At 37.4% G+C, this 71734-nt stretch overlaps 4 protein-coding genes across 10 annotated transcripts in view; 2 read left to right on the forward strand and 2 right to left on the reverse strand.

Moving 5' to 3' along the window:
• The first annotated feature begins 23085 nt into the window (after positions 1-23085).
• LOC121988567 (phosphoinositide phosphatase SAC8-like) lies at positions 23086-36826 on the forward strand. Of its 4 annotated transcripts, none has more exons than XM_042542053.1 (20): positions 23087-23382; positions 25755-25829; positions 27874-28001; positions 28150-28241; positions 28414-28471; positions 28970-29026; positions 29108-29141; positions 29389-29469; positions 29638-29744; positions 30134-30220; positions 30326-30403; positions 32606-32670; positions 33461-33559; positions 33690-33789; positions 34436-34544; positions 34635-34707; positions 34805-34898; positions 35364-35426; positions 35844-35910; positions 36561-36826. In XM_042542053.1, the coding sequence occupies exons 1-20, from the start codon at positions 23172-23174 to the stop codon at positions 36689-36691; spliced, it is 1809 nt and encodes a 602-aa protein (XP_042397987.1). In that variant the 5' UTR covers positions 23087-23171; the 3' UTR covers positions 36692-36826. The 4 variants fall into 4 exon arrangements, with proteins under 4 accessions (XP_042397988.1, XP_042397987.1, XP_042397985.1 ...); XM_042542051.1 differs by having other exon boundaries at positions 23089-23382; positions 35364-35450; XM_042542052.1 differs by having other exon boundaries at positions 23089-23382; positions 30332-30403; positions 35364-35450.
• A 9585-nt stretch (positions 36827-46411) lies between these two features.
• LOC121988569 (60S ribosomal protein L13a-4-like) lies at positions 46412-49418 on the reverse strand. Its single transcript, XM_042542060.1, has 4 exons — positions 49067-49418; positions 48854-48970; positions 48682-48769; positions 46412-46734 (listed from the first exon to the last, which is right to left on the reverse strand). Exons 1-4 carry the CDS (start codon positions 49336-49338, stop codon positions 46585-46587), a joined length of 627 nt encoding a protein of 208 aa, XP_042397994.1. The 5' UTR covers positions 49339-49418; the 3' UTR covers positions 46412-46584.
• A 188-nt stretch (positions 49419-49606) lies between these two features.
• LOC121988568 (importin subunit alpha-2-like) lies at positions 49607-61179 on the forward strand. Of its 4 annotated transcripts, XM_042542058.1 has the most exons (12): positions 49647-49790; positions 50129-50262; positions 50828-51047; positions 52916-53069; positions 53306-53408; positions 55905-56089; positions 56488-56567; positions 57470-57620; positions 58005-58086; positions 58170-58228; positions 58821-59126; positions 60782-61179. In XM_042542058.1, exons 3-12 carry the CDS (start codon positions 50965-50967, stop codon positions 60941-60943), a joined length of 1365 nt encoding a protein of 454 aa, XP_042397992.1. In that variant the 5' UTR covers positions 49647-49790; positions 50129-50262; positions 50828-50964; the 3' UTR covers positions 60944-61179. The 4 variants fall into 4 exon arrangements, with proteins under 4 accessions (XP_042397993.1, XP_042397990.1, XP_042397991.1 ...); XM_042542056.1 differs by lacking the exon at positions 50129-50262 and having other exon boundaries at positions 49608-49790; positions 50825-51047; XM_042542057.1 differs by lacking the exon at positions 50129-50262 and having other exon boundaries at positions 49612-49790.
• A 446-nt stretch (positions 61180-61625) lies between these two features.
• Positions 61626-71734, reverse strand: part of LOC121988570 (E3 SUMO-protein ligase SIZ1-like) — a 25926-nt gene continuing 15817 nt past the window's right edge. The window contains exons 7-14 of the mRNA XM_042542061.1: positions 69160-69235; positions 66105-66178; positions 65837-65944; positions 65180-65341; positions 64930-65034; positions 64767-64847; positions 63498-64665; positions 61626-62166 (exon numbers count right to left, since the gene is read on the reverse strand). Of these exons, the coding sequence (XP_042397995.1) occupies positions 62030-62166; positions 63498-64665; positions 64767-64847; positions 64930-65034; positions 65180-65341; positions 65837-65944; positions 66105-66178; positions 69160-69235 (1911 nt within the window). The 3' untranslated portion in view covers positions 61626-62029. The remainder of the gene's footprint in view (positions 62167-63497; positions 64666-64766; positions 64848-64929; positions 65035-65179; positions 65342-65836; positions 65945-66104; positions 66179-69159; positions 69236-71734) is intronic.

Here is a 71734-nt window from a genome sequence, read left to right on the forward strand (position 1 = left end):
AAAAGAGACCTCCTTCGAACTCAACTCAACAATATCAAGCTTGAGAAAGGAGAAAAGGTATCAATTTTACATTCTATAATTAAGGAAATTATTAATGGACTAACAAGTGTAGGTGAGACACTTTCAAATCAAGACATGATGATGAAAGCCCTAAATGCTTTCCCAAGAACCACAACTTGGAGCTCCATTGTAGATTCATACTACATATCAAAGGATCTAGAGAAATCCTCTCTAGATGAACTTTTCTCAACAATGGAGCTTCATGAAACAAGAGTTGAAGGATTAGATGGAGAAGCTCATAGATCAAGAGGAGTATCCCTTGTGGCAAACAAGGGAAAGGGAAAGAAGAAGAAATCTTCATCACCACCATCTTCCGACTCTGAAGAATCAAGTGCCTCAATGGATAGCGATCAAGAGCCATATATGGTAAGGAAGATGAGAAAGGCATTTAAATCTTTTTCTTCTAACAAATCTCGTGCTAGGAAAAGTTCTAGAAGCAAAAGTAGGACAAGGAAGATCATTTGCTATAATTGTCAAGGAGGAGGACACATAAGAGATGATTGTCCTCTCTTGAAGAAGAAGGAAGGGAAGAAGGAGGAGGAGAAGAAGACAAAAGAAAAAGGGAAGAAGGCTGAAAACCTAAAAGCAACATGGGATGATCCATCATCATCATCGGAGGAAGAAGAGCACCATGTAGTCAATTTTGCTCTAATGGGAATTGATGATGTAGCCTCCACCTCATCCGAAAATGAAGAGGGAAAGAGCTCAAGTGAAGATGAAGAAGGGAGCTCAAGTGAAGGGGGAGGTCAAACATCGGATTTGGACGTCTCGGTAAGTGAGGTATACAATCTTCCTCTTCATGTCTTAATTAAGATCATTAAAAGTACAAATGATGATTTGTTCAAGGCAAAAAGGAAAAATAAAACCTTGAAAAATGACATAAAAAAAAAATAGAATCCATGTCTATTAGGGATGATGATATGCATGTTTCTTCTAATTCTTCAAATGATTCATGTTTAGAAGAAGAAAATAGGAAATTAAGGGAAAAGGTAGAATACCTTACCAATGCCCTTAGAAAATTTGAAATTGGCTCTAAAACCCTAAACATGATCATTGGGAGCCAAAGGGCAAGTTTTAAGAAAAATGGGTTAGGATACAATGAACCCAACAATGAAAAGACCTATCATTGTCTACTTGCTAGGGGGCAATCAAAAACCAAGACCATAGATAGAAAATGGATCCCCAAGGAATATTTGGTTAACCCAATTAGAAAAAATTTCTATTGGGTGCCAAAATCAATCCTCAAGGGTTAGAGGATTTTAGGTTAGTCAACCATTAAAATCATAGTTCAAATTCTTGAAAAATGGTTGACTTGAGAACTTAAGGGGGAACACTTAGCCTTGATAGAAATTCATGATAAAAAGGGCTAAGTAGAGGTTACCTTTATCTCACAATGATTTTCATTATTTTATAATCATAAATGTGAGATGATAGGATGATACAAATAATTCACATATGCTTATGGCATTTTGATGGGTTATGAAATGTATCAAATTTTTAGTGATCATAGGCCAACTATGGGGAAAGCAAATGTTTAATTAATGGACATCTTGCCCATAGATCATAGTTGGACATTTCAAATGTTTTGAAAACAATTCTATGTTTTATTTACAGTGGATAGTTATTTTGAAACATATGAATTTAAAACTAGGTTTTAATTTGATACAAACTTGAGTGTTTTTCAAGGTGTTTGAGTTTTTATCAAAACTTCAAAAATATGATGAATTTTCATGAAAACATATTTTTTTTCTTGGTAAAGAACATTATAAGGAATGTGTGTTCAAAATTTCATGATTTTTTGAATTTTCTAGAATTTTATATGCGTTTCTGAAGTTGACTTTAAAATGTTGAAAATTGGGTTGGTTTGTGCCAGTCGACTGCGATAGATAGCAGACGACTGGTAGCTATTTTCCAGCACTGTCAAGAGCTGATTTTGGGTATTTTTAAGTCCACATTGATACCATAGTATGTATACATGTTTGGTACTATTTTTGATAGTGTCAAAGGGGGAGAAATGCGAAGGTTTAAGTTAGAAACCTAACTATGTGCAACTATGTGAAAAACTTGAAAAGTATGGTTGAGAGCATATGTTAAGGGGGAGCTTGGGTATTATGCTTCATGTTTACATATTGATTCTAATTTTCATGTTGATATTTATGACTAACTTAAACATATTGCCACACATCAAAAAGGGGGAGATTATTGATGCAATCGACCTAGGTTTTGATCGGTACGATCATAGTTTTGATGTGTGTGTCAAAGAGTTTAAGTTAGGTTCACCCTTGTATTTGATATGTGTATTTGAGTTGTGCAGGTTTGCAGGATATACATGCGACTCAGGTTGATGACTTCGGGTCCGGTGAAGGATGAGGCATCCGAGGGACCGTGGACAAGGCAGAGAGGACAAGGGCCGAGGGAAGCGATTTCGAGGCATACGCGAAGGATGACATTGGGGGCGAGCCGCAGGCTTGAATGCATCCGAGGGATGAGAGTCAGAGAAAGTATACTTGAAGGCTATGTTAAAGCTACAAAGGAAGCGTCAAATGAGTCATAAGGGTGAGGGTACGAGTGCACGAGAGATTGTACTCGGAGTAAAATCCTACTTTTAGGGTTTTACTGTAGCAGTACTACAGCGTACTGTAGCAGTATTGTAGCGTTACTGTAGCAGTACTATAGCAGTCGACTGCATGTTTTAGCAGTCGACTGGTGCAGTCGACTGCGTAGTCGACTTGGTGCGAACAGAATGGTTCTGTTCGTTCGGTCAGTGTGGATCAGTCGACTGTAAGTTTTAGCAGTCGACTGGTAAATGACCGTTGGCATACTGTTGGTGCTGCGAAGTAGCCGTTGGCTATCTCCAACGGTAACACCAGTCGACTGATGATTTTGTCAATCGACTGGTGCAGAGATGAGTTGATGTGATGATCAATTCTCTCCTCTTATTTAAGGGAAGCTTTGGGGCTTGAAGGAGGTTACTCATGCTTGTTGAATAACTCCTTGTCATTGCCCAAAGCTTCCAAGCCTACTCTCTTCCTCCTAAACCTAAGTTCATCATTGTAAAGAGGAAGAGAGCCTTTGTGAGAGGTTTGCTCCACCGAGAAGGAGAAAGCTCTAGCCGGAAGTTGCCGGGGATTGATCCACCGAAGGATCAAGGGCTCGTCCACCTCAAGGACACGCCGTGGAGTAAGAGCAAGCAATCTCCGAACCACGTTACATCGAGCTTGTTAGCGATTTGGTATTCTTTCTTTGTTGTTTTCATTAGTTAGTTGTATTTTCGTGTGTGCACTAATCTTTTGTAGAGAAGAAAAGAAGTTGGGGGTGACCTAGCTATCCAACCCCCCTTCTAGCCGGCCACCGATCCCCTTACAAAGTCGAGAAAGGAATTGCCCTGTATGCAGGACCAAGAAAGGAGACCAAATCAAGAACAAAGAACTAATTAGAAAGTGAGCCAAATTTGGACTCAACAAATGAAGAAGAATTGGTCAACATGGTCTGAAGACTGTGTTGGTGCACGGAGCACTAGACGATTGAACCTGTATTTTGATAATGGCAAACAGTTCAAAGTTAAGGTTACTTTTTATCTAACAAGTGTGAATGAGCTTGCAGAAAAGTCTCAAGTGTTCTTAGGTAAAAGTCATAGTGGATTCTAGGCAGGCGGAAACCCCTAGGGGGAGGTAACCCTAGGTTATGGAAAGTCCTAGCTGTGGTTGGGCAGGGACTGGGCGAAGTCTTGGCAGGTTGAGCACTTTGGGCGAAATCCTAGAGTCGGGAACTCTAGGTGAAAATCTTGATGGTCGCAGACCGGGTGGAAGTCTAGGTGGGTCGTGGAGTAGATGTTCAGCATGAAAACCTAAAGTCCCGGACGCTGAGCAAAAGTCCAAACGGTCTGGAGGAACGGTCTAGTAAAAGGTAAACTCTCCTGAGAGGAGTAGGTGAGGACGCATTCCCCGAAAACGGAACAGTAAGTGTTAATTTGACCTAGAGTTTTAGCAAAACTCAAAGTCAGAATCAGATAGTCGGAGGCCGTCAAATTCATATTCTATATACTGTTTATTACTTGGACTAAATTTATTTTGCAAGAAGAGGAAAAAGTTGGTCCGGGCACCCAGGATACCTGACCGAGGAGCTTTCACCTGGGAGAGAAGCTTGGACAGAGCAAGCTCACTTATAACTCGGTCGATCAGCGTGAAAGTCTAAGACTTAGTTGTGAGAAAAAGCTCACTTATAACTTGGCCGAATCATGTGAGAGTTTGAGACTTAGTCATGAGAGCAAGTTCACTTATAACTTGATCGAATGGCGTGAGAATCTGGTGTTGGGACCTTGATGCCCAGCTAGAGGGGGTGAATAGCCGATCACCCACGATGTTTGCTTTCCTATACTCGTTAGCACAGCGAAAATACAAACAATAAGTATATACAAAAGCTAACCTATAAATACGAAAGACAATAAGGAAAAGACAAGCAAACCCTAACACGTTCGTTTAACATAATTCAGAGATAATGCTCTTGATGATCCCAATTAGTCGATGGATGATTCCTCGGAAATCTCCGGCTAGCTCAGGCTCCATGTCGATGGAGAAACCTTGCCACAAACACTTGAACACACACTCTTAACCACCAAGAGAGTTTTAGAGACTCTAATAGGCTTTAACTAAGTATATTATCATCAACCATAGCCAACCAACCCGAGCTCTATTAAATAGAGCTCGGGAGAAAATATAAGCTGTGTTTCTTGCCACTAGTATAACTGGTGTATGCACCAGTCGACTGGCCTTTAAGTGAAGTTGACAGTTACACCCCAATGATCGGCTACTAGTCAACTGGTGTCAAGACCAATCAACTGATCCACTTGGGTTAAGAGAACGGAGACATTCTATTCTCTCCTGGCTCAACCACCAGTCAACTGGTACATACACCAGTTGACTGGTAAATCCTAAACCTAAGGTTTATCCTGAGTACATTCTCTCAGCACTCGTCCTTGTCCGCACAACCTTGATCTTCCCTTCTAGCCCCCTTCATCAACCTTAATAGCACTCATGGCTTTTTCATACTTTTCAGAAAATAGAGAATAACATAGTGGAAAGAAAGAAAAGAGAAACAACGCTAACAAGACCAAGTTTTACTTGGCTCAGAGCCTATGACGACTCCTATTTCAAGGCTCGCGATCGTTGATCATTTTCTTTAGGCAATCACTATAATTTTGAATAATCTTTACAAGTATCAAAATTACAAGTGCAGTAAATATAACGATAACGACGGTGTTGAAATTGCAATCTTTTTGTTGTCAGCACAAGAGAGTAGTCATGAATTCAAGTTCTCTTTGATGCTCTGCTCGTGAACTCCTTTTATGGGTTGTTGAAGGCGCCTTCAACCCCATTGAAGGCACTTCCAACTCAAATTTCTATCCCCAAATCTGCGGTACCGATAAGCTCCACTTTTTGCGAACTTCATCTATTTGAAGGTGCCTTCAAGCTCATGGAATGTGCCTTCCATCTGGTATCCAAGGCACCTTCAGGCGCTTTGAAGGTGCCTCCGCGCCTCTCTATGTAGGCCTTCAGCCAAACCACCTGAGACGCCTCCAACCACCCCGGAGGAACCTTTTCATTTGAGCTTAAAATGTACTTTTCACTCCCTACAAGATACGTTAGTCTAAAATATCAAATATATCCTACAAAATAAAGTTAGCGCAATAAAATATGAATAATAGAACTTCTTGACAGTCTCCAAATTGTCCGATTCTAACTTTCAGATTTTTCAAAAACCCTAGGTCGAACCGATGTCTATTGTTCTCTTAATGGGGAACGCATCCTCACCTACTCCTCTCAAGAGAGTTTACCTTTTGCCAAACTAGTCCTCTAGACGATCTAGACTTTTGCTCAGTGTCTGAGACATCAGGACTTCATGTTGAATGTCTGATCTCAATCTGTCCAATCTTTCACCTGGTGTCTACTATTGGGTTTTTTGGGCCGCGAAAACCGCGTTTTCGCGTCGCGGAAATCCCGAATCACCCTAGCCATTGGATCTAGTGCGAAGAAAAATTCGAAAACACGAGTATGAGTTTTAAACTACGATCTACAGTAGATCTACAAAGGAAAACATTTTTACCTTCGAAGCGTGCCCTCGCAAATCCCGCTCGTCCAACGGTACACCGGATCTCGAAGTTGTCAACGTAGACAACTCTCTAGTGATATCCACACGAACAAGAGGTGTTCTCTAACACTCAAGGATGGAGAAGAGAGCACCCAAGTATGCTAGCACTCTCTAGGGCTCTCGAGTAGGATTTAAAAGGGAAGAAAGGAGAGAAAGAAAAGGGATCTCACATAATCCACTAGGTACCCTCCTTTGTGACCTTCACTTCACCCTTTTCTTGGAACACAACTCATACACCTTCTTGCCTCCCTTGAAACCCACGGCAACAACAAGAGAAAGGAGGAAGAGAGCTAGGAGGAAGGAGAAGCATTCAACACACTTGAATGACACAAAATGAAAACCCCCTACACCATTAGTGTGGCCGACCACACACATGTAACCTCCCCATTTAATGTGGTCGGCCACATTAAATGGAATGGGAGGTGTAACCTCCATGAGGTGGCACACCTCATGAGGTGGAGATGATGTGGCTGCCATGTAGGATGAGTCATCCTCCATAAAGTGGCAATACATCAAGTCAAACTTGATGTTTCAACTTCCCATTTTGGTCAAGTCAAAATTGACCAAATCTCTTCCATGTTGAGTTGAATTCATTCTTTGATTCAAGCCAATTTCAATCTAATGAATCTTAATTCATTAATATAAATTGACTTAATGAATCAAATTTAAATTAGACTCATTCAACAATTGAATCTAATTGAGTCTAACTCAATAAGTCTAATTTAAATCAATCCGAATCCAATTGGTTCATCATATGAACCTAATCCAATTGGTTCATCATATGAACCTAATCTCCATCCACTTGTTCTTTGTGTGTGACCCAATAGGTTCTTGTAACGTTGACAATGTTTCTAAACTCCTTTAAAAACATAAGCAATGAGCGGCATCTAGCAATACATCATTGCTACCCAAGTTACAAGAAATGTTGAGATCCAACATCACCTTGTGACTATTAATTGTGACTCCTCATAATATATGACAAATGTCCTTCTATCCTAGACATCTAGATTGATCAATATGAGGCATAGACCGTGTCATCCTCTGATCAATCTAAATCCTGAACTCCAAGTAGACTCACTAAATCAAATGAGCTCAATATCTCATATTGACTCATTTGGGCATAGCCATGCACTTCGTGGTCTCACTCTATCAGGAATACCGATGTCTCTCCCGTCATATAGGAGGGATAGATCCCATCTACATCACTCACATCCCTCCGTATAATTTGTTACATACCCAGTAGTCGCCTTTATAGTCCACCCAGTTACGGATGACGTTTGACGAAACCAAAGTACATAACTCCTTATGTAGGGAACCATGGTGATTTCAGGTCTAAGAACTAGTAGTCATACTAATAGTCACATGAGAAAGTATATGACACTCATATAATGATCCATGATACTTTCTCATGGCGGGTCATTCAGTATACATTCTCTAATGTATACTCATGTGTCAACTTAATATCTCTATATCCATGACTTGTGAGATCAAGTCATCGAGTTGACCTACATGCTAGTCTTATTGCATTAACATTGTCCCTGAATGTTAATACTCGACTAGGAATGATTAAGAGTAGTGTTCCCTATATCATCTCACTATCGGTTCAACTAACCGATTGATATAGGTGAGAACCATCTACTCAAGGACATTACTATACTTAGTTTATTTGGCACCAATACAAGTAAGTATAATAACCAAAATCCAAATGCCTTTATTTATATAGAATATGATACAATAAGTCCAATATACAATCATCAAATGATTGGCTCTAGGGCTCTAGCTAACATCTACGACCCCCAAAATTTTCACCTAGAGTCCTTGACTCTAGGATTCCATCCAACGACCCACCAAGACTTCGCCCAGTTCCCCGGACCAGGACTTTATTACCTAACTATAGCTAGGACTTTTCATAACCTAGGGCTACCTCCCCCTAGGACCTAGGGTTACCTCCCTATAGGGTTTTCCACCTGCCTAGAATCTACTAAGACTTTTACTTAAGAACACCTAGGACTTTCTTGCAAGCTTAGTCATACTTGTTAGATCATAAAACATCTTAACTTTTAAACCCTTTACCATTATCAAAACTCAGGTTCGATAGTCTGGTGCTCCCTACACCAACATTTTGTCTCTCAGATGGTTTCCCATCCTTCACGCTTTGCCTTCAAGAGCTTCCTTCGACCTTGTCCTTGTTATCGGGTCTTCTATTACCAAGAGGTTGTGCCTCTAGGACTTTAACCTCGCTAAGTCACACTTAGACTTATCTTTTTGTCAAGATCTCACTTGAACTTTCTTTATTGGACCTGTATCCTGCAGACTCATAATGCATATAAAATACAATAATAAACCTAACTTAAACATTTGGTCGAATATCAAAACCTATGGTCACACCGATTGCTCCAACAATCTCCCCCTTTTTGATGTTTGGAAACCTATTTAAGTTAGGAAAATATATAATGTAATAAACATACAAACAAACTTATGCATAAATCATGGAACCTAATCCTAGGCTCCCCCTTTACCGCTCCCCTTTGAGCTAGGATTTCTTGTAAAAGTATTTAGGTGGCTTCCCACTTAAATCTAAACTTCTTCTTCTTTGTCATACATCAAAAAGAGCTCCAACAATATCTCAATTATTAGACTCTTTAATCTCTAATGACCATAATTATTATGTATTAATCCCCCATAAGATTGCATATATATACATCATTCTTTTGGTCATTTTCTATTTTTGAAAAATAGTTTCAGATTATATCAGTCGACTGTCATAGGCTTCAGTCAACTTCCCTCATCGAAACAACCTCACAGAACTATTTTGTATTCGATGAAAAGTGTTACCAGTCAATTGGTAACTATATCAATCGATTGGTATACTATTTCAACCTCAAACAGCATTTTGAACTGAATTTTATAAATGCACCAAAAATTTCATAGTCCTTCAAAAATTTTTAAAATTTTAAATTTTGTGGAGATGTATGTTTTATCAATGTCTATTTGAAAAAATATATATATATTAAAATATATTTATCATAAATCCCAAGATTGATATAAAATCTAAAACAATCTAAATGGTTCAATTAAACATTGACATAGTCCTAGTTTTGGCCTACTCTTGATGTATCTGCCCATACTAAACCATAATGCATCCCTTGTATTAATTTATATAACGTTTATATATCTAAAACTAATTTTCATGCAATATGAATCTCATTTCATATTTTCATGCATGAATCACATTCTAAATGTACCAACCAACTAGATTAGAGACTCAAGTCCATCTTTAACTCACTTTAGCACATTTCATGATCCATTTAGAAACCCAAGGAAGGTCCGCTGGAGATCTATTGACCATAGGTCTCGAAAAGACTCTTTAAGCTCCTCATAGAGTTTTTAGCCTTAGCCACCTCCCTAGGTGACTCATCTACTATGGCTAGGCCACTTTACCTCGGGTGATACTTGGCCTACAAATCTTACCTTCTTAACCTTAGACACATTGTTCTTAGTTAATTTGTCTTTATCCTTAGGTGACTTTCCCTTGTCATTTCTTTACCTCTCCTTGCTATAATCATATGACACCCTAGCATATTTCTCTTCATGGCCTTTGGATGACACTCCCTTGCCTTTGTTCACTTCTCCCTTACCAATGTCATGTGTCATCCTAGCACTTAACCTTCTTTTGGTCTTAGAGGGACCCAACCTAACATTTTTAGGTGTTTGACCATCCAAACACATATCAAGTCCTCTAGGCCCAATAATGAACCTATCTAGGATTTTCTCCATTTCTTCAAGTTTTACCTTCAAGGTTTGATTTTCTAACTCTATGATTCTAACCCTAGAATCAACATGTCAACCTTGGATATTCCTAGACCTACCCTTCCTAGGCATATGCCTTTCCTTTTGGGGATTAATGCCTAGGTTTTCAACCATCTTCCTCTTCTTAGGCAAGGTAGGTTGTTTCTTTTTAGGTTTAACCTTAGTATATGATTTCCTAGGGTTATCTACTATGTTAACCATCTTCTTATCATTATACCTAAATCCATAATTATGCATGGGTACATAATTTTCATTATTCCTAACAAGCATAAATGAATTTGAAATTGAATTGAACATCAAATTAGGGATTACCTTCTCTTTTACCTTTAGAGCTCCCCTCTTGACTTGAGCTCCTCTTCTTTTCCCATTTCTTTAAGTGTGTCAATTTCTTGATCTCTCCTCTTCTTGTGCACGTTATGTGGTGGTGACCATGCTCACCACACATGAAGCACACTATGTGCTTATTCTCCTTGACTCCATCCCTATAACCAACGTTAATTTTCAAAAGAACTTAAACGGGTTTAGGGTTTACCTCCTTTACCTTCTTGAGCAATGGACATCTACTCTTGTAGTGTCCTAACTCACCACATTTAAAGCACTTGATGTGTGATTTTCTACTCTTCTCGGTGGTTAAAGTTGAGGATTGAACTTCCAATACTTCTTCCTCACTTGTCTTGGACTCTTCTTCCTCACTTGAAGATATGGATGGTTCCACTTCTTCCTCCTCTTTGGATGTTGAGCTCGTCTCCATATCTGATTGGTCATTCTCCTCCTCTTGGACCAATGAGCCCTTCCCCTTGGACTCCTCCACTCCTTGGACTTGTGTACGGTTTTCATGTAGAGCAACCACCTTGCTCCATAGGTCATGAGCACACTTGTATTCACCTACACACAATACCACATAAGAGAGAGAAAGCTCACTTATAACTCGGTCAAATGATGCGAGAATCTGAGACTTAGTTGTGAGAGCAAGTTCACTTATAACTTGGTCGAACGACGCGAGAGTCTGAGACTTAGCCGTGAGAGCAAGCTCACTTGTGATAGCCTTGATATACATCCAACATGCATATCACCTTGCAGCTAGCTGTTGAGTCAACCACCTGATCGATACGCGATAAAGGGTAATAGTCTTTTGGGCATGCCTTGTTTAAATCTCTAAAGTCTGTGCATACCCGCCATTTGTTACTGGACTTTGACACTAGCACCACATTTACTAGCCAGCTGGGAAATTGAACTTCATGAATATGCCCCGCTTCAAGCAGCTTATCCACCTCCGTTCAAACAATTTGATTTTACTAGGCTCCGAAGTCTCTTTTCCTTTATTTAACTGATCGAGCGTCTGGGCAGACGTGAAGCGTGTGCTCCATCACTGTCGGTGAGATACCCATGAGTTCCTAGGGTGTTTAAGAGAAGATGTCATTGTTGCGCGTCAAATAGGTAATCAATTCTACTTTGTTCTTGGGGCTCAGATCGGTTGTGATCTATGTGATGGCCTCCAGTCGACCGGGATGAATCTGCAGTTCCTCTTTTTCTTCATAAACTAGGGTCGGGGGAACTTCCTGAATGACGTTAACTTCTACTCACTGAGTTTTTCGAGCGGTGCAAGCCTCAATTTTTGCCACTTCCACATAACACTTCTATGCTACTACCTGATCACCTTTAACCTCGCCAAACGAGTTGTCAACTAAGAATTTAATCTTCTGGAAGATTGTGGAAACGACTACTCAAAATTTATTCAGCGTCGATCAACCCAATATTACGTTATAAGCGAAGGTACGTCCACCACAATGAAGTCTGAGTAGCGAATCCTCATGAGTGTCTCCTCCGCAAGAGAGATAGCCAATCAGATTTATTCGATCAGTTGTACTTCATTTCTCATGAACCCATAGAGAGGAGTTGTCATTGGCTAGAGCTCACTCTTATCCATCTGAAGCTGCTCGAATGCCTTCTTGAAAATGATGTTGACCAAACTGCCTGTGTCAACAAAAGTACGATGAATGTTGTAATTAGTGATCACAACTTTAATAATTAATGCATTATCATGGGGTATTTCTACCCCCTCTAAGTTTTTGGGACCAAAACAGATCTCTGGTCCTTGTGCTTTTTCTTAGCTACACCCGAACGCATGGATTTCCAGTCGGCATGCATGTGATTTTCTAGTCCAATTGCAATCACCTTCGGTCGTGCCACCCGCTATCATACTAATGTCGCATTGAGCGACATTGCTATGATTTTCTTCCTCCCAGGTGAGTCGGCAAGGCTATTTTGCAGATGTTTGAATTGATGCTTAGTTATTTCTTTATTGGGGCCATTATTGGTTCTGATCGACCCTTGTAGGGCTTCATCATGGGGATCTGTTTGGTCGGTGATGACACTAATAGTTAGGAGAAGGGGATCGCTGGTGAAACCCCTGATTAGCCGGTCAGTGTTACTCTTGATTAAAATGATAGCAATCTTCTGTATTATGGGTTCTTGAGCGGTAGCAAGTACAAAACATAGGAACCCATTGTTGGGGCTCGGGGAAGCATGTCCGCTTGGCTTCTACATGTTAAACCGTCTACGGTTTTGACTCACGATGCTGTGGTTGGTAGCCCAGTCGAGGCCCCTTAGGTGGTAAAGTAGGGGGAGGCACTTGGCACTCAAGAGCGGTAGCGGGAGCAGAAGGAGCCACCTCCTTCTCCAAGCAGATTGTGCTTCTTCAACGTTAATGTAATTGGTGGCTCATCCGAGCAGGTGATCGAAGTTCCTCGGAGGTTTCTTAACAAGGGATCGGTAGAATTAGCCATCTGTAAACCCTTGAGAAAAGACACTCATTAAAATATCCGGGGTGACCGAGGGGATGTTCATGGTCACTTGATTAAATTTCTTAATGTAAGCCCTCAGCGGTTCCTTGGACCCTTGCTTGAGAGAAAAAAGGCTCAATATTGTCTTTTGATAACTATGACTATTGGCAAAGTAATGTAGAAAAACTTTACGAAAGTCCTTGAAACAACATATGGACTTGGTCAATAGTCGGTTGAACCACCTCTGCGCTGAGTCAGATAGAGTCGTGAGGAATACTTGACACTTAACCTCATCCGTGTAGTGGTGGAGGATAGACGTGTTTTCAAATTTGAATAGGTGGTCCTCTAGATTAGTCACCTCTCTATATTCTCCGATCGAGAGAGGTTAGAAATGAGCCGATAGTTTATCTTCTAGGATTTCTTGGGAGAACGACATGCTCGCTCACTTGGGTGAGCTACTAGTCATTGGGCTTTTCCTTTATGGTAGTCCCGGGTGGGTGCGTTTTCAGAGGGCAATCCTTAAGGTCGCTTCGCTCGACCCATATCGTCAAAGGGCGTGTGGAACAACACTTGGTGATATGGTATCAATGATGGGGGCACAACTAGGAGGCTAGTCGGATGTACATGTACTTGTGGGAAGGCAACTAGGGGAGGCTAGATCGGTTGGAATCCGGTCATGCCTTCTATTCGAGTACCTTGCTTCGCCTGATGGCCGGCCGCCTACACAACGAGCTTGTTCGGAAGATGGCACTCAGTTGCTGCTTGATGCTGCTGCACCATTCTAGCCACTCGGACAGCTATCAACAGTTCTAAATCTTCCTACGATAGTGTTATGGTGGTGAGTCGTATGATCTCATCCATCCTCACGTTTCAGATGCAAGCAAAGTTCCCACAAATGGCACCAAACATGATCCTGTCTAAAATCGATAGAGATGGAATGCTAGATGCATGGATCAGATGTTGACGAAGTGAAGACTCCTCGCTTTCCAAAGATAACTTCGAAGCACTCTTGCATATCAGGAGGAGCATTAGTGACCGGGTCAGGGAAGGGGTCCCCGACGTAGACCCTTTAACGCTCAAGTAAGTGATCGGTAGAAGGTGATGAGCAGTAGTATGTGTAAGACCGTTGGGCCGGCTAGAAGGGGGGTTGAATAGCCCTGTAAAATAAAAAACATAACAACCCTTCTCGAACTCTTAAACTAACACTTGCATAAAATTAACTTAAACAAGAAAAAGCAAGAAAAGGAAGAGGCACCGGATTTAACTTGGTTACAACCGGAGTGGTTGTTAATCCAAGAAAGACGATCGCACTATCAATCTCCTTCAGGCGGAGAAACCTCTTACAACGTTGAAGCTCAAGAAACAGAAGCTAACTACAGAGAGCGTACAAGTGTTTGAAAGAAATGCTTGAGTTCTGAATTGATGAAAAGCTTCTGGACCAAGGCTATATTTATAGCCTTGGTCAGGGTGCTTGGAAGGGTTCGGGGCACCATGGGGGGATAAAACTTTATCCCCCAACGTTCAGATCGCGTAATTCGCGATCCTGGTCAAAATCAGGGTCCGGGCGCCCGGAGGGCTCTAGGCGCCCCGGAGCCCAAAGTCAACAGGTGTTGACTTTTTCATCCGACACCTCTTCTCTGGTTCAGTCCCGCCTCAGTCCGGTTCTTCTCCTCCGGATCCGCTCGCTTGGGTGATCTCTGCCATCCGGAAAAGGGATTACCCGAACCCAACTTCCGGTCTTCTCGAGCGGGCTTCCCTCCGGCTTCTCGTTCCTCTGAATCGCCGCGTGTTTCCTTCTCATCCGCCGGCGTACTCATCCATAGTCTTCATCCCTCGGATGCACCGCGTTCCGTCCTTCTCGCTAGCTGCGTCTCTTGCTCCTCGAGCAATCTTCCGCTCCGGCTTTCGTCCCTCGGAACCACCGCACGCTTCCTTCTCGTCCGCCCGTGTACTCTTCCGTAGCACCTCATCCCTCGGACTGCCGTCCTTCTCGCTAGCTGCGTCTTCCGCTCAACTACTTGTGCTCCTAAGCTCCTACACACTTAGACACAAGGTTAGAAACATACATGACCTAACTTAACTTGTTGATCATACCAAAACAACCTTGGGGTTCCAACAATTGTACGCTTTAGTTGTAGTTAAGTTTCTGTTTCTGCGCTTCAACGTTGTAAGAGGCTTTTCCGCCTGAAGGAGTTTTAGTGCTTAATCTTCCTTGGATTAACAACCATATCGGTTGTAACCAAGTAAATCCCTGTGTCTCGTTCTTTTTAATGTTCTATTTACTTTCTGCTTATTATTTATGCAAGTGTTAGCTTAAAGATTTCGAGAAGGGTTGTTTTTATTTTTATACTACAGGACTATCCAACAACCCCCTCCTAGCCGGCCTAACGGTCCAACAAGTGGTATCAGAGCCGAGATGCTTCAAGAGGACTAACCGCCGAACGAAGCAACGAGATGGTCGGACCAAGCATCCACCCGCTGAAATATGAAGGGGACTTCGCTACCTAGAAAAAACTGATGTAGGTATTTCTTACAACAGATATTGAATTATTTTTAACAATAAAACTTGACTTTGAAGCTCCAGAGGACAAGGAAATAGATAAATGGACAAAAAGGGAGCAGGCCGACTTCGTGGCTAATGGCAAAGCAGAGTACCATCTGCTAAGCGTTCTTCCGCCTCAAGAAGTCAACAGGATCGGTAAATATAACTCCGTAAAGGAACTTTGGGAGAAGTTCCTCGAGTTGCATGAAGGTACGTCCGAAGCCAAGCTCGCTAGACGAGATCTGCTTCGCAATCAGCTCACCAGCCTACGACTTGGGGAAGACGAGACAGTCGCACATCTGCACTCCATAATAAAAGAAATCATCACCGGATTCACGAATCTCGGAGAAAAGGTAAATAACCGAGATTCGCTCATGTACGCGTTAAATTCATTTCCGAGAAATTTAAAATGGGCATCATTAGTAGATGTTTTTTTCATTTCGAAGGACTTAGAAAAAATTTCATTAGAAGAATTTTTTTCAACATTCGAAGTGCATGAGTCAAGATGTGCAAGGAATGAAGGAGTCCAAGAACAACGTCGCCCTCAAAACTTCGAGAGACGAACCTGAGTCGGAATCTTCTCTCAACGACGAGGAAATGGTAATGATGGTAAGAAGATTCAAGAAACTTTGTAAATCTAGATCTACTAACCATCCGCAGGGGAAGAAGAAAAGGACGATCCGCTGCTACCACTGCGACGAAGAAGGGCACGTCAAGGACAACTGCCCCAAGCTAAAGAAGCCAAATCCGAGACTAAAGAAATTGCCGAAACAACAATCATAGCAGAAGACCCACCTAAAAATAAAGAAAGCTCAACCGAGATGAGCATCGAGAAAGGGGGAGAGTCTTCAGAAGAAAGTAATTCAACAAGGGGAGAACCAACGACCGATGAGGTAAGTAAGGTATGACCTCTACCCTTAGAACAACTGGTTAATTCAATAGAAAAGTTGCCTGGAGATTATTGTGATTTAAAAATTGAATTATTAAATAATTCAATAGAAAAGTTGCCTGAAGATTTTTGTGATTTAAAAATTGAATTATCGAAAGAGTGTTTCGGTTTACCAATTATCTTGAAAGATTCTTACGAATTACAAAATATTTTGATAAAAGAATTTTGCAAGTTAGAAAATATTTTGACAAAAGAATTTTGCAAGTTAGAAATTTTGCTGAAAGACTTTTGTGAATTACAAAATATTTTATCGATAGATTTTTGCAAATTAGAATTTATGACAAAATACTTCTATGAATTACAAAATATTCTTCTGAAAGAATTTTGCAAAGTAAAGACATTGTCGAAAGAATTTTTACAAATTATATTGTCGAAAAATTCTATTAAATTAGAATTCATACTATCAAAATATCTTTGCAAATTAGGAATTCAAAATACAATAGAAAATGGCATGTTACAATTTATACAAATTTCTACATGTTCAAATTTTCTTGCTTTAAAGTAAAGAAATTATGATAAATTAAAATGAAAATTTAAAATTTTCTGATAAAAGCATTAGAATAAAATAAATAAATGCATAGGAAATTTTTTTAAAATGTTATCAATTTTCTTAAAGTTTTTCTTGCATAAAGTTTTGAGCTCAGAAAGATTTTTTCTTGATAGCGAAAACTAAGAAATTTTTTCACAAGTTATTTTTGACTTGGAAATATTTTTTCTGAAAATCATTGAGATAGATTTTTCTAAGTGTTAACCTTTAGACTTTTCTTGCAACCCCAATTTTTTATGTGATCAAAGGGGGAGAAGAAAAGGTATAAGTCTAGGGGGAGGTAGAAAATTTGAAAATTAGAATTTTTGAAATTTAATTTTTCTATCTTGTTGCACGTTATTGAAAAATTGAAAATTGTTTAATTTTCATATCTATTTTTGCCCCTAGCTTAACTTGGGTTGATCACATCAAAAAGGGGGGAGATTGTTGGAACCCCAAGGTTGTTTTGGTATGATCAACAAGTTAAGTTAGGTTCTGTGTTGTTTTAACCTTGTGTCTAAGTGTGCAGGAGCTTAGGAGTATAGGTACTCGAGCGGAAGATGCAGCTAGCGAGAAGGACGGCACGCGGTGCGTCCGAGGGACGAGGTGCTGCTGAAGAGTACCCCGGTGGACGAGAAGGAAGCGTGCGGTGGTTCCGAGGGATGAAAGCCGGAGCGGAAGATTGCTCGGGGAGCAAGAGACGCAGCTAGCGAGAAGGTCGGCACAGGGTGCGACCGAGGGACGAAGACTACGGATGAGTACGCTGGTGGACGAGAAGGAAACACGCGGCGATTTCGAGGGACAAGAAGCCGGAGCGGAAGACTGCTCGAGAAGATCGGAAGTTGGGTTCGGGTGAGCCCTTTTCCGGATGGCAAAGATCACCCAAGCGAGCGGATCCGGAAGAGAAGAACCAGACCGAGGCGGGATTGAACGAGAAAAGAGGTCCCGGACGAAAAAATCAACAGCTGTTGACTTTGGGCTCTGGGGCGCTCGGAACAGCTCGGAGCGCCCGGAGCAGCCCGGGGCGCCCGGAATGGCTCCGGGCGCCCGGACCAGTATTGTTGACCAGAATGCGTCATTCACATTCTGAACGTTGGGGGATAAAGTTTTATCCCCCCAAGGCGCCCGGAACCCTTTCGGGGCGCCCCGACCAAGACTATAAATATAGCCTTGATCCAGAAGCTTTTCAACAATCACGAGTATTTCATTTCCAAACACTTGTATGCTTTAGTTGTAGTTAAGCTTCTGTTTCTGCGCTTCAATGTTGTAAGAGGCTTCTCCGCCTGAAGGAGTTTTAGTGCTTAATCTTCCTTGGATTAACAACCACATCGGTTGTAACCAAGTAAATCCCTGTGCCTTGTTCTTTTTAATGTTCTATTTACTTTCTGCTTATTATTTATGCAAGTGTTAGCTTAAAGATTTCGAGAAGGGTTGTTTTTATTTTTATACTACAGGATTATCCAACAACCCCCTCCTAGTCGGCCCAATGATCCAAAGACAACGAATGGAGAAGAACTCGATCTACACCTCTGGAATAAGAAGCAACGTGACGAGTCAATGGCAAACGGTCGGGCAGAATTTCACATTATAACCGTAATACCAAATGAAGATCTCAATAGAGTTGGCGAGTACAAAAGCACAAAAGAACTTTGGGAAAAGTTCTTGAAGATTCATGAAGAATCAAAAGAAGCCAAATCCGAGACTAAAGAAATTGCTGAAACAGTAATCATAGCAGAAGACCCACCTAAAGATGAAGAAAGTTCAACCGAGATGAGCATTGAGAAAGGGGGAGAGTCTTCAGAAGAAAGTAATTCAACAAGGGGAGAACCAACGGTCCAATAAGTGGTATCAGAGCCGAGACGCTTCAAGATGACTAACCAACGAACGAAGCAAAGAGATGGCCGAACCAAGCATCCACCCGCCGAAATACGAAGGGGACTTCGCTACCTAGAAAAAACTAATGCAGGTATTTTTTACAACAGATATTGAATTAATTTTAACAATGAAACTTGGCTTTGAAGCTCCAGAGGACAAGGAAATAAATTAATGGACAAAAAGGGAGCAGGCCGACTTCGTGGCGAACGGCAAAGCAGAATACCATCTGCTGAGCGTTCTTCTGCCTCAAGAAGTCAACAGGATCGGTAAATATAACTCCGCAAAGGAACTTTGGGAGAAGTTCCTCGAGCTGCATGAAGGTACTTCCGAAGCCAAGCTCACTAGACGAGATCTGCTTCGCAATCAGCTCACCAGTCTGCGACTTGGGGAAGACGATACAGTCGCACATCTGCACTCCAGAATAAAAGAAATCATCACCGGACTCACGAATCTCGGAGAAAAGGTAAGTAACTGAGATTTGCTCAGGTACGCGTTAAATTCATTTCCGAGAAATTCAAAATGAGCATCACTAGTAGATGCTTCAGGATCCCCACTCTTTCAAAACTTAGTTATTTTCCAAAAGCTAAAACTAAACAAGACCCCCCCCCCCCCCCCCCCCCCAAGATGACTAGACATCATTCCTCACTTTTTTTTTTTATGTATCCGTATTTTTAAATGTTTAAATTATATCCTTGTTTGATGAATGCCAAAGGGGGAGGGATAGGTGGTTAAGTTAGAAAAACAAAATGTCAAAGTTAAAAACCAACTTAAACCTCATGTTAGGACAAAATGTTTAAACTCTTTTTACTCGCATATATTTTTACTAACTTAATCAGGTTGTCATTCCATCAAAAAGGGGGAGATTGTTGGTGTGGTTAGCACTAACGGTCTAACTCAGGTTTTGATGAATGACAAATCAGGTTAAGTTAGGTTTGTCGTGATCTAACACCCTGACCGAGTGTGCAGGATAAATCCAGACAGGTCGACGGGCTGACCAGATGTCTGGCACGAAGTCCAAGGAGGTCGACGGGCTGACCGGACTCTTGGCGAGAAGTCCAGCTAGGTCGACGGGCTGACCGGATAGCTGGCGAGAAGACCAAGCAGGTCGACGAGCAGACCGGACTCTTGACAAGAAGTCCAGACGGGTCAAAGGGCTGACCGGACGTCTGGAAGGTGAGTAAAGGTAAGTCACTGGAAGGGAGTGACTGTGAGGACGCGTTCCCGGGAAGGGAACATTAGGCGTCGATCCGGCTTAGATCCATTTCGGATATCTAAGTCGAGATCGTGACTAGATTCCGGTCTCGGAAAGGCGGAATCTAATTCATACTCTTTTTGCTAAACTATAAACTGAACTAACACTCTATTTTGCAGGTTATAATTTATATATTTGCCTCGGACTAACCTTGTTTTGCAGGAAAGGTGCTCCCTGGAAAAAGGTGGTCAGGGCGCCTGGAGGTCCGAGCGCCCAGAAGGGATCCGGGCGCTCGGGAGGCGAATTTTATCCAAACGCGTCGTCGCCACGTGGAGCTCACTGGTTGGACCTGTCATGTCCCACCAGGGCTCCCAGAGGGGATCCAGGGCGCCCCGAGCTTCATATAAAAGAAGGGGCAGGGGTGGAGCTCCAACAACAACTCTGAATTGAAGAACTCGCTCTCCTGTGCTTCCGCGATGCTGCAAAGCTCCGACAAACGCGCTGCTTCCTTTTTCTAAGTCTCTTATTTTGTCAGTATTGCTTTAATTTTTTTTATTAGCATTCTCTGTACTTAGTTTGTAATAACTTTCGAACTGCTAGTGAATTGCCCATCGAAAGCACCCTTGTGTGCGGGCCTTGGAGTAGGAGTCGCCAAAGGCTCCGAACCAAGTAAATCCTTGCGTTCTCTTTGGCTTGTTTTCTTTTCCGCTGCTCTTACTCCTGTCGAAATTTTTGGTAGGTGGATCAGACCAACAACCTTGGGGTTCCAACAGTATGAATAGAAAAAATGGCATAGTCTCGTGTAATGTGAGCGTACCTATGCTTGTAGATGGAGGCCCCTTTTATAGTGTCATTGTTTGTCTGTACATGAATCTCAAACCATTTTCGGAAAAGGAATATCATAAAGATACTCTGACACCTTTTCCAAAATGAACCTGCAATCTCTGCGTTTTACATAGAAGAAGCTTTTAATGTATAACTTGCATATAGAATATTTGTTGTCCTTCGTGACACGAAATACCTAAAAGGAATATGAGGTCGTTGGGCTAGGGGACCCACAACCTGCTTACTTGGCAAATCGACATAGCTTTTCCCATGATCCGATCGGTAGTCGCTTGGCCGATCGGGCATATAAAATGTCGTCGGAGATTCATCGCTGACTTGGCTTATCAGTTTTAACCAAAGAGTTCAATTGAACCGACTGCCCATTATGTCTGATCCGATTGTAGATCTGATCGACTGAACTACTCGACCGAGCTATTCAGTTGTGTTATCTTAAAAAAATCTTGGTCCTGGAAAGTGTTGACTCTTCTTGAGTTATTCATTCATATTGAGAGGCTTGGCGTCCGACCGGCCCACCAACCCACTAGTCCGATCGATAATCTCTTGGCCGAATGGCCCGACCAACTCATTGGGCTGGTTCGATAACCTCTTGGCCACGAAGATTGATTGCGCTGACTTCAAGAGTTGACGCTTTCTTAACTTTGATCACTAAATCTATCAGCCTCTTAGACTTTGAACCGACTCAAGAGGCCTCACCTATGTGTAACCATTTTTAAATTTAGCCAGTTTGTGCTTTAGTGAAATAAAAATTGAGAAAAATATTGATGAATACCTATATAAAAAATATTTTTAAAAATAAAATAAATAAAATAAAGACACGGCCTATTGAAAAACATATAAAGAATTTTGATATTTTTTTTTGGCTCAATAAAGATGCTGGATTCTTGGTTTCGAATTAAAAATAAAATAAAATAAAAATAGAGTATTTTGGATAACAAATAATTTAATTTTCTTCTCAGTATTTTAAATAAATATTTTAATGGATTCATCTCACTCACCTTCCTCAATTGAAATAAATAAACACACCAATGAGCATTTTTTAAATTTTCTTGAGTTTTCTATGGATCCTACTCGATCGTTGTATGAGCTATTTGACAATGTTGTGTTTGTAACATATAGTTTTAATGACGATAAAGTGATTAGTGAAAACTATTATGAAGTTAAATTGTAATTAGAGTTAATGAAAAATTACTCAAACAACGGAAAAGAGATCATTAAAGATTTATGCAACGAAAATGCTCTTCCAACCTTGGAAAATGCACTACACGATGATGACAGACAAGTTAAATCAAACGGAAAGTGATATGGTGTGGCAATTGTAGTTTTCAGAATATATAAAAGATAAATAAAAAAAAGTTAGGGAGCAAAGTGAATATTTCTCACTTAAATAACCCACACTACGCCAACGTATCGTGCATTTCTATCTGCCGTCCGATTCCTGTTGAAAAATTTCAGTCGTTGGATGAGATTCCTTGCCCACCCTCTGTAAAGGAACATATATGCTATCCTTTACTTGCAGGCGCGGATCATATAAAAGACGAATTACAAATATGTTGATTTAAGACATTTTACCTATTTAAAATAATATTGAAGGACGGAATTTAAATAGATCCCTTCCGTCTGAGGACTTCCAGCCATCCTTCCTTCTCATTTGAAGTTTTGGACTTTTTCCAAATTACTGAACAATCAATGACGAGGTCGCGGGGCGAGGTAAAGTCGCGAGTGTCTGAACGAGACCTTGTGGCAAGCTATCAGGACAAGGTCCGACCGCGCCATGAACTCTCGAGATGAGGTTCTACCTCTCTGCAAGGTCTTACGTGAACGGGGTTTGGTCGTGGCATTCGGTAATTCAATCTATAAATTGATAAAATTAATCAAAAATCGATTTACTATTAATTATCCTAATCGAATTAAATTTTTATTAAAATTATTATTTCGATTAACATTAAATTAATCAAATTTATTTTAAAAATAGTTTAAAAAAATTATATAAAATTAATATCAAATTAAATAGCGTCGCTGCTTACCTTTCCTTCCCTTCACCTCGTTTACTTTTATTCTTCGTCTTTCCGTTCCTCTTGCCCTCGTTTACTTTTAATTATTGTTCGTCTTTTAATTTCCTTTCCCATGGGTTATATTTTCAGGAGATTTTTTTTTTATATATCCGTGGCTCCGAATAAACAAAGCATAGGGACAGAGACAGTGATAATTGAAGGTTTAGATCTGTACTTGAGATGATGACAGGTGTTTAGAGTTGGATCGAACGGATGAACCGCCCATATCATTTAAATCGAAGCAGTTTGGGCTTAGGCCGTTCTAGGCGAAGGCCTATTTACTTTTATGGAGTTCTTGTTGTTCGTTTTGTTCCCGGTGGGCCGAGCTTCGTCACCGTTGTCAAAACCATCTGCCGTTCGGAGAGATCTACTACTCTTCTTTGGTCAAGGATGGCGGAGGTAGAGGGCGAGGAGAGATCATGGCCGAGCTCCCATGGTGGCGGAGGAGGAGGAGGAGGAAGATCGTCGCGGGCCATCTGCTGTCGGGAGCTTCGCCTGCACGAGTTCCCTGAAAGGTACGTGATCCTGTCCGCCGACCCGGATACCCCAGATCACGCCTTCTCTATTGGACGCTTGGACGGGCAGGTCGAGCCCCTTGTCGGTTAGTCTGATCTCACTTCTCCTGTCCTTTCTTCCTCCTTTATTATGCATTTTTCTTCCTACAAGGAATCTAGGATACTAGCTTTTGGTGCTTGTGATCGTATTCTCGATTACTGGATTTTGGATCTTAATTCCGTTTTGAGGTGAATTTTTATTTATTAGTGCAATAAAGAATCGTGATAGTACGTACTAAGGCATAGGTTACCGGCAATAGAGTTAAATGTGATATTTTCGTGGGAAATCGGTCTCTAGATTAGCTTAAAATCTGGGAAAAAAATTTCCTTCTCCACGAGTTCGCCGGAAGTTGATAAATCGTATGTGAACTCTAGAACTAAGAGGAAATGTGAGCTCATGGAGGGGAATCGACCTCCGTATTAGCTCAAAACCAACAATGTCTTCTTCTCCACTAGTTCCTTGACAGGTACATCATCTAGTCTCTCAACCCGGATGCCACAGATCATGCCTTCTCACTAATGGCCAAGTTGAGTTCCTCTTCAACTAGTCGGATCAACTTCTCCTGGGCTCCCTTTCTCTTTCATTCTGTACTTCAACCCATCCTTTAGGGTTGTAAATGTTCCTGGCGTTTTTGAATAAGCTCAGATTATGGTTTGATAAAAACTTATTATTCATGTTCATATTTTTTTTATTAACTTGTATAAAATTTAATTATAAATATTTTTAATTTTTTTTTTCAAATACATAATTTTTTTATAGTAATTTATAAATGTTTACAATCTTAAATTGTCATAATCTGTTAAAAGTAAAAAAATAATATAAGGTTCATGTATAAGATCAACAGTTCATAAGTACAATAATGCTGGTAGTTGAGCCTTGACGGGTGAGCAGAGTTGGCACCTGCGTGGTGAGTTGCCGCCAATAGGCAGGGGTCGAATCCTGGCGAGCACAGGAATGCCTCACTAGTGTATATGCCCCCCTCACATAAATGGCCCCATTGATTTACCTCTCTTCCAATGTGCGTGGGGCAGTCTTGGAGAGCCCCTGGGATGAGGGTTATTACCTTCCTATCGAATAATGATGGTAGTTGAGCTAGATAAAAATTTCAAGCTCAGCTCGAGTTCGATAAAATTTTTAATAACCAAGTTTGAACAACTTTGTTTGCACCCTACCTTTCTTTTTTGGTTGCTTTTTTTCTTCTTGTTTGGATTCTAGTTTGGTTGCTCATAATCATTTTCTCGACAGTTGAATTTTACATCTTAATATCATTATAAGGTGAATTTCTTTGTAATAATGCAATATGGACAAAATTGTGATGGAAACTCTCAAACTTTAAGGCATATGACACCAGAAATAAGAGGAAAATGTGATCTCTTTGAGGGAAATTGACTGTAGATTAGCTTAGAACAGAGTATGCTTTCTTCATCATTTAGTCATAGGCTTACACAGATTTATCACTTCTCAAATAAGGAAAAAAAAGGAGCTAAATGGAGATTAGCACACTACTCTTAAACTAGAGGCTCACAATAACAAACAAATAAGCTGAAGTAGGAGAAAATTAGATGGATAGTTACTTTACTTATTAAGATTCCTTCTATTCTTCTTCCCTAATCGAACTTGCTAAAATGTTGGCCAGCAAAATCAGTTTGCGATATATCTTGAATGTATCATCCTCCTATGATAAGCTAGTTCACTGCTTTAGAATTTCAACTTGAGTTTGTTTTCCACTCATAGCAGAACACTTTGCTAGATAGCTTACAGTTTCTCTTTAGCTCTCCAGTTGGTATCTGGAAGCTCAGTTTAAATAACTTTATTTTCGCCAATTTTTCTTTAGTTGTGAGGCATGAAACACGGGATGTAATTTTACTCCTTATAGAATGTCTAGTCAAAACAACTGTTTCTGTCTGCTTGGCACCTTCTATGCCCACAAAAGAAAAATAATTCTAATGGAAGCTTATAATATGATTGCGCATACACCTCCATTTCATGTGTTGCAATAGCTTGGGCTGTAATTAGTTGGGATTTGGCAGGTCAGAAAATATGAAGGAAAGGACAAGAGGGAAAGGAAAATGAGGCGTAGGAAAAGAGAGAATTTTCTAACTATGCTTACTTGGAGGATGGAAAATGAGATGAATAACTGTAAATAATTATTTGCTACTCAGGGAAAATGGGATGAGTAAATTAAATCAGGAAGGAAAGAAGCCAAATTTGGTAAACTTCTTCTATGTGGATAAAATCATATCTGATTCTATGGCTATTAAACCTAACCATATCCTAAGGTTCTTGAATGTTCTAATTTTTTTACATCGATTAAGTTGCTATTTTTATTTAATTTCTAAAAGATGATCCCTTTCATATATGAGATGTATATTAGTTTTTCAACATTCACTTTATGCTAATTCCACATTTGCAATGCAGAAAATTTTAGTTCTGTGGCTTCTTCAAAAGTCTCTACAATTTTTGGAGTGGTTGGAATTATAAGGTTGCTTGCAGGTACATTTAGTTTTTGTTAAGTTAACTATGCAATATCCAAGCTAATATTGCTTCACGGTTTTGGTTTACCACGTTGAATGTGTAGTTTCACTCACAGATATTCAAGGTTTAATATATGTGTTTTTATTAGTTAAATTATAGATTCTGAATAAGTTATGAAAATGTTTTGACATGATTCTGATGATTATGATTTTCATGCTTATGTCCTTGATCCCATCTTGTTTCATGTTCAAAAGAGATGCTGGGAGGGAGGAACTGGACTAGCTATCGTGGCTATTTTGATAAAAGTTAGCAGCAAAACTTCCAGTAATTGGATTGTTGATTTGGGGTTCTTTTCCATTGGCAGATCAAGAATTAAATAGATTCCCTGTTTTTTTTTTTTGGAAGGGTCACGTGATTCTTTGCATATGTCTCTGCCATAGTTTTCTACTTGCTATCTCCTACAGCACTACTTATTTCTGTGGTTCCAAGAGATTACAACCTAATGTTGGCTGAAGGATATCTTCTCCCACTTTCCACTTCCTTAGGGTCTTCTACTTGAGAACTCCAGTCAGGGAAGAGGGATGGGTAGGTAGACAAGATCGACAACTTCAAAGGCATGAAGGTGAGGGCTGCATCTTGGTGGATGGAGGCAATACTGGGATCAGCTGCTCTGTGACTTTTTCTAGAGGTGATGGGCCTGCGGCAACTCTGTGTACAAGAGAGAGGAGGGGAGGTTGCTGCAAAGGAAGAGGGAAGGAGGAGCTTTGTCATGTCTGGACACACAGGCTCCCGTAGCAAAGGAGGAGATGTCAATGTAGATGTTCAGCACATACAAAAATCTGTTACCTCAACAACAAGGTAGCATGTGAGGGAGAGGTTTGAATGTTATGTGGATCATAAGAAAAAACAGGAGCAGGGTAATTGAGAACAGAAGGTAGATGGGTGAGAGAACAGAAGGTAGATGGGTGAGAGATATTCACAAGGGGGAGAGGGATGAAAGGAGTGTAAAGTAAGGTGAGGTTCTCTGCTACCAACTTGCGAGGGATAGAGTTGTATTGTGTTGATGCAAACTATTACATGTGCATATAAGGCACTTAAATAACATCTAATAACACAATACCCTATGAGAGACCAAAATCATATATTCTAACACACTTAACTCTAGTGTTGTAAATGGCGATAGACGGTGGCGAGCGGCTAGTGATTGACTACCGCCTCGGTCACCTAGGCGATGCCTAGGTAGTTGAATTTATTTTACTATTTTTTATACATAATATTATAAATAATCATTATTCTTTATAATATTTACCTTTAATAAAATATATTAATTAAAATTTTAAATTTTAATCTAAATATTTAAAAATAAAAAATATGTTTTTTAATATATATATATATATATATATATATATATATATATATATATATTAAAATTAATGAGGTAATGTTATTAAACTTTAATTAAGTTTATTTAAGTTATCTCAATTATAGATAGGAGTTGATTAAAATTATTAACCTACCGTTGTTTAATTAAACCCTAACTTACAATCTACCTCCAAACTATGTTTCAGCTAGGTGACGAGTCTGACGCGTCGCCGGGCCCGCCGTCTGTCTCGGGCGACACTTCCAAGCTCACACGATGCGTCCGGACTCATAGTGAGGCCCACGTGACGTGTTCGGACATGTCGTGGTGGCAAAACGACAGCGGTTCTAGGCGTGACAGAGGCGGAAGGAGGTGAGTTACCGCCTAAAGCACCGCCTTAGGCAAAGGCGGTGCGGTTGATGCCTGTCTTCCGCCTAGGTGGCCACCTCAACCGCATTTAGAACGCTGCTTAACTCTAAATTTCATTAACAGAATCAATGAAGCTTTTCTTCAAACTTCCTATACTTTTTAGGTCTGTGCATTAAGAGGATACTTGAATACTTGGATAGGAATCCCACAAACAGTCACCAGTAGGAATTTAGATTTAAGTGCTGGAGATATATGATTGTCTCATATTCCTTCTTTTTCTAACTTCTTTTCCTTATCCTTCCTTTTCTCTTGAGCTGTATGATTTTGATCCAGGAACATATGTGCTTCTTATTACTTCCCGGAAAGAAGTTGGAAGTTATCTCGGTTTCCCTGTGTTCAATGTGACATCAATGAGAGTTTTACTCTGCAACAAGGCTTTAAAGCATTCAACTTCTCAAGAAGTATGATCTATACGCTCCATTCTAAACATTATTATATCTCTGTTAATCTTCTTTTATCTAATTCGTAGACAAAGGATCGCAGATTTACTATTCATTTATCCTTTGAGTAACTTTTTGCACTTCTTAATATGTTCTTGCTTTCGTCCAGAGAAAAGACGAGGCTTACTTTATGTCTCTTCTCAAAATCATAGAATCAACTCCTGGCTTATATTATTCATATGAAGCAGATTTGACACTGAAGTAAGTACTGACCATGTTGCTTGCTTGAAGTTTGTTCTGAGCCTTAATAACATTACATCAGTTAAGAATTTTCATATAATGGATCTTCTTAGTTGGTAATCGAACTGTGACGATATAGTGAATCACACTTAGATTTTACTGTGGTTAGCATGACTAATGACTGGTATTCTAGCTTGCAGAGGGCTTCCAAGTTGACTCAAGAAAGGATACACAAATCTCTATGGAAACAGGTCTAATATCATCCTTATTTGTATTTTTTCTACATTTCTGAATTTTATTCCATCTTTGTATCCTGTCTAAATTGTATTTCCAAAACAGTTACACTTGTATGCTATCTTTGTCTAAATTGTTCTTTGATAAAAATACATAATGTTTTCCTTTTTGCTTATATGACATTGTTAATTGCTGATATATAAGCCAACAGAAGTGTAGCCCTTTGATCAAAGAAAAAAGTCAGTTATATAAAACCTGTCTTCAGATGGGATAAATAAATTTCCCATTGAATCACAATCACAATTGAGGTTCTGAACAGAAATTGCTTATCACCAGATATTTTCCTGTAAAAGTATATATATTTCTTCACATTCTCTTGGAAGTCTGCTCCGAATAACTTTTAATCATGTAATTGTAATGAGAATAGATATAAAGTCTTAATGTTCTATTTCTTCTCCAGCAATTTTAGTCTTGGTTCTTTTGATAGTGAAACCATTTTTGTGTTTCTTTTTCAGGCTGATCCACGCTTTTTATGGAATCGTAATTTGATGGAGGAGCTTATTGAGAATAAGGTTGCAAATGTTTTATTTGAAGTTCTTTGGATTAACCATGTATGCTATCTATAGTACTTATGTACATCTGTTTTTTTGCAGCTTGATGTTTTTACCATTCCTGTGATACAAGGAAGTATCCTTAAATTTGTAGCGCATTTTGTTAATGAAAGTGTTCATAGTCATTTTGTCAACATGATACTATCTTGCCGTTTTTACTCCATTCTTCTACTTCAATGCTAAATGTCATTAAGCTTTTTATTTTATTATTATTATTATTTTTTTGCAATTATATAAACTTCTTTTAGTTATGTATAAGTCAAGAAAGCTATTTTTTGTCAGTATTTCAAGATAGTTGAGGAGTTCTCTTAACATTGAGTCAGGCTTTAAGTCAGTACAGTTGACCTTTAAAGGTTCACCTGCCAGAGTTTTATTGATCTCAAGAAGGTGCAACCGCCGTCTAGGTAAGATGAAAACACGCCACTGGCGTGTATATTGGTATTCTCATTTGTCTGGTTTTCTCGAAAGGATTTTTTTTTTGAAGATTTGGTTGACATAAACATGTAATTTATCTCCTCAGACCTCAGGCAATGTTTTATGTAATATTGTATGTATTCTCATTATGGAAGCAGGAACTAGGATGTGGAGGAGAGGAGCAAATTTGGAAGGTGCAGCTGCTAATTTTATTGAGACTGAACAAATTCTAGAGTTCGAAGGGTTTAGGGCTTCATTTTTACAGGTGATCTATTCATGCATTGGCTCCTATCTGTCATGTAAGAAAGATCAATACTTTAGATGATGAGTTTAACTGAAATGATTTCATCCAATGAAGAAACATTTTCTTTTAATCAAATTCCACATGAGAGAGAAGCAACTCCTTAGATTAGTGTGGCTTATTTAATAGCTTTATTGTTTGGTAAACAAGGACTCTATGTGGTCTTTCATGCATTTTTTTTTTTTTGTGGTAAATTTCATTTGCATCTAGAGTTTACTTTTTTTATCTTAATGACTCAATTATGCTCTAAGTTCAGATACCCATGTAAGTGTTCTAAAGTCTTTACTTCAAATGTTGCATTGGGCTTTCCTAACTTTTTTTTTTTCATTCACGTATTATTATCTGGCTATTAGATTCGGGGTTCCATTCCACTTCTATGGGAGCAAATAGTAGACTTAAGCTACAAACCACAACTCAATATAATTAACCATGATGAAACGGTATGAAGGTTGCGCTGATGCTTTCCTGGTTATGCATATATGGTTATTGATTTTTCTCCTTCTCAAAGAATGGCCTTCTTTGAAACTAAAATCAGTTTCTTGTAGCCGAAGGTTGTAGAGCGTCATTTTCATGATCTTGTACAAAGATATGGGGAGACAATAGCTGTTGACTTAACTGATAAAGTGAGTTCTGGTTTGCATTTTTTATCTAATACATCACCCATTTTTTGTTGTATGGATTTTTAATTAAACAAACATTTTACTGGGACACTATGATTTTTATCAAAACACATTCCAATAGCAAACCAAACTGATTCAAACAGGCCAATTTTGAGTTAAAATCATGTCGCAAGTTGAAATAAGCTTGTGAACCATTCTATTCCAATTAGAAAATCAACTTGCATGGGTGTTCATCTATATTTATATACCAGTGGATGTGAGAGACTTCAAATGAACGTTTTTGGTGCAAAGACACTCAAATACACTGCTTTTGAGTGATTTCATGCTGCAAGTTAATTTCCAAGTCAGCTAGCAGACCATTATGTGCCAATCAGTAGCACGCATGCTGATTTTAATTAAATCATGCTATAAACAAATCAGCTTGTGGGTGGTGAGAATAAGTCTTGGAGGGATTTAAAAAATTGAAAGGTAAAACAAGAAGAAAAAAACATGAGATGTGCTTTGGTAAAAAAAAATCCTTATTTTGATGTGTTTTGGTAAAATTAATTACAAGGGGGTTGTTTGGATAAACTTCCCTAATTAAATTATAATTTATTCTTATTTCTATGAATTATATATGTTCAAACTGTCCACTTGTGATCCTCTGTTAGTCTTGCGCTGGTGATTGAGGGTGGGCTGACGGTTATGATGTGGATGACTTGATATATTTGGCTCTGGTACTTTGATGATGTGGTTTTATATGATTGTGAAGAACTCAATGGCAAACAGTTCTGTGCTTTCAAGATATGGCAGTTCAATCTTTTTGCTGTGAATAAACACCACTTAATTCAGTTAGATAACTGTAAGCACCATCTAAGGGACAAGTCTGCTTGCTAATTCAATTTATCAAGAATAGGATACTATATTAGAGATTTAGAGTGTTCAATCATAGATTCATAACAAATACTAATTAATCACAAATAGATATTGGTAGGAATAAAATAAAATAATATCAAAAGGACATGTTTATGACCCTAAACTTCAGGTTTATAACCTAGTTTAACTTTGCTTGTCTTATGTGACCAGGCTATTATAAGGCCTATAGAAGCGAGCCTTTCTCATTATTTTATTCTTATTAATCAAGAATACAATATTTCCCATTTTGACATTTATTTTGTTCTATTGTATGTGGTAACCGATTGAGACACATACTCTGTGAGATCAATGACTGAGGCGCTCAGTCTTAGTGATACATGAAGCAGAGTTAGAGGTCAACTTCATTTGGATCACTTTCCTCTCATTCTGCTGCATCTTCATCACTTCTTTCTTCCCTTGCATCTGCCCTCCACTATTCTGATCCACCAGCACAAAGGGTTGCCACTGTTCGTCTTCTGCCACCCTTCTTCTCCACTCACTTTTCAAATCTCCCTATCACAGATGAAAGCCACTGAAAGAAATTAGGAGGGCTTCATCACTTAATAATATACAATTTTTGATATGGTGCAACTTAAGTTTTGGTCTAATGTAGTCTTAATTGTAAAAAATTGCAAGAGATATTTGTGAACAGGTCAAGAGGAAATTCAAGACGCAACACAACACAAATAGTAAAATAGCAATGGTGAATAAGGTGGAAACTTTCATTGACCTGAGTTAGATCTGGGTTCATGAAAAACATTTCATAGATGAATATGTTGATATTTTTCACAATGCCATCAGATTGGTTAAAATTCTTGATCTCTCAGCTTATGTTTGAATTTGCATGTTGCTGTTAATCTCCATTATATCTTCATCCAATTTGAAGATGTCAGATGCTCTTGCTATTGTTTATTAAGAGTTTCTGGAAATGTGAATCTCTTGCAGAGACATTTTCATGTTCTAACTTTGTAGTTAATGAACATGTTGAACTAGCATGGTTAATCAGGGTTTGTTAATCAACATATAACCTTATGTTGAATTCGAAAGGAGTTCACTTTTGCAGGGTAGAATGGCCCTCAAAATTCCTAAGTTATTTTTTTTCCTTCTTTATATTGTATACTTTATCTTTACTCTTCTTGGCTATATGCACTTGATGTTAGAGAAAACTGGACTCTCCTATCTGAATAAGGTTGCAAAATAAATTCAGTTAAGCAATTGATTTGTTTACTTGGGGAAAATTTTCCAATTAAAATTGTAAATGGTGTTTTCTTATTGTTTGGTTTATCCCTCTAATTTTACTTGATTTTGAAGGAAGGTGAAGAAGGTCAGCTTAGTGAAGCATTTTCGGCTGCAATACAAAATCTTCCATATGTTAGGTATTTGGCTAAAATTTTGGTTAATAGTGTCAATGACTAATGATTTAATCAATAAAACTTATTGTTAATCTTCCATTAATATTAGGTATTGACTACATTTCTTTTGGTTAATAATGTCAATGTATAATGAGTTTTAAGCGACATCCTCGTTGACAGTTGACACTGATCAAACAATGGTTTATGTCATTATTGGGGATGGTTGCCAATGTACTGTGTATTCACAGAAAAATGACGTTTTGTAAGAATCACTGATGGGAGTTGATAAATGTTGCAAATTTGATTGAAAAGCCATGAGCTGAAGGGTAACCAAACAAAAAAAAACTATAAAATGGATGGATAGCAGAATGAACTTTCTCAATTTGTTAGACTGATCCATTTTCACATTTATGCAGTTGAAAGGATTATACTGATAGTATAAAGAACCATAGTTATGAAAAGAAACCAATGAGCAAATTTGACACTGTTTCTTGTTTGTCATGTGAAAAACATAATCTATTAGGTTACTTTCTAGGAGTTAAATAGGGGATCTGCGCACCCAATTGGAGGCAAATGTCCAATATTTTCAAAGGATAGATATGATCCATTTGAATTCAGAAGCATCAAATAAGATGAAGTCTGAAAGTTCATGTTGTATTGACTTTTTTAGTCTATATCTAAATTCAATTTTTATCACATTTCTTGGCTAAAGTGTGGTAGTCTATGACTTAATAGTTATGAAAGTTACTATTAGATGTTTAATGGGCCTCCTGTCTCAGAGTTTCTCATCCATTTCTTTTTCCTCTTTTTGCAGATATGTACCTTTTGATTTCCATCATGCATGTGCCAAAGGAAATTTTGATAACTTACAACTTCTTTACAATCAAATCAAAGATCAAGTAGAAAGCCAAGGGTAATTGAACAAATAATCATTTTTTTAATGTAATTTCATTGCCAATATAGTTTTTTATTCATCTTCCTGAATGTCAACTGCTATTATTGCAAATAATTCTTCTTACTGCATCATTGTGCCAGCTGAGCAGATATTTTCTGATGAAAATTGATGGACAAATACTTCTGGAGCAGAAGGGAGTCATCAGGTCTAATTGCATAGATTGCCTGGATCGCACAAATGTTACTCAGGTTTGCAAGTGAAATTCTACTTTCAAGTTTCTTATTTTGTTCCAAAATCCGAGTTAATTTTGAGTTGTGACCACCACCATGGTCTTTGATACATTAGCATCTTTGCAGTAGGTCATGCCTTTGATCCTGCTATTCTTGTCCAATGCATTGATTTCCCTTCCTAATGGTTTTGATATTTTTTTAACTTAGGCTCACTTGTGGTTAAAACATAAAAAAGTATTGTAATTTACACCATAATACAAGTAACTAACGAGTGTGGGTGCTATTGTCTCTTAGCTAATTTCATTTGGCATCTCCCTATGGTTGATGCAAAACCATGGATGTTGGTTTGAATTCTGGATGAAGAAGGTTGAGAGTTGGTTGCAGCAGTCCTAGATACTCAACATCAAAATGTGCTTAAACCCTTGAATTTGAATCTTAACCTTAATTGTAACTCAATAGAGGGGGAAAATCATGTAGCTGATGATAAGACAGACACGGTTAGATAATGACGATGATCAGTTGTGGCCGATCTGTTCATAGTGAAGTTTCTTTCTTTGTCATAGCCTTCAAGTCTAAGATGGTGGGAACTGGGAAAGTTCTTTTCCATCATCCTTTTAATTTATTTTTTTAAAGAAAATCCTTATAATCCCATTCCTCATTGCAGAGTTATCTGGCACAAAAATCATTGAACTTACAGCTGCAGCAACTGGGAGCATTTTCAGCAAGTGAATGTATATCTACACACACTGACATCTATGAAATGTTTAGGATCTGTAAGGAATCATTCTAAAATACACTCTGCATATCTACTTTTCTGTTGTACTTCCAAGAAAGTGATTTTCTTATATCATCACTTTTGCTAGTATGGGCTGAACATGGTGATGAGATAAGCTTGGGATACACTGGTACACATGCCCTAAAAGGTGATCTAGTACGGTAAGTTCATGAGTTTACAATTTCCATTTATCATATTTTCCATCTATCTGATGCATTGCAAATCCCTATATCTCATCTTCTGGTTTCATACATACAGATACGGGAGGCAGACTTTAGGTGGAATGATAAAGGATGGAATAAGTGCGCTCACTAGATATTATTTGAATAATTTTCATGACGGGATTCGACAAGTACGTGATCACTTGACCTAAAGAGTAATTATTGCACTTGTTTCAAGTACTTGTGCATTTTTTGCATTAAATATGCATCTTTAACATTTTAATCTTTTCATTCTAAGCCTAAAAAAAAAGGAAAATCATGAGGAAATTCTCTACAATTTATCTCCTTCAGTAATCATTTTTCATTTCCCTTCTAAAGTTTAGTTTCTTTCAAAATGCCTTCCAGATTTTCAAAATACCCCTGTTGACAGAAAGTGATGTGGCGCACGTGCCATACCCGCTACATCAGTAGTCTGTCAGAGGAATTAATAGTGTGAACGGTTAGGGGGTGAATCTGAAAAGTTTACAACTTAAGTTCAGATTTTTGACTATTTTAAAACTTCAAGAAGTCCTTGAAAATAGGAGTAAACTTTGGGTTGGTCCTTATTAATATCTAATAAGATTCTTTGATATGACTTTTATGATGGTTCTTCACAGGATGCATTGGATCTCATTAGTGGTCATTATACTCTTAGCAGAAGTGGTTCCGGCCGATTTCAGGTCAATGGGATTGACTCTCTACCAGTAAGCCATTATATTAGTTTTAATTGTTTCATTCTTGATGAAATTTTATTTTACCTTCGTTTTTTTAATTTCCCTTTACTTAAGATCATCAAGACATTCCCCACATTTTACAAACTTTTGTCATTTTATCCCTTTACTACTAATATCATTGTTTTACAACGGAATGATTACTTGGTGGATTGTTAACGCTGTTGAAACGATGTCATGTTGTGTTTGCCATGTCATTGTTTCGTCAAAGTGAAGTAACAATGTTAGTGATTAGAAGTAAAATGACAAGAGTTCGAGAACTTCAAGTAACATTTGTTTTTTAAAAAAAACAAACTATTTAGTTTCTTTGCTTTAATGCCTTTCTGTTTATAGCTCAAGCTTGCTTTATGATTTATCGATATGCAGTATCTTCCTGTAGCCTCAGCTCTCATCATGGGTGGTCTGACGATGACAAGCTTCACACTACATCAAGGTCTCATACTTTTTCATTTGGAGCAAATATTCAGATTTGGTCCTTGTTAATTAAAAATTCTTTGGGCCCCTATCTATCCCCTCCCACTTGCTATACGGAACTATCCTTTTTAGTCATCAAATAATTAGATAATTAGAGCAAAAGGTGATATCGCTCACCCTAAGCAATCCAATATTGTCGGCCCAGGGCAAGATACAGATAGGTAAATCATTGGGGGAGGATATTTTGTCCTAGTACAGTGACCTTTTGTATGAAAGGTTAGACACTCAACGAGGCATTTTGTACCTGTTAAAAATAACTAGATAATTGATATATTCTTTTGTATGGAAGGTTAGACACTCAACGAGGCATTTTGTACCTGTTAAAAATAACTAGATAATTGATATATTCTTGTATGGAAGGTTCGACACTCAACGAGGCATTTTGTACCTGTTAAAAATAACTATATATATATATATATATATATATATTTTGAAATCAAAGATGATATTACTTTCTATGGATTTCAGTATCGTCAGTTATTTGATGAAATAACTAGTTGGTAAAATGAGGAATATTAATGAGACTTCAAATAAGTGGTCCAAACTTGGATTTTTCTTGAATCATTTTTCTTCTCAGATCCTGCCTTATTTTAACTTGTGTGTATTCAGCTGTAGGACGCAGCACAAACCCTTTGGCTTCATCGGTGTTCTGGGCCAGCTTGACTGCCGGTGTCATGGCGCTTGTTAAGGCTAATGGCAAGCAGTTCTGCTCCAGGCCACGCTTGTGTGGCCTCATGTAATATTTATTTTTTCTTTTGATATTTATCCAATGCTATTTATTTGTAACACATGAATTTCGAGTTCAGTTAGCCATTTTTAATCGCAATCAAGGATGATTCCATCATGTAATGTTGATCAACACTCAGTGTTTGTTCTTTTGAGTATGTTACTATAATCAACATGCTCAATCTGATGACAAAAGGTGAATACATTCGTTCCCAGTACTTCAGTCAATCCGTCCTAGAGTCAATACGGAGAATGTAAATCACGGACGGTTATTAGTATTTGGAATATTGACTAGCATAAAAGGGAGGTATTTACCTCGATTTTATTAAGATTTATCAACATGCTCAATTTGATTTACATGGGAGGAGAGGAGAAGACGAGGGAGAAAAAAAAAATATAATTTCTTGCTTATTTGTTTGTCAATGCAGAGGATGCCACTTAAGGTTGGCTTGCAAGATGCCGCAAGGCTGCCTTGCCTGATCATCTACTACATTTTCCTATCTAGCCCAACACTGTGCATCCGAGGGTATCTTTCTTGTTGCAAATTTATTGTTAGACATGTTGCAATAGAATGGATAGATAAATGTAGGGATGTAAATGAGCTAAGTCGTTCGCAAACCGCTCGTGAGTGACTCGGTCAAAACTTGACTTGAGCTCGAAGTTGATCGAGTTTAAGCTGGTTTGATTAGAAATAGAGTTGAACTTGAGCCTAATTATTATAGGCTCAGTAGCTCGGCGAGTTAAATGAGTCAGTAATAATATATATTTTTTATAATATATAATATATTAATTTATTTATTTAAAAAAAATTGAGCTCAAACCCATAATTAAATATCAAGCTTGGGCTCAACTCTACATGCTTGAACGAGCTCGTTCTTGAGCCTAGGCTGATTTGATCTCAGTTCGGCTCGTTTACAATCCTAGGTAAATGGCATTATGCTACACATAATACCATCCTTTTCTAAGCCTAATTATATTTGGAGAGTGCTCTAATTTTTTTTTAAGTTGGCACTAGTAGGGATGTAAACAAGCCAAGCCAAATCAAGGTTTGTGGTGTTCAAGCTTATTTAATAAGGTAATCGAGCCAAATTAGAACCTAAAATGAACTAAGTTATTGAAATGATTATTCAAGCTTAGGTTGATTTTTTTTTTATGAGTTTAAGTTTGGCATGAGCTTAATTCGTTTAGACGTTATCGAGTTTTCAATTTAATTTTTTTTTTATTGTTTGAAATTTTTATATTTTAAACTTATTTGATTAATTATTATATTTTTGATTGTTTGAAAATTTTATATTTTAAGCTTGTTTGATTAATTATTATATTCTATAATATAAATTTATTTATTCATTTTAGAAGTTTCTTTATTTATTTAGTAAGTTAATAAAAGTTTTATTAATGAACATTATTCTTGAATGTTGACAAGTTGAATGTTAGAGATTGTGGTCTGGCCAGAAGGGGTTTCCTATAATTTGTTAGTACGTAGTGGAATAATGAAAATAAAAATAAGATAAGACAACAAACTCTAACAAGGTTGTTTAACGTGATTCGGAGATAAAGATAGACTCCACGACTTATTTTTAAAGTGAATGATCCCTCAATCTGTCGGTGAATTAGTCCCCGGCAATCTCCGACTAATGCGTACTCCTTTTTAGTGAAGATTGAGAATGAGGTTTAGGAAGAAGAGTATCAGACTTAGAAGTTTGAGGGTAAATACTTAGGAGTATACAACAACAATCAGTGATCTTCTTCATATCCCAAGCTTCCTTTAAATAAAGTGGAAAGAGTTGTTCTCGAGTCAACTCATTTTCTGACACAGTCGATTGGAAACACCATCAATCAACTGATGCTACCGCTGAACATATCCAACGGTACTTTACATAATCTGGGATTCTGTCAACAGCTCTCTACAAGTCGATTGACCTTCATAGCTGTCAGGCACAAAACCTTCTGTGCTCTTCCGATTTTGCCTTCGTCAACTGGTCTCTCATCCTTTCCAGAGTTATTCTCGAAGCCCTCTTCCTCAGTCTTTGTTCCACAAATACACTTGAGCCCACGACTCTTCTTCGTGTCATCCTTCACGTTACTTTGAAGTTTGCTTCCCTCGGCTCCACTCTATTGCTCCAAGCCTGGCGGTCCCTCGGATGTCTGGCTACACCAAGTTTCTCATATGTGGTTCATCAAGTCTTGTACGACTCAAACACATATCAAACATATATGAGACATAACTTAAACTTTTTGACACACACATCAAAATCATGATTTGTACCCAATCAAACCTGAGTTGATTGCACTCACACCGAATACATATATGTTCAAGATTGTTCATTTATTTAAACGAGCTATTCAAACTTGTACATTTAATTAATCTTATATATATTGAATGAACATAAACAAACTAAACACATATATTTAAGCTTGTTTGTTTATTTAAACGAATTGTTCAAACTTGTTTATTTAATTGATCGTGTATATTGAACGAACATAAATAAACTTTTACTAAGTCGAACACCAAGTTTATTCATAAACATTCGGTTTATTTACAGCCTTAGGCACTAGGTTTTCAGCCGACTAATTATGGGGGTGACTGATTCGATCTTACAGGTAAATCAAAAAGTACTTATAATAGATGATCCATCAATCTATTATTTTTAGGTCAATCGCCCCTTAACAAAATTTATTCGTTAATTTCTCAAAGTTAAAATTTGATTTTTAGATATCTAAAAAAAATAAAAAGAACTCCGCCCATGATGACCGGTCATGGCCGGTCCCAAGCCCGGATAAAGGAGGAGGATTGCGTTAGGTTGCCAGCCAGCGTCAAACTATGATAAATATTTCATGAATGAATCCATTAAACTATTGTGCTAATGCTAGGTTGTTCCCCGGAAGGAACGCGTTGCAGGGTCCGACTGTAACGTCTCGGCAAGGACCGCTACATCTCCAGAACTCGGGTGTAGTGATAAATATGCAAGAGTTCGCGTTACAGGGTCCGACTGTAACGTCTCAGCAAGGACCGCTACATCTCCATGAGAACTTGGGTGTAGTGTTAAATAGGCAAGAGTTCTCACACCATAGGTTAGATAAGAACAAATATGATAGGAAAACTAATAATCTAAGATTTGGAACATGGAACATAGGAACTCTCACTGGTAAATCAATGGAGGTAGTAGATATGATGATTAGGAGAAAAATTAATATTTTATGTGTACAAGAGACAAAATGGACAGGTGAGAAGGCAAAGATGATAGAGAACTCGGATTTTAAGTTATGGTACACTGGAAAGAGTAAAGCAAGAAATGGAGTAGGTATTATTGTAGATAGTTTGTTAAAGGATGAAGTTGTAGGAGTAGTTAGAAAAGGGGATAGAATTATAACCCTTAAAATAATAGTGGCGAAAGAAACTATGAACATAATTAGTGTATATGCACCACAAGTAGGATTAGATAAAGCTACCAAATTAAGGTTTTGGGAGGACTTAGATGAAATATTACAAAATATTCCACCAAATGAAAGGATTTTAATAGGAGGTGATCTAAATGGGCATGTCGGAGTGAAAAATGAGGAATATGAGAGAGTACATGGGAGTTATGGGTTTGGAACGAGGAATGAGGAAGGGAAAACTATATTAGATTTTGCGATAGCATATGACCTTATATTAGCTAATACGTTTTTTAAGAAAAGAGAAGAACACTTAGTCACATTCAAAAGTGGGAATAATAAATCGCAAATTGACTTTCTTATGGTTAGGAAGAAGGATAGAAAGATTTGTAAAGATTGCAAAGTCATCCCTGGAGAAAGCTTAACTACCCAACATAGGGTAGTAGTGTTGGATATACGCCTCAAATATAGTATCAATAGAAAGAAAATATATACAATTCCTAGAATTAAGTGGTGGAAGTTAAAGGATGGGAAGCAACATATATTTAAAGAGAAGGTAGAAGTACAAGCATTAGGTGAAATATACGATGACTCTAATACAGCATGGGATAAGATGGTATCAAAGTTAAAAATAGTAGCTAAGAGTGTCCTCGGTGAGTCAAAGGGGCATGCACCGCTAAGTAAAGAATCTTGGTGGTGGAATGAGAAAGTACAAGAGAAAGTGAAGGAAAAACGAATAGCTTATAAGGAATTATATATTTGTAAGAACGAGGAAAATTTAAAAAAATATACAATAGCCAAGAAAGAAGCTAAGAAAGTAGTGAGTGAAGCAAAAAATGAAACTTTTGAACGGTTATATCAAAAATTGGATACAAAAGAAGGGGAAAAAGACCTCTATAGAATAGCTAAAGTGAGAGAAAGAAAAACAAGAGATCTTAGCCAAATAAAATGTATTAAAGATGAATGTAATAGGGTATTAGTAAGCGATGGAGAAATAAAAGAGCGGTGGAAGAGGTATTTTCATCAACTTTTTAATGAAGGTTTAGGAGACCAACTTAACTTAGGTAATTTAATTAGGTCAAATGAGGATCGAAATTTTAATTTTTATCGTAGAATTCAAACTTAAGAAGTAAAACAAGTTTTAAATGAGATGCACAATGGAAAAGCCGTTGGACCAGATGATATTCCGATAGAGGTATGGAAGTGCTTAGGGAAACAAGGTATTGAATGACTTACAAAATTATTTAACATGATATTGAAAACGAAAAAAATGCCTGATCAATGGAGGATAAGTACTCTAGTTCCCTTATATAAGAATAAAGGAGACGTACAAAATTGTGCAAACTATAGGGGTATTAAACTAATGAGTCATACTAAGAAACTTTGGGAAAAAGTAATAGAAAAAAGATTAAGGAAGGAGACCATAGTGACAGAAAATCAATTTGGGTTTATGCCTGGAAGGTCGACAATAGAAGCTATACATCTTCTTAGACAATTAATTGAAAAATATCGGGAGCAAAAACAAGATCTACACATGGTATTCATTGACTTAGAAAAGACATATGATAGAGTCCCAAGAGAAATTATATGGAGAATTTTAGAAAAGAGAGGTGTTAGCGTAACATATATTGAACTAATTAAGGATGTGTATGAGGATGTAACGACCAGAGTAAAGACTTCAGGCGGAGTAACTGAAGCATTTCCAATAAAGATAGGGTTACATCAAGGATCAGCTCTAAGTCCCTATCTTTTTACATTAATTATGGACGAACTCACTGCACACATTCAAGACACAGTACCGTGGTGCATGTTGTTTGCAGATGATATTATTTTGATAGATGAGACACGTGAAGGAGTAAATGCTAAGCTAGAATCTTGGAGGGAAACACTAGAAGGGAAAGGTTTTAAGCTTAGTAGATTAAAGACGGAATATATGGAATTTAAGTTTAGCAATATTAGAAGTAATGAAACAATTGTTAAGATAGGAGAGGACGAGTTGCCTGGAACCGAGAGATTTAAATATTTAGGATCATTTTTACAAAATGATGGAGGGATTGAGAGAGATGTCTTACATAGAATACAAGGTGAAATGGAGGGGAGCGTCGAGTGTTTTATGTGACCGTAAAGTACCTCTAAACTTAAAGGTAAGTTCTATAAAACCGCAGTTAGACCTGCTATGTTATATGGAGCTGAATGTTGGGCTATGACTCGAGCACATGAGCAGAAGATGAGAGTTGCAGAGATGAGGATGTTAAGGTGGATGTGTGGACATACGAGGATGGACAAAATAAGAAATGAAAGCATTAGAGAGAAAGTAGGAGTTGCATCTATTGAGGAAAAACTCAGAGAGACACGTTTAAAATGGTACAGACATGTACTTAGACGACCAATAAATGCTCCAGTTAGGCGATGTGAAACTATGATAAACATGCATATAAAACGAGGAAGAGGAAGACCAAAAAAGACTTGGTTAGCAACAATAAAACAAGATAAAATTTATTTAAGTATAGATGATGATATAATAGGAGATAGAGCTCAATGGCGTAAAAAGACCCCACCTAGTGGGAAAAGTCTTGTTGTTGTAAAAAAAATAAAAAGACATCTTATTGCCACACCATTACCTGCTGGGCAAAAACACAAGTAGCTTTCTTTGTTTGTTTTTTTTTTCCTTTGCTCGTAGAGTTTTATGCTTTTATGGATCAATTATTTGGATGGAAGATAATACTTGATTACCTGTTTGTGAAATTTTTTTTTTTAACTTTTTCTTCGTTATATATTTTATTCAAATAATCAGACCTTTCATTTGAAATTTCAAAGCGAGTGAACGCATTCTCTAGGTAAACTAGTCCTTAAGCTTAGTTAAGCTCGATAAACTTTATAATATACTGGAACATAAATTTTTTTAAACATGTACATGGAATTACTTTAAAATAATAAATTGAATCGATTGAAGAGATTGATCTGAAAGTCAATATTTAACTGAATAGATTAAAGCGTTGTTTGTGAAAAATATTTTTTTTACTTTTTCTTTGTTATATATTTTATTCAAATAATCAGGCATTTCCTTTGAAATTACAATCCGAGTAAACGTACTCTCTAGGTAAACTAGGCCTTAAGTTTTGGTTAAAGCTCGATAAATTTCATAATATATCGGAACATAGATTTTTTAAACATGCAGAATTATTTTAAAATAATAAATTCGATCGAAGATATGGATCTAGAATCAAATGTTTAAAGTAGATTAAAGCGTTGTTTGTGAAGAAGAGTTTTTTTTACTTTTTCTTCATTATATATTTTATTCAAATAATCAGACCTTTTTGTTGAAATTTCAAACCGAGTAAACGCACTTTCTAGATAAACTAGGCCTTAAACTATGGTTAAAGCTCGATAAACTTTATAATATACTGGAACATATATTTTTTAAATATGTACATGGAATTACTTTAAAACAATAAATTGAATCGATTAAAGGGATTGACCTGGAATCCAATGTTTAACTGAATAGATTAAAGCATTGTTTGTGAAAAAGAGTTTTTTTTTCTTTTTTTTCGTTATATATTTTATTCAAATAATCAGACCTTTCATTTGAAATTTCAAACTGAGTAAACGTACTGTCTAGGTAAATTAGGCCTTAAACTTTGGTTAAAGTTTGATAAACTTTATAATATACTGGAACATAGATTTTTTAAACATGTACATAGATTTACTTTAAAACAATAAATTGAATCCATCGGAGAGAGCAATCCAATATTTAAACGAATAGATTAAAGCTAAGCATTGTCCAATATTGAAATGAATAGATTTAGCGTTGTTTGTGAAAAAGAGTTTTTTTATTTTTTATTCGTTATATATTTTATTCAAATTATCAGTCCTTTCCTTTGAAATTTCAAACTGAGTCAATGCATTTCTAAGCTAGGGCGGCAAACGAATCCAGTCGACGGCAAATGAATTGAATCGGCTCATGAATTTTTTAAGTCGACTCAAAAAATATTCTATTCGTATTTAAATTTATTGAATTCGAGTCGAACTCGAACATATTTAAACTTTTTTCGATCCGAACTTGAACCCTAATTATATTATTTGAGTCGCTCGTGAGCCACTTATGAGCCTTAATATTTATTAATATAAATTAAATATATATTAAATAAATAAATTTCGAATAGTTCGTGAATATGTTCAAATATTTCGAGCCGAACTCGAATCCGAGTCCTAATTCGAATTGAATTAGAACCAAACATTTTAAATTTTTTGAATTTCGAATTCGAACTCGAATATGCCTATTTCAAGGCAAATATGAATATTAAAATTTTCTACATATTCGACTTGTTTACATCTTTACTGTAGATAACTAGGCCTTAAGCTTTGGTTAAAGCTCGATAAACTTTATAATATACTGGAACATATATTTTTTAAACATGTACGTGGAATTACTTTAAAACAATAAATTTAATCGATTAAAAAGTAAATCCCCCTAACTGTTTTCCGGGAAGAATTTGGGGTAGGCAGGAATGAGGGCTTTCTCATAATCCCAGTGATTAGGAGAGGCCAGGCCGCATAGTAAAAAACACTTTCGGACGGACTCCGACACACATTGAAAGTCACGAGTTGATTGTCCTTCCTTTTCTATTTATAAAGGGGATATCCCACGCGGGTTGCTTTTCCGTCGGTTGGGTTGATTATTTTTGGAATGATCCACTCAGTTTCATGAAAATTTTTCATTAATCATCAGGGTAAATCAAGAAGCATATGTGATGACTAATTCAAAAGTTCAGTATTCTTTGGTTACACCCCTTATTTGGAGGAAAAATTCTTTGTAAATATGTCGTAACTGGGGTTCAAATCGTGAGTGTTAGATGACAGCTTGGATATCCTACCGTGACACCATAATCCTGGGGACGCCTTATTCGCCTTTACATGGTGGCAAAAGACGAATACGCTCGCTCCCAGCACCCCCGTCAATCCGTCTCAAGACCAACACAAAGGAGCTAAATCACGAGCGACTACTAATCTTTAGAATAGTGACTAGCGCATAAGGGAGGTATTTACCTCGACTTTGTGGAGATTCGAACCTCAGACCTTATGATGACAACAGCTCATGCGCTAGCCACTAGACCCATTCGAGGGGACCCTTATTCGCCTTTACACGATGGCAAAAGGCGAATGCGCTCACCTCCAGTACCTTCGCCAATCCGTCCCAGGGCCAACACGGAGGAGGTAAATCACGGACGGCTACTAGCCTTTGGAATAATGACTAGAACATAAGGGAGTCATTTACCTCGACTTTACCGAGATTCAAACCCCAGATCTCATGATGATAAGACATCAATAGCTAACCACTAGACTCATCCGAGAAGACCTTATTCACCTTTACATGTACCCACAGAGAGTCACGATTAATCGTGCCTCATCTAAACTTTCTAACTCGGGCCTGAAATTTCATCCGTAGGAACCTTGCTTGAAAGGGTACTGGCATGCACAAATGGATCTGGGTACTTCATTTGTTGCAATCAAGACAACAGGAACATTCTTTGTTTGTTTAACTAAATAGATTAGAATATCCTACCCAGTTTGATTGATTAGAGGATGGTAATTTTATTATAATAAAATAAAAGATGAATTTTTAATAGATATATATTTTTGAAAATTTTTTTTCTTAATTATTTGATAATCGATTATAAATTAATTATGTAAGAGACATTTGAAATGAATATAATTATTTTTTTACTACACCTGAATAAATTAAAACCCCAAATAATAGTACAGAAGTACAACAATTTCTCAATTTCTTAGGTATTTAAGCATCCAATTATAATTTTAATAAATTAATAAATAAATTTTTTTAACGGTCGATTAACATAATAATACTAAATTTATTAGTCGATTAACATAATAATACTAAACTGATTAATTTCTTAGGTATTTTAGCATCCAATTATAATTTTAATAAATTAATAAATAAATTTTTTTAATGAACGATTAACATAATAATACTAAGTTTATTAATTGATTAACATAATAATACTAAACTGATTAGTTACTGCAAGTATTTTTAATTTAGTTTATTTTAATGATCGATAAATCTTTTTTATAAAATCAAATTAATTATTAATAAGTAAACTGAATATCCTGTGCTATTTAAAAAATAATTGAATGGATTAAAAGCACCCCTAAACTTCCAAGTTACGCCTTAATAATCTATAAAAATTTGCCTATAATCTGATAAAAGAAATGATAATATTTCGTAAATTCCCAAGAATAAATACCACAAATCGCAATCATTATTTTGTAAATTCCAAAAAAAGGACATGCAACTTACTTTATCAAAATGTTACAAAACTTGATTTTAAAAATATTTAATATTGTTATAAATCTGGTAATTTCCTTATTTTATAAATTCCAAAATCATTTAATATTGCATTACAAAGTTATAGAAACACACCCATAACACTAGTCCGAATAAACAAAAATGGCAAACAAACTCCGAATTATCCAACTGAGGATGACAAATTAAGTGAAGACGATCAAATACAACTCAATACTTCAATGGAGCAAGGATGTTAAGCTGAGAACCAAGCTCCTCGTCGTCGTCGGTTGCCTTCTCTGCCTTGGCACGAAGCTTCTGAAGCTGCTTTCGCCTCTCATAAGACACCTTGGCCCTTTCTTTCCTCTTCTCCTCTAATTCCTGTTTAAAACATTACCAGGTTAATCAGTCACGCTGACGTTTCAAATTTTAGAAAAAAGATAAAAGGCAAACGGCACTTTCATAAAGACTTGGAACAAAATAAGTTCTACCCAACATAAAACTCCTTCCAAGCTACAATCATAATCAAGCAAGTTAGATTGAGATTACCTGGGAATCATAATCAGGCAACTTGTTATACAGGCACCTTCATAACGACTTGGAACACCATTTCTATCGCACAAAACTCCTTCCAAGTGACAATCATAATCAAGAAAGATTGGGATTGCCTGTGGAAAAATGTCTCTTTCTGTGACATCCCAATTTACTCTCACAAGGTGGATTTTAAATTAATTAAATTTCTTTACAAATTTAGATGGGTGAGCTACTGTTGACTTAGACTTGAGCATTTATTATTAATGGTTGTGTCTAACTAGTTAATGAGATGGTTCTCTCTATATAGCAGAGCAGACCTAATCCTAAGGATGGCGAAGTGTTAGAGAGACCTGTCTGCACAGCTGTATTGTCAACATTCTGCAGATGTCACACTGATTAAGGTTGATTCTAAGTTATAAAACAAATATTAAGCAGGGCAGATTGTTATAACCCTGGTTCAATCCCACATGGTGAGTTGTGGACTACCCAAGAATCTTTTATAAACCTTATGTGAATGAGCTGCTATTAACTTAACTAACTTGGGCTGAATAATTTTGAATCAAAGATTGGGCCTGACAAGTTGATGGATCAATTTCTATCAAGTAGTTTGTGATAGTTTAGGTCCCTCTCATACCTTTCAACTCTTGTAAGCCTAGGCTGCTCAAGGACGAGAAAGAATCGACTTAATGGCATGCCCTTCTCTAAAATATTAAATCCCGAACCAAACTATCTCATTAACCTTAAGATTTATCGAAGTATATGCAATTGTTGCATGAATTCTTTATGGCTCAGAAAATTCAGACACAAGAGAATCCTCAAAAAAAAAAAAAACACCTAAGTACAGAATATTCTGGCTTGAATATCTACACTGACCATACAAGTTACAAGCAAAAATAAAAAATATAATTAACTATCGTCAACATACATCCAAAGAGGAAAAAAAATCATACGACCAGTGAAAAGGGAGCTTGCAACTTTTTAACATTTTCAAAATATGATAGACAAATTAAACCAAAGCTTGGCTCAAGATATAAAGTAAAATTTCTTGCCTTATTTCATAAAACACTTTCAATTGCATTATTTAACCATATAAAGGCTTTCGGTGTAGAATTTAGGATGCCTGGTTGTTTAGGAAAAAAAAAGCAATATATGCATACAATCTTGGACAATCACAGATATAAATTCTTAAATAAAGCTCTTCAGATAATGTTTTTGAAACACATACCCATAGACTCTAGGTAAAGCTCTTCAGAAGACAAAATGAGAAAACAATGATTGTACTGATGTACAGACATAAAAAAAGCATCTTTGGTTTCCAATTTTTACTAGCATCAAATTATTAACACATGCAAAGAACGAAAAAAAAATCCAAACTACTGAGATAGTAAATGAAATATTTCAAATACTTGAACCTTCTTAACACGCACTATACAAGGAGAATTAAATCAATAAATAACCACAATAAAATATGCAAAACAAAGTTCCAATTGTAGTCCAAGGTGTAAGGAATAGACTGACAGGGTAAGACTAAGGCAATCACTAGTTAATGTAGTAAAAAAAATTAGTAGATTTGATTATTATTTGCAATATAATCTAGGATAAAGTGCAGTGGAAAGATAATCCACATAGCCGATTCCAAGTAGTTGGAGAGAATATAGTTTGAGGATGATGATGAGCAAAGTACTGATCACAAAGGAGCTACCAGACGTTATTCATAGCAACTCTATAAAAATTATATAATCGTCAGAGTAATGGATGAAACACTAATGTTGAAGACAGTGGGAAATTCCCAACCTTAATAGTGTCGTAGTGATTCCATCCAACCTCTGATGAGAGATGACCAAGCAAGCAATACCTATGTCCAGGTCGAAGCCTCAACACCCTGACAACAAAATCTATCATTTAATCCGCATATTGAGACATTTTATATATATTGCAGAAAATTAGTCGACAAAGAACTGCTTACTTGAGGGCGTCCGGAACAACCTTTCTCTTCTTCTTGTCGTATGGCGGCGGCACCCCTTCATAGGCCTTGAGCCTTGCCAGTGCAGCAGCACCGCGCTTGGTTTTATGGGGAATCATCCTAAGACAAGAAAAGAGTGTTGATCTCGTAAATCTCTGACCCGACAAACAAAAGGAAAAGGTAAAACCAATCTGCGAAGTAAAGGTGATTAATTACCCGCGTATGGTACGCCAGAGGATCTTGGAAGGGGCGCGGAAGTGGATAGGGCCGTGAGACGGCTTGGTATTCATGCGCTTGCGGAGGAAACGGAGATACTTCATCTTCTGGCGGACTAGACCACCGGAGAGGCAGATCTCCTCGCAGCGAACGACGACGACACGCTGCCCATTGAGCAGCTCCTTCGCCAGGATCGACGCCAACCGACCCAGCATGTGGTGTCGGGCATCGACCACCACCCGCCCCGTGCACAGGCCCGACCCAGACACCATATTCGCCTTCCTCGACGCTCACTTCGCCGGCGGCTGGACTTGCAAACCCTGAGTCGTGCGCGCTCGCTCTCCTTTTATATGGATCGGGGGCTAGGGTTTTTTTCACTCCTCTTAACGGGGACGGAACCGATCGGGTTTGGTTCGGACTTTTGTTCCTACCCGTCTAGCGGAGACTGAGCTAGGTAGTTCAAATTTTCGATGTGAATTTTATTTTATTTTTTTTATTTTTTTTTACTACAACAAAAAGGTAGTAGAGAGTCATATGTGTAACTAAATAAAAGTGAGGGTGTTTTCGAGCAAATAGTCGTTTTATATAGAATAAAAAACCACGGCGAGAAAGAGCGGACAGGCGACTCGCGAGGGCAGGACACAGACGGAAGCCGGGGAAATGGCCGATGATGACGTCCCCCAACCATCTTCCCAGTACCGTCGAGAAGCGTTCAAGGCCTCAGGTACGATTACTTCCCTACTTTCTTTAGCTTCGCCGTTCGAAATACGCAATCGACTTCGCATGTTCTGGAGGGTTTGAAACCCTTGAAATATACCAAAAAAAAAAAAAAAATCAATTCTGTAGGATGCCGGTAAGTGAGCGATTGGTTTCTAGGCCTATAGTTAGTGGCCGTCTGTTTGCAACAAGGACGCTGCTTTGTCGTTAGATTATGCATCGTTTACTACTTATCCGAGCTAGTGCTCTGAGAAGTTCATCTTGTGCTAAGATAACGTTGATTTTCACTACTTAATATATCTTTTCTTGATTAAAAGGTGAAATATGAACTTAGATTTGTTTCAGGTTTTTGAGCCTCAACTCGATTTGGTGGGGTGATAGAAAGGTCTGACTAGGTTAATGGAGCCAACTGTTTGCACCAACTAGTTGATGACCGTCAAAACCAGTACATGGATCTATTGAAGGACTTCTATAATCGTGTATGTTGTTCCTGTAGAATGTGAATCTGCTAGTGCATCAAATACTGAGAAACAGAGCACTGAGAAACAGAGCCATCATCAACTAACATCACAAGAGAGTTTTGATGCGTCCTCATTTTCTCTTGTGTTGGATATCTAAGTATCTTTTCGATATCCTTAAGCTTTTGTTATGAGGTAGCTACATATGTTTGTCGATATTGGGTAATGGAAATTTTAATTCCATGGTTCCTAGGTTCTGAAGTCTCAACATTGGTCCTTTTTCAACTGAGTAATTTTAAGTCAGATGGTATTTCATTATTTTGTGACATGTTGCAATGGGATCTGTTACTGACAGAAGATTAAACAAATGAAAACTAAAATAGATAGCTAGAACTTTCTACATTGATAACCAAGTCAGGAATTAACTGGCTCAGTGTTGTGTTTGTTAGAATTTCTTGTGAACAACTTCATCTGGGTAAGAGATATCTGATGGAATTATTTTCAATATTAGTTCTTTGTTGCGTCTATTTGTTAATTATGCTTATATTAGTGTATTAGTGATGCTAACATTTATCTTGGCCAGCAGTACATAATACTTCTGCACAACGGAGGCGGCAACTTGCAGTTGCAGTAGGAAAAGAGAAACGAGAGGCCTTGATACGGGCAAAACGCTTGTGCCGAGAAGCATTTTTTGAAGATAATGAAGTTTCATTGGAAAGGGACATGGACACTGATGAGGAAAAAACAATTTTGGATGCTCAAACTTCTCAAACTGTGGATGATCTAAAATCTGCACTGACATACCAGTATGTACTTTCTATTTTGACTAGATTTACATGATCACATTTACTTTCAAAAAGCTTAAAAATCTTGTATTTTGCTCTCATGCATGTGTATTGTGCTTTTTTTTTTTTTTTTTTTGCATTTATATGTTGTTGTAAAGTTATTGTATGACCTGTTACTTTCAAGATCTTGTAAATTTTATGTCGTTTTCTAATTTCATGCAGTTTCCACCTAAAAAAAATTCTGTTTTCATTTGTACAGTTACTAAGTTTGATTGTTTTGTCATATTCAAATGATAATTATTTGCATAAATAGTTTTTTTGGTTATTTAATGTAAAATCAAACTCTATCTTTCTTACTACTAGTCCATGAATGGCAGACAATAGTATGTGTTCTAGGAGTCCATGTGTTGTTGACAAGTTGAAAGAAATAAAGGTTAAGGGCAAGGATAAGAGGAAGATAAAAAAGAAAACATAAACAAACTTCTAGATAATGCAAATCTTCTTAATAATATGCTCTTGCATAGAGGTTAATGGAGGGATAAGAACAATGTAGTCGAAGCCTAATACTTGGGAAATATAGCTTCTTGTTAGCCTTCTATATCTTACTGCCTTTGTCGTCTTGTTGAGAGTTAAAATTAAAGCTGCTTCCTGAACAAGAAAATCAATAGAATAATTGTGCATGAAGCCATGAAGTAATTATCATGTTTGAATGAACCTTTGAAGTATTTTGTTGTCAGTTGAGTGAAGTTTTATATTATTAAATGTCATCGCAGTACAACTCTTGCTGATACAATCCTCAACCCCAATAATATATTGAAAAAATAACAATGTGGGAGTAATCCATTATTTCTAACACACTCTCAAGCTAGCTGGAGTATTGAAAATTTTCATTTTGTTGTGCAAAAAAGACATTGATTCACATAAAGTGGCTGGGTAAAATATAGCAATCTCTTCTTTAAAAGAACTGCATGGCGCATTGATTTTCTGACATAACCTAATCACTAGTGAAGTGGTAATCAACATCAAATTTGTTAGTGTGTTCGTTAAACATTAGATTTCTTTTTATATTGATGAAACTGGATTTCCACAATGCCTATTTATCAGTTTGATGGTTGTAGATGTGAGTCCATCAGTTGAGGACTCAAAATCCACAACATCTCACAAGATGTTTGTTGTTATCCTATATTTCCTTTGACATTAGAATGAGGTACTTCATTTTTTCTTTCTCTTCCTTATTAGATTGTCTCTAATACAAATGCAGAGTTCCCAATATTTAGAAAACTAATTATCTTTGTTTGTTCACTAAGTAGTTTACATGAACCTAGCTGTTGTTGAAATTTGAAGCATATGAGATTTTATGCTTTTAAGCAACAAATTTCAGATTTACCCATGTGATTGCTTCTGGAGATGGAAGTGCTGAAACCAATAATCTGAGATTCTAGTCATACTTATTCAATGTTATTTGTGAGAGATTATCAGATATTTTGTCATGGGATTATAAGTTCAAGTGATTATTTCTAAATAATGAAATTATATTGAACTCTAACTTCTAATTATGGTTGAAGTGCAAAAAGAATTTGTTGATCAAAAGTTGAGACATTAACACAGGAATATAAGCAGGGTTGGTTAAAAGCTGTAAATAAATTTGAAAATAGGTTTATTAGTTAACAGAAGACAGAGAGAATGGAGAATCAAGATCAAGGGAGCCAGTTTTACAATCTATCCTATTTTCTCACCTTGTCGCTTCTGTACTTTCTTGGAAATTCCAAATTCTCTCCCTATAATGTTCTGATAGACACTTTGAAAGCTAAAAATTATGTTCCTCATGTTAGCTTTCTTTTAGCCTTCATAAACCTCATTGGCCTGGTGTATTTTAATCAAAACATCAGTGGAAAGGGAGCTACACAAAAAAAGGTGGAAACGTTACGTGAGCTGAGGCGGCTGTTATCGAAATCTGAAGTCCCTCCTGTCAAAGCAGCTCTCCAAGCTGGAGTCATTCCTCTCCTGGTGCAGTGCTTAGCTTTTGGCTCACCAGATGAACAGGTTTGCATCTTCTACCAATTCCTAATAATTTTTTGCAACTGGAAAACAGTTGTTCTGAAATAATTCAGAGGCATTCATGTTATCTGATCAACTTTCTTGCTATCTACATTTTATAAAGACTGATGTGGTCTTCTGAGTTCTGGTAATTCAGGAAATCATATCCATCCGACTATCTGAATTGATTCCTTCTGAATGTTTGTCATGCTATTATAACTGTCTTTTTAATCTATATACAGTTGCTTGAGGCAGCTTGGTGTCTTACTAATATAGCTGCTGGGGACCCAGAAGAAACAAAGTCGTTAATGCCCGCACTTCCTTTGCTTGTTGCTCACATCGGAGGTTTGTTGGACACCTATAGTTTTCTAAGCATAGTGTTTTTTTCAGTTGCTTTTTTATTTGTTTTTAGATGCTCCAAAGTGGTTTGTACTGAACAATTCTAGACATGTAAAGTTATAAAATCCATATGGTATGTCATTTTTTTCTGTCCTTGGCTCCTTGGTTCATTGTTTGGTTATTTCTACTATTTTGTCAGTTGCAATCATTAAGTTCATAAATTCTCTCCCTGCCTACAGACATATGTGTATCATCCATAGAATACCATACTAGTCATATAATACCTCATAATTGTATGTATAAGTATAATATAATGAAGGAGGAATATATAGGGAAGACGATAGGGTTGGGTTATTTATAGAAAAGAAAAAGTGGACCTAACCCATCGAATTTAAATATCAGAATAGCTGATATAGTCGTCATTCAATGGGTTAGGTCCACTTACTTTTCTTTATTTAAAATTTTATGCTGGGTTTGATAAGAACAACGGAGAAGTAAGAATACTTTGGTTTGGTAATTCATAATAGTGATTGGACATTTCATAAAAATAATTAGACATCTAATTCTAGAATATTCCTGTCAACAAACAACAATTTTAATAATTAAACATGAAAAAAACTACTCTCTCATTACAGGATAGGGTAGACTAGTTCTAATAACTACAATTATTAATTACTATTTATACTTATAGTAACTAATAATAATGAATTAATATTGTCATTTTTTTCTGTCCTTGTCTCCTTGGTTCATTGTTTGGTTATTTCTACTATTTTGTCAGTTGCAATCATTAAGTTCATAAATTCTCTCCCTGCCTACAGACGATGTCTGGTTCTTATTTAATTTTGTCCAAGTCTGCATAATTCTCTAGTAGCCTTGTGGTTGTTTCTTTTGTCTCACCGGCCAGATTGCAAAATAATCCCAATTTTGTGATCTCTGTTTATTTTCTCTATTGTCTTTGCTTGTATGAGAACCTTAGCTTGAAATGCAAACCTTTTTGAAGCCATCTTGATATCTGAATTTATTAGGTGAACTGTGTCTTGGTCAGAGGATTAAAATGCTCATCTTTCATGGAGAAATCCTTTTATACATGAATGGGTTTTTGATGAAAGCTAGGTGTAAACAGACCAACCAAGACCGTTTTAATGGTGCTTCAGACACAGAAAATCTCATGTTGTGCCTGTTGGCATAGCTGAGATTTTTCGTTTTGCTCTCTTGCTGAGACGCTGAACGAGTTGATACCATCACCTAACAAAAGGAGAAGGAGCAGAATGGCATATTAGCATCGACATTGAAGGAGAAGTGAGGGAGAGAGTGAGAGAGAAGATCATCTATCGGAGGAGGGAGGAAGGATTGAGAGAGAGAGACAATGAGATCCACTCCAACTTCGTGAGAGAAATGATGAGATCCGCTATGTTGTCATGAGAGAGAGAGAGAGAGAGAGCAAGTAGTGGCTTCACATGAGAGAGAGTTGGCGTCAAGAGAGACGGCGAGAGAGACAGATTGGAGAGAGTAATCGCGCAAGAGGTTGAAGGGAGAAAAAGAAGAAGAAAAGAAAGAAATTAGGATTTTATTTCAAAACTCCTTTAATTGAATAAGAAAATATGGTTAAAATTGATCTGAACAAATAATTTTCATTCAATCTTAAATTGATTAAATCAAGTTTGAATTAAACCCAATTTGAAGCTACTCAACCAAGATTATAAACCCTAGTCTACTCAAATGATAAACCCTACCCTACTCAAATGATCTGTTTTAATTGCCATACTCTTATACTTGTAAGTACCGAAATTGTATTGACACAGCATGATGCTGTACAAAAATATTATTGTTCCAATCAAAGATACTGTGATACAGCTCAGGATTTTACACCTTAGTTACCTTGGTTACGACAATTTGGTTGCTATTGTTTATGTTTTTGTTTTGTTTTTTGCAACCAGTTTTTTTCTAAAATAATAATAAAAAAAAGCTAAGGTAGGAGAGATTCCTACAAAGTAGTAGTATATGTAGATAGAAAGTTAGAAGCACTCTCATATATGAGGAGTTCTGGACTCTGAATTAACTAGTAGGAGAAAGGATCCCTGTCGAGGTTAAACAAAATGCCAAAGCATCAGCTGTTAATATTTGCAATCAGAGTTACAAGGTTCACTCGCAAAAATTATACTACAATGAAGTTCCATAGGACAGTAGTTTTAGCCATGCATGTAGCTAATATGCATCATGTATCTGCATTGACATGTTTCATATTAAAGTATTCATCCACATTAGATATATTAACAAGAAGTATGGGATGATAATATGCTTTTATTAGTTATCATTTTTATTACTCAAAAATAACTCTACTGACATGTAGTATATGTAATGAATAATGGCTAGGATTTAGTGAACCAGGTTGATTTTGATAATATTCTTTGGTGGCAAAAAAGTTTATGTTTTTGTTCTGGAATCTTTCTTTCTTGCATGTCTAAAATCTTATCAGTATTACCTAAACTGTTTATCTGGTAGAGAAGAGTTTGGTGGCCATTGCTGAGCAGTGTGCTTGGGCTTTGGGAAATGTTGCCGGTGAAGGAGAAGAGCTGAGAAATATTTTACTTGCACAAGGAGCTCTATTACCTCTTGCACGCTTAATGATGTCTGATAAAGGTTCCACTGCAAGGACAGCTGCATGGGCATTATCGAATCTCCTTAAGGTATGCATTCTTTAGTTTTATTAAGTTGAAATGTTTCATTATGAAATGTTTCATTAACAGTTATAGATAATATAATATATATTTATATAAATATATTTGTCCTGAGTGAATTTTAGCAAATTTAGTGTCCTGTAGTCCTGTAGAAGAGATGATTCTTGCTTTTCATAAAATCTGGCAGTCTCTTGTGACTATCTATTAAAAATTTACTCTCAAATTCCCTTATAGGATTTAGCAAGAACTAAAAATTTGTGTGTTCCTGGTGAGTGTCATAGTTTCATTTACAGGTGTTATTTACATGTTCATCCACATTTCAGTATCATCTCAAGGTTGCTGTTTACTATGAATTTTTGTTCATTCATTAGCCTTTGTACTTTATATTGTTCAATATTTACATGCAGGGACCCCATCCTAAAGCTGCATCAGAACTGATAAAAATCAAGGGGGTAATTGATGCAATTGTGCAACACCTAAGGAAAGAGTAAGTTGTTGCTTGGCTTTTCATGATTTCCTTATTTTTAGGTTTGAACGAAATTTGATCATCTTCTCTAGAAGTTCTATTGATTGATGCTTGGAATAAAACTAACCAGCATTGTTGTTGACTGTTTCTTTGTTTTTGTTAACTATAAATCTATAGATTAGATCCTTTCCAATAGCTTAAACTGTTGAAGCAGGCAGTCACTATTAAAACTTTTTCATGGTATGGCAATATGAAAGCACATCTTGTATACTCAAATCCTGGCCCATCCTTGTATGTGGTCTTATCTGTCACATGGTTTGTGTGTGATTGGGTTGCACTCTCTTGTGACTTAGTCCTTGCTCTGACTTGCCACAAGGAAATGTTAAATCATAATCAATAGATTGGTTCATTTCCTAATAGCTCAAGCTTTTGGAAGTGATTTCAGTATTAACTTAAGAACCAATCATACTGAAATTGTTCCTGAATACTTGCACATCTGCTTGTTAATACTCCTTGCCAGCATTTTCAAATCTGTGATCTTGTAGATTCTAGAGGAATGAAATGCTTAGTGAAGGGCATTTCAAGTTTTTGATGTAGGTCCTGTCGCTGTCTTTCTTTTAGGGATTTGACCATCAAATCTCTTTACACATTATCTCTTGGTTTTTTTGTTAGTTTGGTCTCTCCTTAAATGTTATCCTTTTTTGTTCTTTGTGTTAAGAGTAGTTTATTTTATAACTTATGATTTAACAAGAAGAGTATTGGTTTTGGTAAAAGCCCTTCAAATTTGTTAAGATTTCTCTAACCTGCTTCTGCAACATGCTCAATGCAATATTTTCAAATACTATTGTTAAGATCTTCACTTGTCATGATGCTTGTTGGATAATTTACCTACTTATGTGCTATATTTGTCGCTGAATTGGCAGGGATGATGAGTTGGTGACTGAAGTAGCATGGGTGGTTGTTTATCTGTCAGCCCTTTCAGAAGTGGCTGTTGGTTTACTATTAAAGAATGATGTTGCTCAACTCCTAGTCGGAAAGTTAGCTGCATCTGAGAGTTTGCAGTTGCTAATTCCGGTAATATGTTTTTCCATGAGATTTAATCTTCTTGCATTAAAGTTAAATTCTTTTCTTATGGTTAATAAGTATGAACTATTATCACCTTGCTAGGCATCATCTTAAGGTACATCTTTATCCTGCTAGCTTGAGAAATGAGTAAAACCCCAAGAACTCAAGTGTGACATACACAAACTTGAGTTACTTGATAGTTGATACTCATTGTTATTTAGTGTCCTAGTTTGTTCTTGCTCTCTTCCCCTCATGATACAAACTCTACATTGCTGGGGGTTGGGAATATTTCTTATATTTTCTTTTAGATGTTGGATGCCGGCGACGTTATTTCCCAATATCCGAAGTTGCAGATAATCTAGATTTTCACCTGCTGATATTTCATTCATTTAGGTGCTTCGCAGTTTGGGTAATCTTGTAGCTGCTGATGGCTATATGACAGACAAGATCCTAATTGTTGGATATAACATCACAGGTTTTCTCCTGTTTCTCTCGAGTAACATACATATGAGAATTTTTTTTGATGCTCAGCATAACTTATCTTCATTTTTTTTCCAGAACAATTATTATCTGGGTTGATAAAATGTTTGAAAAACGAGCATCGGGTCTTGAAAAAGGTACGTAATAATGAAATGGGTTAATTGATAAATTCATCACAAGCTTCTTTTGGATTTTAATATCTATCATAACATTTCAATGTTTTTCATATCCATGGCATTATTTTTGTTTAAGTGTAAAATCTAGCTCCTGTCTGTTTTTCATTAACTCGATGACATGCAGCAACAGATCACCCTATCAACACCATGTCAACATTGATGTCTCCTTTTTTCACATCGTTTTTTTTTTCAAAGGATGAGAGAAGGAGACAATTTCTTGCCCTACCAACCTCTGGAAAGAAAAAAGAAGAGGAAATATGTCATGGGCCAGATCAATGCTCAGTGTTGACATGGTGCTGATGTAGGTTGAATGAGTGATCTGTCTTTTGCCCGTATCATCGAATTAACATCAGCTTGACTCAAAACAAGGCGGATTATGGATTTTAACTTAACATATAAACATTGCTATGGAGATAAAAAAAATTGAAATGCTGTGATAAAAAATCCATTCAAAGGTTGTAGTAGATTTATCAATTAAACCCTAATAAAGTTTTAATGTGTATGGAAAGCATTCTCTTTTTCTTCCCGATAAAATTCTTTATCAACAATTTAGGAAGCTGCATGGGTTCTATCTAACATAGCAGCAGGATCTATCAAGCACAAGGAGTTGATCTATTCTAGTGAGGCAATGCCTTTATTGATTCATCTTCTATTAAATGCAACATTTGATATCAGAAAAGAAGTAGCATATACTCTTGGAAACCTATGTGTTGCCCCCTCAAAGGATTTAGAACAGCCAAGCATAATTGTGCACCACCTGGTTTCACTCATAGAACATGGATGCCTTCCTGGCTTTGTGCATTTGGTTCGATCTGTGGATATTCAAAGTGCAAGATTGGGACTTCAGTTTTTGGAACTGGTGAGGAAATCATTATTCTTTAATTTTTACGCTTTCAATTTCACTTTTTTATTAATCATTTTCCTTGAACATTAATTCTAAAGTTATTCTACTGTAGGTTTCATGAGAGGATAACAGATTTTTTAAATATTATCATTGATATGAAAGTTGAGGAATGAGGATATACTTTCTATGGATACCTACATTAGATAACCTAGAAAACGGAAGGAGCATCTGGAAATCAAACATAGTGAGTGGCCAATTTTAAGGAACCTTTAAGCCCTAAAAGCAATTAATTGTTTCATTCACAAACTTCTCTTGATAGTTACTACCCTTCATATTTAATATCCATCAGGGTTTCAATTCGTTAAAGAGAATTTATTTTTGTTTCAGAAAAATAAACGAACTATGACTAGGCAAAACCGAATATATTGCTATCTCCTATAAATCCAACTTCTCAGTCCCAGAAGCAAAGAAAAAGAGAAAGAATGATACCATGGAAAGGTATCTAGTATTTTGCTGATTGGGTTTATTGAAGCAGTGGCATGGATATGCGACATCGAGTTGAATTTCATTAAGTTCATAGCTTGTGGATAGCTTAGTATTTTTCATGATGCTTTTAGTTCATAAGAATAGTTATTCTGTTCCTATAAATACTCATGGAATAAGCTTTGTAATGTTTAGGTGCAAAAGTGAACTTGGAATACTAATTCTCCTAGACTTGTGATTCCCTATTCATATGAAATTTATATTTCTTATATGTTTATTTTTTGAATAATAAAATTCCTACTCCATTCAACCCTCTAAAAATTATTATATGAACATGGACCAAGCAGGTTGGGTAGACCAATCTAGCCTAGTGGGATAGGCATATTGATTAGGTTAGTTGATTTGGATGAACTGGTTAGGTTGGTTTTGCCAGCTGAACTGAGTTTGAGTCAAGTGAACTGGACGAGCCAAGTGGGAAAGGATCGCCTGTCATGTCATCGGGTAAGCTGGGCTAATCAAGTAGGTCATGTTGAATGATCTATAAAACCAAGATAACTAGATGGTTTGGTTTGGTTTTCCCCAAGCAAACTGGAAGGCCTTGTCGGATTGTATGGGTTGAACAAGCTAGTCAAGCCAACTGAGCTTGGTTGATCAATAGGTCATGTTGGATTGGTTGGACCAAGTAGGTGGATTGGTTAGGCCTGGTGAGTTTGTAGTGTCAAGCGAGCAGATTGGTCAAGTCGGTCAAATCAAGCTGACAAACTGGTCAGGCAATTCAGTAGGGTGGGCTTAGTGAGTCAAATAGGTTGATAAGGCTAAATAAGTCCATGCAGTCCGGGGAGCTAGACCAATGTACCCGTATGGGGCCAGGCAGGCATGGTAGATCGCATCATGCTATGCAAATTGAGACAAAATAGTTTAAAATGAGATACATGACTTTTGAAATTATTTGCTATACACTCGTAATAATTTCATCCAGATATAAGAATAACTATTGCATGTTCATTCCATTCACCGTGAACTAAACGAACACTTATTTTTATTATGCCTTGTCTATTTCATTCCTTGGGAATACCTGATTCGCTGCCTATTCTATTCGTCAAACTAATGTGCCATCATGCTTCAATACTCATGTTTATTCGCAGGATCATTCCTCTTTCATATTCACTACCTACACACTTTTGCAGGTTATGAGGGGAATGCCAAATGGTGAAGGCCTAAAACTCGTGGAGGAGGATGGAATCGACGCAATGGAACGATTCCAGTTTCACGAGAATGAAGAGATCAGGAACATGGCTAATGGTCTAATCGACAAGTATTTTGGTGAGGACTATGGCCTCGATGAGTAAGAAGGCACTCACGTCACCTTCACTGACTTTTTTCTCGGGTTCTTTGGTGTTCTTGATGTACAAATTTAAGAGTTGCCAACTCTAAATAATGTTTTTAGAATTCTTTTGTTGGCTCAAAAATAGCGTACAATTGACAGAATACCAGGGGATGTCTGTTTGTGGTGGTTTGATTAATTTAGATTGTACTCTGGGGAAATTGTGATAATATTCTCTAAAGATTTAATAGCATCTTTAAAGTAGCCTCGAACTTTTACTTGTAAAATCAATGGCGATGACTGATGAGAGGTGCGTGAAATCATCCATCTCCCTCAGCAAGCGATCCTTTTCTGCACGTAATATATCCACATAATTTAAGCTGTATTTTGGAGGTGAACTTGCTGCTCGATTTTAGAGCAGTGGCACCGCAGCGAGTTGATTAGAACATAATGACCGACACGCCTCTCGGTCCATCAATTTCTTTTCGCCAACAATTTGACAAAACAATTGAATTGACAATATATGTTTTGAATACAAAAAATAGTTCCATTAAAAAAAACAAAGTGTAGCAAATCAAGCCGTGAAACAGTGTTCGAGACGGAGGACATTTTGGTACAATGAACTGGAAGAGATGCAAATCAGGCATTTCTGAATATGAGGGCCTGAACTCAAAATTCTTGGCTAGGTATTTGTGGGAAGAATATCATTGCATGAACACCAATCACAATAATTAACAGGATTTCTGTAGATCTAAAGTTAACATCAATGTCGGCCAGTGGATAAATACCCTCTTCGACTGCCACCAATATCGGGTATTAGGGCTATTGACAACATACATTAACTAATGAAACAATTATTATACACCAGCAATAACTCTCTCCTATTGAATCTAATTGTATTTTCTGCAGCCCAACATTAGCAGCAAAAAAACTTGAGGTTTACCTCATCATATGGCTTGTGACAGTATAAGTGATATCTTTCACAGTTGGAATTTCCAGCAATCCTTGCAGATTGGCTGGCCTCTCCCACACACGATCATAGGAGCTTCCCAGCGGTGAGACACGAAACCGCCTTTTAATTCCCAATCCAAACCGAGTTGCCACTTGATAGTTAATCAGAATCTGTGTCTATTGACAGATACAACCGACGCCTAACCGCTCGTTGCTGGCCAGGAGAAGAATCAGGTCTTTGAGTTCTTGGTGATGGTTTATTGCTTTCGCTGCGGTTTATGCTTAGTAGCAATGAGGCTGTATGTACAGAATAAGCAGCAAAGAGAGAATGAGAAGCAAAAACATCGAAGATAATCAGGAATGAATTAGAATTGTTGTCCTGTTAGTAAGCATAAAACAAAGAAAGTAGGTATTGTCTACGTAATGAAGGCATGCAAGGCAAAGCTAAAGACCAAGTGACTTCATAGAACACAAATCAGAGTGCATATAACATTATAGATGCCAATGATATTTCACAAAACATGATAATCAATCTGACCTCGTAGTTATTTGAAAATAGGAAACTGCAAAATCGTAAAAATAAGAACCAGATGCAATAAGCATTTTGCATGAAGTAATAAAACATTATGTTACTTAAAACCACAATGCTCAATGCAATATACATATGGTTAAGATAACCTGCTAATAGCATCAGCTCGTGATGAGTGACGTGTGTATGCTAAAGTATGTAGAAATGTGCTTATTGTTTGATCCATATGCAGTAGCTTGAACCGAACGGAGCTTGAAGCATGTCTTATTAGCCTGTAGAAATTGTCATGAGGAAAGAGCAGTTCACACAGCTTTCTAGCAGGTGGTAACCACCCATTGGCCAGGTACTCACTTTGAGGCTTAGAAATGGGAAGCCAAGGAAATGTGGAAAGGAACTCTCAGAAGAGAGAGCTTGACGAGTGTAGCAACAACCAAGAGATCAGACCTCACCTTTTGAGGCTTAGAAATGGGAAGCCAAGGAAATGTGGAAAGGAACTCTCAGAAGAGAGAGCTTGACGAGTGTAGCAACAACCAAGAGATCAGACCTCACCTTGGCCAACCAAAATCTCAGCTTGGCGCTGAAATGACACTAAAATACCACCTTAACCCAACTATAACGCATGCCTGACCAATTCCATTTCAGGCAAGTTGTATTTAACTGAACTGAATCACCCAAGCTTCAGCTAAACTCCCATCAGTTTGGACGAATTGGATTCCAACTTCATTGATCAAACTCCAATCACCACGAGGCTTTTATAGTTAATTCTTTGGATTCAAAATCTCTGCTAAGGTCTGAAATTCTAGCAGATCCCTTACCAGTTGTGATTTTTCCGATAACTTGTATGTACATATATCATCATCAAAAGAAATTAAAACTTTTCCTTGCTTTCACAGTATGCTGCAAAAAGTAGTGAAATCAAAATACTAAACTAACCATCCTTTAAAGCTTTTGATGTTTAAGTTCGCATGCATAATAGGACAACTAATTGCTATATCTATATAGCAAAGTAGTGCACTTGTATTGGTGATGCTAAGCTACTGATGATCGTGAATCATAATTAAGAGATGAGCACTAGTATTTCTGCTGACAAGGTACTTACCAGCATCACTTAGTACATCCATCTGAGTCTCCGTGGGTGGCTCCAGCTGCCTTGAAATGGATCCGTTCAAAGGGGCAGACTCACCATGACCACTGCCAGCAGCAAGTCTAAGAGATATCCAATCATCAGAGTTCATCCCATTTGGTAAGTCAGTTTGGTTGATCATGCCATCTTGAAGGGCTACACCAACTGGCTGGTTAGGAAGAAAAATTTGTAGAGAAGGGTCATCATCTGTAAATGCAAGGGGATCATCAACAAAGCTTTCTTGCATTGTAGCGCTGGCCTGACAATTTGAAAACTCTTGGACTTCGGAAGTTTCCTCGCCATCATGTGGTGTCAAACCAAAGCCATTGAGGGGTGGACAGTCAACAGTAGCTTGTGGATCAGCCAGGACATCTAGGACCTCTGTTCCGAAAAGTTGGAAATTTGAGGCCGGCGGAGGGCAAGTTTGCATTGGCCACATGGGCATGGGCATCACAAAATCATCAGTGTTATTAAACAACTCAAGGAATGACGTTCCACTTGTCTCTGGACAAGGGTTCTCAGAGTATCTTTCTGAAGCCTTGGGATGAGTTGGAAAAGCAACCATATCAATTTCAGATGGATGAACTCCATTTGTAGGTTCAGGAGAAATTAATGTGATGTTATCTTCATCCGAATCACTCAAGCAAATCACATCTGGTTCTTCTAATGGCGCTGGAGGTCTATCATCCATACTGTATGTTCCATCAAAAATAAAAGATTCAAAGTCGTGGCAATTGTTCAGTGACAAATTAAAAGGCCCTTCAAATTCTTGATTTACGCTTTGGTCCTCCCCTTCTCTATAGCTTCCAGTTGCACTGCTACTCATATTTATTATGTTCTGACTATTATTGTCAAGCCTAAGAATAGGACTCCGAGATGACGAAGCCCTAGTATCTTCAGGTCCTCCATTTGCATCTAATTTCATCCCTAAATTCAGAGTAAATCGGCTCGATGATGGACTTTTCTGCTTCACATGCCTTAGATCGCCAAAATCAGACTTTGCTTGTACATCCACATTATCTGAGAGGGTACCATCAGGCAAATGCCATCTGGAAAGATCTCGATATTCTACTTCACCCTTAACACGCCAAGAACCATCAGGCTTTACATCGATCTCAGTTACATCTTCTCCGCAATTTTGAAGCTGTTAGCACCACAAGAAAAGTGATACTGAATATTGAAATGACAAAATCAACATGAAAGTCAAATGGAATGGTAGCAAACCGAAGTTCCACATAAACCTACCATAGAAGTGATACGATTAAAATATGGATCAATAATAATGTTCTCGAGTGCATAGTTCTTTAGACATATTGGGCATTGCCACTACAAAAGAGAAATTCTTGATGAGTAAACAAGGAAAATAAAACAAATATTGAGGAAAGAAAAATTCCAAGAACAGCATAACCTTCCGAGATCTGCGGTTAAGCTCTACAAAAGCTTCTAGATCAAAACCTTTCATATGAGCACAAGGCTTGAACCTTCCTGCTACTCTAATCCGAGAACCAGTCATCTGAAGGTATATTAGGGAAAGATTTTGGTTAGCATCCACAGTGTGATCGATCATGAAGGAATAGAGGTCAACAACCAGGATAGCTAAATTCATTGACCCAAGGTTGATTTAATTCTTTAGCATAGAATTTTACACTATCACTTACTGGGCAACGGAGATTCACAGTTACAGAATCAGCTACAAGTTCTATATCACTATCACTGTCTGCATTTTCAGCCTCAGCTCCACCACCAACACAGCGCCGAACACGAGCAAGTGCTTCCTGAAATTGCTCACCATTTGCTTCCTTTGGAACCAGATTAAGAACCTGAAGATCAATGAGTTAGTTAAAATAAGTGTCACGCCGATTTCAACATTAATATCTACTAAAGGTTGAAACAGAAGATAATAGGAATGCAAGAATAAGTCTCAATGAAATATGTTTGATGGTTAGCTAGTATGACATGTAACACTTGGACAAGCTTTGCTGTATGGAAAATTATACAGACACCATATTTTCGCCTTATAAAAACATCTGGATGTAGACAATTTGTTAGGAGATATAACAAATCTGAAATAGAAATGAAAAAAAGAAAGAGAAATACAAGATGCTCCCACAATTTGGATGATGCTCAATATCAGTGTTATTAGCTACTGAACCAAAAAGCAAAGCCAATCTTTGGGGGTTATGTTTCTTCCAATGGATCATCTAGCTACTTAGTGCCAAGAACAATGAGGTAACACAAGGGCCATTATTACCAATGAACAATTTGAATCCAGTGAAGATGTAAGTTGCCAATTCAAGAAAATATAGTTACATTACTTGTTGAACTGTCCGCCTCTTGACAAGTCTGATTCCAAAGCAGAAAACACGAGCATCATTCCTTGATAAAACAATTTTGTTAACTCCTTCCATACTACATGTGCTAATCTGAAAAATAAAATCAGATACTAGTCACTAAAAAAAGGAGAAAATGGGATAGCTAAATGAATAAAAGTATCCTCAGAACTTGGAGATTTCTAGAAAAAATTAATTATACTTATTCTTTGTATAAATAGTTGTGTCAGTGTGAGGGAAGCAAGGAACTAACCACTGGACCATCATCACGGCCATTTATTCCCAATAACTGTGAGCCTGGTCTAGCAACCACTCTGACCGAAACACCTATTTCAAAGCAAGATAAGCATATATAAGTAATTGACAAAATATCCCGACAGTAAATGTCAATCTCGCTGAAATGATGCAATTTTGCCATGAACTGCAGAATACTATTTCTAATCCACTGTATATCTTCAAAGAATACTGAAGTACATCAGCCGATTCAATCTTTTGGGATGTGGTATGCATGAGACCAATCAGGTTAGTTGCTACTCGTGAGATATGTAAGTCCCGCATTCATGCAAGTCATTTGTAGGATTTATTAAGACAACTACAACAAACTGTGTCCTCCGACAGACTAGGATCACTAGAAAGATGTTACAGGGTCAGAGTTTTATGTATATTGAAATATCATTTTTAGGATATATTTGGTTTGACATTCTCTATGTATATAAACAACTGAGATGAGATAACAACAATACATGGGTGTGACATTACTAAAAAGAAAAATAAAAAATAATAGTATATGAGATCAATTAGGTAAAGTTCTAATATATAATCAAATAAGAAAAATAGATTGAGATGGTATGAACATACTTTAATTATACTAGTTAAAAATCAGAATAATACATATAAAATTATACAAATATATTATATTTTGAGTTCATGTCATATCAATTATACTGTTATTAGGATAATAATTATATAATATTAATGCTAAACGAAATTTATAATAATTACATTATTACAAAGCATTGTGCATAAATATCTTATACAATTTATGATACCATTTTCGTCATCTCCTATACAATATTTTTTTTTATTGGATATTGTAAGAGTTAATACTATGTAGGTGCTAATCTAAAGGTATGTTAATGTCCTATATGATGGTAAATTTTTGGCAAAAAAAAAAAGTTTTCAGGACGGGGAAATATAGTGAAGATCTTCACTAGAGTTAGGTGTTTTTCTTTTTCAATCCCTGTATCACCCTTTATATATGCCTTCTGTCCCTTCCCTCTCCTCAAGTCCTGTTTTAGCCTGACAGTGATTGAAATGCTTGATAAGTATTCCCTCACCATTGCTACCATTGCCAATAACAATAGCATCATACTCACCACCTTCCAACCCATGCTAACACATGACTATCTCCATGTTAATGACACACATCATCATTTGCAGCAGCCCCTGCTTCCTCTTTCCTTGCTCTTGTCATTCCATCCCTTAGATCCAGAGAAGTAACCCCACATTCCAGTACTGATGTCACCCATCACTCTAGTCTCTATGAGCCCCTGACCACCCTCTCCCTTCGCATTCCTGCCATCTTCTCTTATAACCCTAGCCCGCATCCCTGTAAATCTTTAAAACTAGTCTACCACAAGATCTACTTTGCATCCCTATCTTTTAAATCATAGTATAATGCAGTGCCCTGACCAAGAAGATTACCAAACCAATTTCTTCTTCCATATACAAATCACAATTTATGCATCTAGTTCATCTCAAGAGCTTCCTGATGAATGGAACATCCAATTTGGACCCGATCCAAAGAGCCCCATGCCAAGTCCAGGGCCCTCAGGTAGATGAGAAAACCTAGTTTTTCAAATGATAGATTGAAACAAAAATAATAAAAAATAATGAAATAATACAGTGCAGCGAGAAAAAAGAGGGAAAAGTGGCAGACTTAAAAAGTGTCTCTGCATTGAAAACAAAAATTCTTCAAAAGTATCAGAGAATGGGTATGTGGTGATTAAAAAATTCAGGTTTTTTGAAGCAGCATTGATGCCTTCCACTCCTCTTCTTTGACTCTCGTGGTCATACAACTAAACTCTTTAACTGTTAGTTTTCATCTTGCACTTGTCCTTTCATGTATTTTCTACATAATGTGAAATTAATTATTGATTGTCCATTCAGCATCTCTTTTCTCTTGAATTGGTGGTAGACCTTTACTTTGTCTCTCCTAATATCTCCCTCGTTCAGAGTAAATGACCAAAAACCAGTCTCCTATCATTTCTCCTCTCAGACTAAATGTGAAACCTAATCTCAGAGTAGATGTAAGTCAATCATCTCTTCTCTTTTCTTTTGTGCCTGGTTAAGCATAAAAATGTCCTCGGAGAAAATATTCTAAAATTTTTTATACTATGTAAAAAAAATCTATAGGAAAAGAAAGGCCTTTGAAAAAGATGGGCATTTTAATAATAGAACATTCTATTATTATTATTATTACTTCAATAAAGTACCCATATCAGGAGTAACTGGATAATGTGGAAGCGCAAAATAATGAAATGCTATAGTCCACTATAATACAAACGTTGAATATAAGGCTCCAACACATAAAACTTGTTAAATTATAAAGAAATACCCTACTAGTCTACTGAATCTAACCAGCCAGTGGCCAAGTAAACCCACATTTTTGCAATTTTGATGTAGGAAGCCACTTGGACTGCTCAAAATTCTGATTACAATGTTCAGATCAAATCCAATCGGTTCGGATAGGCTTTTAAATTTATGCCTACACTAACGCAATCACTGTGTCCGTTATTCAAACAATAGAGTTCAAGAGAATTCCCATTTACGAGCTTAGAAACCAAGGAACTAATAAATGAAAGAACATGAAGACCATGAAAAGGTCTAGGATAACATGATGAAGTTATCTCCTTCGACTTTGCTCAAGAATGTCATAGTGAATCCTTCCATCAACTTCAAAGTATGATTTACAAATATTAAGGCTCTATGGATAACGAAAAAAAGAGAAGTCATTTCAAAGTTTGAACAATGAGCAGGAAGCCAATTTAAACAAAGAGGAAAATTATTTTTTTGTTGCAAGATAACAAGAACCTGTGATGGAAAGCAATTGCAACTTTTACCACCAATTTTTTATTTTAATCACATGCAACTATAAATCTGAAATAGTATGCCCCATATTTCACTAATCATAGCCTTACGAATTTAAGACTTCAGAGAGAAAGTGAATCTTGCACCAAAAGCCATAACATTCCAACAATTTACTGGAAAAGTTTCAATTTTACAAAATTAGAAGTGTGGTTCCATACCATTGACATGCAACTCGGTAAGCTGGGGCCAATGCATTCTAAATGGAACCTTATCATTGAGTAGTAGAGACCAAACCTGCATAGAGGCTGTGCTGTTATAATAGAATAGAATCCAGTAATTAACTTCTCACAAAATAAAACAGTAAAACACGGCTAAAGTGAAAACTTGCGCTATGTATCATATGCAATAGCAGATGGCACCACGGTCAAGGGCTCATGAGCAAGATGAACAATAAAGGCAAAGTCAAGCACAAAGACGAATGATCAAGGTCCCAATCAGAAGCTGAAGAGTATAACAAGCATTGAAACCTTTCTCCTGCAGTACTCCTATTATTTCTTTTTCAAATAAACAGCATAGCAGATCTCTCTCCTCTCCTATTCCTTCTTCATTCTCCCAAGCAAACATAGCCTAGGTTTTCCCTTCTCCCATTCCTCCCCCTTCTTTCAAGCAAACATAGCCTAGGGTCTTCCTTTCCCCCATTCCTCCCCCTTCTTACTATCATCTCATTTTCTGGTCCAAGTAAATTACGACCTAAGAGATGAACAAATAAAATTTCACAGTTGTACAAAAGGAGAATAAATAAATAACAGTTGCAACTATGAGAAAGTCAATTGTATGCAAAGCAGAGTTACAGTTTAATTCATATTTATTTGCCGGCCATGCATGGTATGAGGAAAAGATCAAAAGTGTCCGGGATACAGTGTTTAAAATAATGTTTTACTCTGGTAAGGTCATGAATTACCCACCAGAGCACTGGTAGATGGACCATCATTTTTCACTAATTTGACTGTGAACTGCCTATACAAAGCAGTATATAGTCAATATACCACCATGCTCTAAATGGATAACTTGTATTGAGCAATAAACCACCTACTGCAATCAATATGCCTTATGCTTTGACAAAGACAACAACAGGAGGAAGTAGATGCAATACAAGGACCAATGGTGCAGCACCCAATCCATCAGAAAAACCAAGCTATCTAGGTCTCAAGTTGTTCCCTCAAAAGCAGCTGATGGAATGACCAGCAGTGAACAGTGAGAACAACAATAAAGAGTAACCTTGATAATGGTTTTTAAGGCGTAATTAGTTTAGATAATGTGTTAATGTAAATGAGTCATCAATGAAGTTTTAAGTAAAAACTGCATTATACTGGAGACTGTCTTGTCCCTGTCCCTCACAAGAGGCTTATGTATCCGACGACAAGAGAATTTTCTCTCTCTTCTATATGTTCAGCCTCTTCTTACATCCTGTACATACCACGTTGATGAGCAGCAAGTGACTGTACCAAGTACTTGTAACTACTCCGTGGTAGTTTTGATTTGATCAACCAAGTCAAGTTAGGTTCTATTACGTTTTGATGCCCTGTGTCTAAGTGTGCAGAAACTTAGGAGCATAGAAAGTCCAGGAAAAGACGCATCTAGCGAGAAAGACAACATGAGAAAGAGTCGATGGGTTCGGTGCGTCCGAGGGACGAGGCGCTGGGAAAGAGTACGTCGGCAAACGAGAAGGAAGTGCGCGGCGGTTCTGAGAGACGAGAAGCCGGAGCGGAAGGTTGCTCGAGAAGGTCGGAAGATGGGTTTGGATGAGCTCTCTTCCGGCCGAAATCACCCAAGCAAGCAAAATCGGAGCAAGAGCTCGGACCGAAAAGTCAACAGGGTGTTGACTCATGGTCCGAGCGCCCGAATCACCTAGGCGCCTCGCCTAGCAGGGGTTGTGTCGAACCGGTCTGGGTGCCTCGAACCCTGCCGAGCGTTCAGACAAGAAAGTTTATCTAAACGCGCGCTGTCGCGATCCGGTGCAATGGAGATAAAATTTTATCCCCTTCCAGGTGCCCCGATCAAGACTATATATAGTCTTGATCCCAGTAGTTGAAAAACAACACTTGTAAATAATTCCTTTGTCTGTTGTACTACTGTTTGAGCTGTCAACGCTGTAAGAGGCTAATCCGCCTGGAGGAGACTTTGATAGTGAATTCTAATTACCTTGGATTAGCAATCCTGATTGCAAACCAAGTAATTCCTTTTGTGCCTCTGTTTTTAGTTACTTCTTATTTCTTTTTATACAAGTGTCTATTTTAATAAAGTTGTAAAGTTCGAGAAAGGTTAGTTTTTATTTGCAAGGCTATTCAACCCCCCCCCCCGGCGCCCTCTCCAACCGACCAAGAGATCAACAATTGGTATCCGAGCAAGGACGCTTTAAGAGGACTAAACTCCGATCGAAGCACAAGAGATGGTCGGACCGAGCATCTACCCACCGAAGTTCGAGGGGGAATTCGCGAACTAGAAGAAAAAGATAGAGATATTCTTTAAGACAGATTTTGATTTATTACTAATTATGAAATTTGGTCTTGTAGCACCAGAGGGCAAAGAAGAATACCAATGGACGAAAAAGGAGCAAGCCGACTTTGTGGCAAATGGTAAAGTAGAGTTTCATTTGCTTAGCGTTTTACCACCTCAAGAAGTCAACCGGATCGAAGCCTATGAGTCAGCCAAGGAGCTTTGGGAGAAATTCCTAAAACTACACAAATGTACCTCGGAGGCAAAACTAGCGAGACGGGATATGCTTCGGAACGA

This window comes from Zingiber officinale, chromosome 6B (assembly GCF_018446385.1).
Source record: "Zingiber officinale cultivar Zhangliang chromosome 6B, Zo_v1.1, whole genome shotgun sequence".
NCBI classification, from domain to species: Eukaryota; Viridiplantae; Streptophyta; class Magnoliopsida; order Zingiberales; family Zingiberaceae; genus Zingiber; species Zingiber officinale.

Coding starts and splice junctions, on each gene's coding strand:
- LOC121988568 (XM_042542056.1), top strand. CDS start 49,727: ATGGCCGATGATGACGTCCCCCAACCATCTTCCCAGTACCGTCGAGAA. Junction 53,070..53,305: donor TTGGCTCACCAGATGAACAG/GTTTGCATCTTC, acceptor ATCTATATACAG/TTGCTTGAGGCAGCTTGGTG. Junction 53,409..55,904: donor GCTTGTTGCTCACATCGGAG/GTTTGTTGGACA, acceptor TTTATCTGGTAG/AGAAGAGTTTGGTGGCCATT.
- LOC121988567 (XM_042542051.1), top strand. CDS start 23,172: ATGGCGGAGGTAGAGGGCGAGGAGAGATCATGGCCGAGCTCCCATGGT. Junction 29,142..29,388: donor CATTCCTGTGATACAAGGAA/GTATCCTTAAAT, acceptor ACATTGAGTCAG/GCTTTAAGTCAGTACAGTTG. Junction 30,221..30,325: donor TAATTAACCATGATGAAACG/GTATGAAGGTTG, acceptor AGTTTCTTGTAG/CCGAAGGTTGTAGAGCGTCA.
- LOC121988569 (XM_042542060.1), bottom strand. CDS start 49,338: ATGGTGTCTGGGTCGGGCCTGTGCACGGGGCGGGTGGTGGTCGATGCC. Junction 48,971..49,066: donor CTCTGGCGTACCATACGCGG/GTAATTAATCAC, acceptor TTCTTGTCTTAG/GATGATTCCCCATAAAACCA. Junction 46,735..48,681: donor ATCACTACGACACTATTAAG/GTTGGGAATTTC, acceptor TGTTTTAAACAG/GAATTAGAGGAGAAGAGGAA.